Source organism: Dendrobates tinctorius, unplaced genomic scaffold (assembly GCF_039654945.1).
Source record: "Dendrobates tinctorius isolate UK_male_01 unplaced genomic scaffold, ASM3965494v1 ptg000091l, whole genome shotgun sequence".
Classification (NCBI taxonomy): Eukaryota; Metazoa; Chordata; class Amphibia; order Anura; family Dendrobatidae; genus Dendrobates; species Dendrobates tinctorius.
In genome coordinates, this window is record NW_027361759.1 from 3,233,577 (window position 1) to 3,305,665 (window position 72,089).

The window sequence follows — 72,089 nt, forward strand, 5'->3', positions numbered from 1 at the left end:
CTGTCCACAACCGTCCAAAAACCATCTGTTCTTCAACCTGTAAAAGCAGCTACTCGAGCAAAACCCAAGAAGGCTGACAAAAGTGGGCTGGCTGAGCAGCAGCCTGAATCCAGTCATGAGAAGGGATTGCGGTATCGCTGCGGTTGTGTGGCACAACCCTCTGCCCTGAAAAGATTAAACTCCAAAACCTTGGGAAAGTAGGAGAGGCTGCCCTTAGCGAGAGTACTTCATCTCCACTAAGGTCTATGACTGTCTCCATGCCTTGTGGGAGCTTTGGTTCAGCAGATGTATTAAAGCTGCAAGCCATACGGAGTCAGTGAGTGATTCCTGTTCAACAGCTCCAGAATCTGGTGAGGGTGTTGTCTGGTGATGAGCGAGCCCTACTCAAGAACAATCTAGTCTTGCAGGAACAACTACAGCTCCAAGTCGGAGCATTATACATGGAGAAGATCATTTTCCCCATGCTCTCTGATACGCCCATAGGTCATTCAGAGCCAAGAACTCTACTACCTGTTTGGGTCTGGAGACCTAGTGTGGTGCTTCTTTGGGAACAACCAAATCATGAGAGCTGTCTGGTTTCCATACGTTAAGGTCAGTCAGCAGTGTTAATTTCTTCACCTGGTCTACTAGTCATCGAATCATGGTGTGCTGACGTCACCAAAGAAAGGGGAGTGGTGGAGTTTTCTCCACACATCACCAACAATTGTACCAATGATCAGTTCCCAGGAACATCCCTGCCTCTGGAATGTCTTTCTCTGGATAACGGACAGAAGATGAATCCTGTGAGGGCGCCGTCAGTTTCTATATGGCCGGTTAATGAAGATGTCAAAACGGAAGCTTTCACGTATCTGCTTTCCACTAATTAGGAGGAAGAGGTTCAGATTGTTGTATCTTCTGGGATAGGAGCTGACCTCGTCGGGCAGAGAGAGATTTGGCATTACGGGATTCCTGATATCACGCCTGCCTCATTCTACCCTAAGGATGTCTTGATGGACTGGACTGTGCGTGATCCTAAAGAGAGTTGGGCTATACTCTTTCTGCAGACTATCCTGGCAGACTTGAAGAAGAGGGGGTGTAAGGGGGGAGTACTGTAACATCCCTGCCAGCATCAATGCATGGCTTCCCATCTCCCGTCAGGGTGATGCACCGACTTACTCACTACTCCGGGCCATGCAGTGAGTTCTGCCCTTCGCCTGCTCCATACTGTAAACCACATGTCCTCTGCTTGGTGTGTGCATACTTCCTGGCTGTATGCCTAGGGCAGTGGCGCCTGCACTTCTTGAGTCTTAAAGAGACAGTGTGCGCATTCCTAATGTGTCCCCAGCCTATTGCCAAGACATACCGGGTATTTAAGGCATCTCAACGAATTGGAAGATGCCTGAGCAACATACTCTCTAAGTCAGTGCTACTAAGTTGCCAGGTCTTGTCCTGTTTCTGCTTTTGTTTCTGTCACCCTGGGGGCTGTATACCCAGGCCTGTACCTGTATCCTATGTGTCTTGTTTCTGTCTCCCTGGGGGGGTGTTTACCCAGACCTGAATCTGTCATCCTGAACTTTTTCCGGTGTCTGACCTTGTCTAAAGTAAATTAAATTGACAAGGGGAATTGCTGACCAAAAAGGAGGAGCCCACCAGGAAATAAGATCCAATAATATAGTAAAAACCTTGAGGTACATAGTAGATACTGGTGATTCAATTTTTATTGCATAATGGATAATTGTACACGCTAGGCATAAACTGTGTTTGGTATAACAGAAAAACTAACGTTTCGGCCATAAAAGGGCCTTGTTACGGTTATCTAAACAAAATACAAAAGAAATCCATGACCAAATCTACACCAGGCAATTTGGAAAAAATAATAGAAACAAGCATAATCCAATAGTATTCAGCATCATACTAATTAAGGAACATAATATTTCAAAATAAAGTAGTGCTTTAAAGAAAAGCATCCTCGTTCGTGGAAACGCACTGACATGTGCACAGACCCATTCACTTGAATAGACAAATAGCGCTCCGTTCCTCGCGAGTCTCTCCGCAAGGCTGCAAAATAGTATAAACTTCTGTGACACACCCATAGTGTAAATATGATCACTGCACCCGTAGATGTATTAATTGAGAGTTTTAGTTCATAAAGTGGGGTCACTTATGGTTGGGTTCTACTGTTTTGGCACCTCATGGGCTCTCCTAGTGAGTCATTACACCTGCAAACCATAAAAGTAAAATCTGGCGCTCCTTCCCTTCTGAGCGCTACCATGTGCCCAAACAGTGGTTTACCCCCACATATGGGGTATCAGCATACTCATGACAAATTGCACAATAACTCTTGGGGTCCAATTTCTTCTGTTAAGCTTGGGAAAATAAAAAATTGGAGGTGAAAAGATAATTTTTGTGGAAAAATTATGATTTCTTATTTTTACGGCTCTGTTATAATCTTCTGTGAAGCACTTGGGGGTTCAAAGTGCTCATCACACATCTAGATAAGTTCCTTAGGGGGTCAAGTTTCCAAAATGGGGTCACTTGTGGGGGGTTTCCACTGTTTAGGGGCATCAGGGGCTCGCCAAATGCAGCGATCTTAATTCCAGCCAATTTTGCATTGAAAAAGTCAAACGGCGCTCCTTCCCTTCCGAGCTCTGCCGTGCGCCTATACAGTGGTTAACCCCCACATATGGGGTATCAGCGTACTCAGGACAAATTGCAAAACAACTTTTGGGGTCCAATTTCTCCTGTTACCCTTGGTAAGATAAAAAAAATTGGATCTGAAGTAAATGTTTTTTGTGAAGAAAAGTTAAATGTTCATTCAAAAAATTCCTGTGAAGCACTTGAAGGGTTAATAAACTTCTTGATTGTGGTTTTGAGCACCTTGATGGGTGCAGCTTTTAGAATGGTGTCACTTTTGGGTATTTTTTATCATATAGACCCCTCAAAGTGATTTCAAATGTGATGTGGTCCCTAAAAAAATATGGTGTTGTAAAAACGAGAAATCACTGGTCAACTTTTAACCCTTATATCTTCCTACCAAAAAAAATTGTGTTGATGCAAAGTAAATATGTGGGAACTGTCACTTATTAAGTATTTTGTGTGATATATCGCTGTGATTTAAGGGCATGAAAATTCAAAGTTGGAAAATTGCGAAATTTTAGCAAAATTTTCATTTTTTTCACAAATAAACCCAAGTAATAGGAAATAAATTTTACTACTATCATGAAGCACAATATATGTCATGAGAAAACAACGTCAGAATCACCGGGATCCATGGAAGTGTTCCAGAGTTATTACCTCATAAAGGGACAGTGGTCAGAATTGAAAAAATTGGCCCCGTCATTAACATGCAAACCACCCTTGGAGGCAAAGGGGTTAATGGTTGCTAGGGGATCAAATGCTTATATCTCACTGCACAATGCAAATAAATTTCTCTAATTTATACAATGTGATTTTCTGGATTTTATTTTTGATATTCTATCTCTCAATGTTAAAATTAGCCTACTCTAAAATAAAAAAAAAATCACAAAAATGATCTTTTCGCCGCCAATTTTTTATTTTCCCAAGGGTAACGGGAGAAATTGAACCACAAGAGTTGTTGTACAATTTGTCCTGAGTTCACTGATTACCCATATGTGAGGGAAAACCACTGTTTGGGCGCGCAGCAGAGCTCGGAAGGGAAGGAATGCCGTTTGACTTTTCAATGCAAAATTGGCTGGAATTGAGATCTGAATACCATGTCGCATTTGGTGAGCCCCTGATGTGCCTAAACAGTGGAAACCCCCTACAAGTGACCCCATTTTGGAAACTAGACCCTGCAAGGAACTTATGTAGATGTATGGTACGCACCTTGAACCCCCAAGTGCTTCACAGAATTTATAACGTAGAGCCATGAAAATAAAAAATCATTTTTTCTACATAATGATTTTTAGCCAGAGTCTGAAAAATGAAGAAAGGTGGGATCCTCTCCCTCTCTGTCAGTGTCGGAGGCAAGGAAAGTGTATGCCTCGTCCACTGAATAGCATTTTTGGGATGAGAGGGACAACTTTTTTTTTATGCATGTGGTGTTTGTGTCAGTACATTATTCAGTTGTGTGTGTGACAGAGTGCTTGGGGTAAACTTTTTTTTTTTTTAAAGAAAAAGATAAATGAAAAAAAGCAGCAACCGGGGAGAATAAAAAGTCAGTGAAAAAAATAGTGTAATACAACAAGCACGAGCGCTGATCAGTGACTAATCCAACACTTGGCGGCTGCTGGATGTGCGCACGGGGATGGTGCAAAGGGGGGGGAGAAAAAATAAGTGAAAAAACAAGTGTAAAACAGCAAGCTGACATCTTGGCTGATTTCTTTAGACTTTCCCATGATGCTACATAAGAACGGTTTCATACATCCTGATATTTCCGGTACAGGAAAATCTGGTACAGGAGATATAAGTGTCCGTGTGTGTACTACGTGTGGCACACGTGTGGCAATGTGACATCACTGCTACTCACTGAGTCTGCGCGCTGCTTCTTATTCATTCCCCAGTAGTTTACAGCCGGAGCGGTCGCATTAGCACCGCTCTGGCTGTAAACTGTATTTCCCCAGATATGGATTATGGCGTGGGACTGACTGAACGACGGACAGGTATGGGTATATTGTTGGTTTATTATTTTTCTTTTTTTTTTCCAGGAGATCGAGGGCTTTGCTTTGGGTTAGTAGTTTAATAAAGATGGCAAAACTGTGTTGTGCATGATTTCATTTAAAGACTTTATTCTTATTATGTGGTGTTTATTTAACCCTTTACCAACTATAGGATTAGTAATGGATAGGTGTCTTATTGACGCCTCTCCATTACTAAGCCGGGCTTAATGTCACCTTACAATAGAAAGGTGACATAAACCCCTTATTACCCCACTTGTCACCTCTACAGGGCAAGTGGGAATAACCAGGCAACGCTCCAGAATAGGCGCATCTAATAGATGCGCCTTTTCTGGGCAGCTGCGGGCTGCTGCTTTTAGGCTGGGGGGGCCAAGATTAATGGCCCCTTACCAGTCTGAGATTATCAGGCCTCAGCTGTGAGCTTTAGTCAGGTTGATTGTCAAAAAAGAGGGGGACCCCAAGCCTTTTTTTAAAATTATTTATTTAAATAATTAAAAAAAACAGTGTGGGGACCCCTCTATTCTGGATAACCAACCTTTTTCAAGTAAGGCCACAATATGGCCGAAACGTATTTTATACTGGCAGAATAAATCTTTGATACGATTTTTCACCTGGACCGGATGCTGTTCCTTTTCCTAATTTGGACTATTGTTCATTTGGGTCCATGAACCTTTGATCCTGCATCTACTTTTCCGCTGTGCTGTCGGCTGCTCTTTGCTGCATGTTGGTAGGTGCAGTCTTAGGCTATGTGCACATGTTGCAGAACTCATTTTGACACGCATTTTAAATTCAAGCGATTTTCCCGCGGAAAAACTAGTGATTTGCAAGCGTAATTAGCTTGTAGAATGCTAGCGTTTTCCAAGCGATCTGTAGCATCGCTTGGAGAACTGATTGACAGGTTGGTCTCACTCGTCAAACATAGTGTTTGACAAGTGTGAGCAACTTTTTACTATTGAGGCCGCCTATGCGGTATCAGAAGTAAAAAGATCTAATGTTAAAAATAATTTGAAAAAAATTTAAAAAATGGTGTTTTTCTCACCTTCCCGCGCAGCGTTCCCGATCATTGCGATGCTCCCGTTCCCAGTAATGCCTTGCGAGACCTTTGATGACATAGCGGTCTCGCGATACTGTAGCGGTCTCGCGAGACTGCTACGTCATCACAGGTCCTTGCCGCAAGGCATTACTGGGAACGGGAGTTGGCGGGAGCATTGGTAAGGCTGCGTGGGACCTCGGAAGGTGAATATAACCCGATTTTTATTTTAATTCTATTTTTTACAGGGGTATGGTACCCAGAGCCCGGAGGACAGTCTCCTCTCCTCTACACCGTGGGTACCATCCGCTAATGTTCTGCTTACTTTTCACATGGTGAGCACAGCCACATGCGGAAAGTAAGGAGAACAATGCATTAATATGTGGGCGGAATTGCCGCGATTCCGCAAAATTAATGAGCATGCTGCGTATTTTACCGCGATGCGATTCAGCTGCGGGAAAATCTGCAGCATTAGCACAGCATTGCGGAATCCCATAGGATTGCATGGGATGCTGTTTTTTCGCGGCAAAATTGCGCGCTAAAAACCGCCGCAAAAGTGCAAAAAAAACGCAACGTGTGAACGCAGCCTTACACATCGTGGGGCCTTAGGGCTCATACTCACTTGCGAGAGACTCGCACGATTCTCGTGCAAGTCTCTCACATGAAAACCTGACACTGCCGCCGGCACTCAGACCGGAGCATGCGGATACATGTATGTCAATGCAGCTGCATGCTCCGGTCGGAGTGTCGCTTTCATGCGAGAGACTTGCACAAGAATCGTGCGAGTCTCTCGCAAGTGAGTATGAGCCCTCACACTTGTGTCTCTCAGAATAAGGCAACACAGAAACGTAGGGATTTCCTCTTAGATTAGTTTTCCCATATAAAGCATTGTTTGCTAACATTACCTCAGAGGCAGGAAAACATGACAAAAACCGCTGCTCGGTGTCGCCAGAATCATAGTAATCCATTGAATAATGCTAACGGGCCATTCACAGCTTGGAAACTTCATGTAAATTAGCACTCCCCTTCAAAAATATAATATCTTATCTATTTCAAAATACCATGGAAAACACTGAAATAAAGGCAGGGATTGCAGCGTCTCCTCGCAGACTGTGATTGCCTTGTGGACCGTAAGTGACCGTGATGTCTATGGAACATAAAGAGTTAATTCCATTTCCTCTGACCCTCCCCCCTATACAATACCAGCAACATAACCGCGTGATGCCCCTAGTGGCTACTTCTAGTATTACACAGAACGGAAAGAGTTCCTGTAAGCGAGCAGTTCTCCACCTGGTGGTGGCTGCTGATATTACATCGCAGCTTCTCCACTGCCTGACGCTCACTGGCAGTAGGTTGTGCAGGAACTAGAGTAGGGCCCTGAAGATCCAGGCCTGCGGGCCCAGCGTCCTGCTGGTCAGGTGAGGTCAGACGCTGTGCTCGGCTTGTGCCCCTTCAGTGTCGCAGCCATCCTCCGGTCCTGTGCAGGGTGTGCTGTGTAGAGGGAGCACAGTACAGCACAGCGTGCAATGCTGGAGCCCTCGGGCATATATGACGGTGGCTGCGGTATTAGTGGGTGCCCCCGTCCCCCATGTAGTGCGCCCCTGCATTGTGTGCCAGTAGGCAGTGCGGGCAGCTCAAGGTCACTGCCCCGTGCCTGGCAGAGCCGCAGCCAGGCCCCTCTGGCACCCTAGGACACCGATGTTTGGTAACTTTCTCCAGTATTATTACACAGTGACATATGGAGGTGGTCCTTCCCCACATGAGGGGAGACGCTCCTCATCTGAGCATCACACACCAGCCATAGAAGTCCACTGTCCCCCCTGCTGCGGCACCAGCCATAGAAGTCCACGGTCCCCCCTGCTGCGGCACCAGCCATAGAAGTCCACTGTTCCCCCTGCTGCGGCACCAGCCATAGAAGTCCACTGTTCCCCCTGCTGCGGCACCAGCCATAGAAGTCCACTGTCCCCCCTGCTGCGGCACCAGCCATAGAAGTCCACGGTCCCCCCTGCTGCGGCACCAGCCATAGAAGTCCACGGTCCCCCCTGCTGCGGCACCAGACATATCAGTCCACGGTCCCCCCTGCTGCGGCACCAGCCATAGAAGTCCACGGTCCCCCCTGCTGCGGCACCAGCCATAGAAGTCCACGGTCCCCCCTGCTGCGGCACCAGCCATAGAAGTCCACGGTCCCCCCTGCTGCGGCACCAGCCATAGAAGTCCACGGTCCCCCCTGCTGCGGCACCAGCCATAGAAGTCCACGGTCCCCCCTGCTGCGGCACCAGCCATAGAAGTCCACGGTCCCCCCTGCTGCGGCACCAGCCATAGAAGTCCACGGTCCCCCCTGCTGCGGCACCAGCCATAGAAGTCCACCGCCCCCCCTGCTGCGGCACCAGCCATAGAAGTCCACCGCCCCCCGCTGCGGCACCAGCCATAGAAGTCCACGGTCCCCCCTGCTGCGGCACCAGCCATAGAAGTCCACCGTCCTTCTTGCTGCGGCACCAGCCACAGAAGTCCTGCTGCAGCGTGTTATGAATGAGTCACCGGAGGAGGAAAAACAAAAATACAAGCTAAGTCCAGAAAACCGGAGTGGTTGGTAGCTAGCGGATTGCAGACCCCTGATCCTATTCACAACTAACAGTAGCCGTGAGGTGTTCCTACGGTGGTCCTAGACACCTCGTTCACAGCTGGAGAACTAAATAAACCTAAAGAAAGAAAGGGGAAATCTAAACTGCCCCAGAGCAGACCCCAAAGCAATAGACAGCCCCCAACATGTATTGACGGTGAAAACACAAACACAGACAGAAAGACAGGCTGAGCAAACGATGGGGCCCTCACTAACTAGATAGGACAGGAAAGAAAAGCAACTGTCTGCAATCACGCAAAAACCCTGCCAAAAATAATGTCCAACGCGTCTGATAGAAAAGGCCCTGAAGTCACTAGACTTCAAAATCACTATATCAGCACTCAGGTATATTCTGAAAACAGAGCAAAGAGATCAACTGATCAGAGACAAAAAATGGAGTTCAGCCATTCCCAACCAGGGCTGGCTGAACACAAACACTAAGTAAACCAGACAAAATCTCATGGAACAATAGCAGAGCAAAAACTTAGCTTTAGTAGACAGGACTAAATTGGAGCTCAGAGCAGAGAGGATCACCAGCAACCCAGCAGGGCGTCGGCTGCCTTATATCCACTCAGAGATTCCGGATGTCCAATCACACTCCACCTGTTCAGATGACAGGTTTTTCCCATCCAAATCAATTTCACTACCTCCTTTCACCAGCAAAGGGAGTTCATCGGACATCAAAGGTGAAGGAGAAAATGAGCTCATAACAGCGGCACCAGCCATAGAAGTCCACTGTCCCCCCTGCTCCTGCGCCAGCCATAGAAGTCCACTGTCCCCCCTGCTGCGGCGCCAGCCATAGAAGTCCACTGTCCCCCCTGCTGCGTCGCCAGCCATAGAAGTCCACTGTCCCCCCTTCTGCGACACCAGCCATGGAAGTCCACTGTCCCCCCTGCTGCGGCACCAGCCATTGAAGTCCACTGTCCCCCCTGCTGCGGCACCAGCCAAAGAAGTCCACTGTCCCCCCCCTGCTGCGGCACCAGCCATAGAAGTCCACTGTTCCCCCTGCTGCCGCACCGGCCATAGAAGTCCACTGTTCCCCCTGCTGCGGCACCAGCCAAAGAAGTCCACTGTCCCCCCCCTGCTGCGGCACCAGCCATAGAAGTCCACTGTTCCCCCTGCTGCCGCACCGGCCATAGAAGTCCACTGTTCCCCCTGCTGCGGCACCAGCTATAGAAGTCCAATGTACCCCCTGCTGCGGCACCAGCCATAGAAGTCCACTGTTCCCCCTTCTGCGGCACCAGCCAAAGAAGTCCACTGTCCCCCCTGCTGCGGCACCAGCCATAGAAGTCCACTGTCCCCCCTGCTGCCGCACCAACCATAGATGTCCACTGTCCCCCCTGCTGCGGCACCAAACATAGATGTCCACTGTCCTCCCTGCTGCGGCACCAGCCATAGAAGTCCACTGTCCCCCTGCTGCCACACCAGCCATATAAGTCCACTGTCCCCCCTGCTGCGGCATCACCAATAGAAGTCCATGGTTCCCCCTGCTGCGGCACCACCCATAGAAGTCCACGGTCTCCCCTGCTGCGGCACCAGCCATAGAAGTCCATGGTCCCCCCTGCTGCGCCGCCAGCCATAGAAGTCCACTGTTCCCCCTGCTGCAGCATCACCCATAGAAGTCCACGGTCCCCCCTGCTGCGGCACCACCCATAGACGTCCACTGTCCCCCCTGCTGCGGCACCAGCCATAAAAGTCCACGGTCTCCCCTGCTGCGGCGCCAGCCATAGAAGTCCACTGTCCCCCCTGCTGCGGCGCCAGCCATAGAAGTCCACTGTCCCCCCTGCTGCGGCGCCAGCCATAGAAGTCCACTGTCCCCCCTGCTGCGGCGCCAGCCATAGAAGTCCACTGTCCCCCCTTCTGCGACACCAGCCATGGAAGTCTACTGTCCCCCCTGCTGCCGCACCAGCCATAGAAGTCCACTGTACCCCTGCTGCCGCACCAGCCATAGAAGTCCACTGTCCCCCCTGCTGCGGCACCAGCCATAGAAGTCCACTGTCCCCCCTGCTGCGTCGCTACCCATAGAAGTCCACTGTCCCCCTGCTGCGGCACCAGCCATAGAAGTCCAATCTCCCCCCTGCTGCGGAGGCTGCACTGCGACCACTTGTGTAGATGAACAGGCCACACACTGACACTCGTGTGACGCTGGCCATTTGTTAGGGACCGCTGCAGACCACCACATCTTCTCCGGTCCTCGTCACATCTCTATAGCTGCTCGTGTGCAGCGAGACTCCAGCCTACTGTGGAGACATCTTAGGCTCAAAACCAACTTTTCCAGTATTAGCTGCTTCAGGGAACGCTCCTTCCTTGCGGAATTTTTCCTATCCTGAAGCGGGGTTTGCAGCTATTTATTGAACACTTGCCTAGTTTGTAGAGTTTCCCATCAGGAGATGCCTCAAACAAATGAGAAGTGTTTTCTTTTGTTCCTTACCAAGAGTTTTTCAAAATTGAAGTGTAAAAAGAAAAGCCAAGTATCTGGGCCATAAGGCTGTGAGCACACCAGACCTTTGACAGGCAGATGCCTAAACGTGCAAAAGAAGAAACACATTTCTATGTAAAGATGTCATAAACATCATGAAAGCAATCAAAAGGCACAAAAAAATGCTAATGAGGCTTCAGGGGAAAAAAGTCAACTTTTTATGATGTATCTCAGGCATGAAAAATCTGTTAGTGGTTTTACAGTAGAAATACATTGAGTCTTTCAAAGTGCACCTGTCACCTCGTTTTTCAGCTAGGCCCCGCCACACTAAGCGACTTACCAGCGATCCCGACACCGATATCAAGGTGTCAGGATCGCTAGTAAGTCGCTATGTGATCGCTGGTGAGCTGTCACACAGACAGCTTCACCAGCGATCAGCACAGCGATGCCGAGCGCCCGGCATCGCTTGCCATCCCTGTAAAAAATAGAATCAAAATAAAAAATATAGTTATTCTCACCTTCCGATGTCCCGTTCAGCCATCCTGCCTCTCTCCACGCTCCGGTCCCAGTGATCCTTTGCGAGAATGACCGCGAGATGTCACGGTCTCGAGGGATAACAAAGTCTCGCGGTCATTCGTGCAAAGGATCACTGGGACCGGAGCGTGGAGAGAGGCAGGATGGCTGAACGGGACGTCGGAAGGTGAGAATAACTAGATTTTTTAAATTATTTTTTACACCTGATCGCTGGTCTCCCGCCTGTCACACACAGCGATGCGTGCTGGCCAGCGGGAGACCAGCGACCAAAGAAATATCCAGAGGTTTCTTCCAGCGATACCGGCAGGGGGGCCGCTCGCTGATCGCTGTCACACGTAGCGATCTCGCTGGTGAGATCGCTGTTACGTCACAAAAGTTGTGACTCAGCAGTGATCTCGCTACCGAGATCGCTTAGTGTGACGGGGCCTTAAGATGCGGCCACTGCCTTTCGGGGCTTATCTACACCATTCTATAATGCTGTAAGTAAGCTCCTGGTACAACCAGAAAGATAAGAAAAATAAGTTTTATTATACTCACCCAGGGGGCGGTCTGGTCCGATGGGTGTCACAGGTCCAGTCCGGCGCCTCCCATCTTCATGCAATGTTGTCATCCTGCATGCTTCGTGCAGTGCTCCTGCGCAGGCATACTGATCTGCCCTGTTGAGGGCAGAGCAAAGTACTGCAGTGCGCAGGCGCCGGGAAAGGTCAGAGAGGCCCAGCGACTTGCCAAATCAGACAAGGTGATTTTCTGGATTTGTTTTCTCATTTTGACTCTCAATAGTTGTGTTCTGCCTATGATGTCAATTCCAGGCCTCTCTCATCTTTTTAAGTGGGAGAACTTACACAATTGGTGGCTAACTAAATACTTTTTTCCAAACTGCGTGTATTCTAAGGTTGGAGTCACACTAGACATATAAAATATCGGTCCGTTTTTCACGGACGAGAATCACACAAATGTTTCATGAACAGTGATCCAGAGGGCAGATATTAATAGCCAAGAGAGGGACCATTAAAGGGATCTCCTGTACGGAAGTTAGGGCAAATCCCTCAACGCTCTGATTCTGATCCCAGGGTTCTATTAAAGGGATCATTGGTATGCAAGTCAGGGCAAATCCATCCAGCGCTCTGGTTCTGATCCCAGGCTTTCTTAGGCCTACTTCACACGTCAGTATTTTTGATCAGTATTTCATCAGTATTTGTATGCCAAGACCAGGAGTGTCTCCAAAACAGAAAACATGTGTCAATCTTTCAGTTATAGTTTTTTTCTGTAAGTTCCACTCCTGGTTTTGGTATACAAACACTGATGCAAAAATACTGATGTGTGAATGAGGCCTTAAAGGGATCCCCGGTATGGAAGTTAGGGCAAATCTACTCAGCGCTCTGGTTCTGACCCAAGGCCCCTCTTAAAGGGATCCCCGGTATGGAAGTGAGGGCAAATCCAATCTGCCCTTTGGTACTGACCCCAGTCCTCTCTTAAAGGGATCCCCGGTATGGAAGTCAGGGCAATTGCCTTCAAATGCTCTGGTACTGACCCCAGGCTCTCAAAGGGATCTCCTGTACGGAAGTTAGGGCAAATCCCTCAGTGCTTTGATTCTGACCCCAGGGTTCTATTAAAGGGATCATTGGTATGCAATTCAGGGCAAATCCACTCAGTGCTCTGGTTCTGATCCCAGGCTTTCTTAAAGGGATCTCCGGTATGGAAGTTAGGGTAAATCCCTCAGTGCTCTGATTCTCACCCCAGGCTTCTATAAAAGGGATCATTGGTACGGAAGTCAGGGCAAATCCAGTCAGCGCTCTGGTTCTGACGCCATGCCTCTCTTAAAGGGATCCCCGGTATGGAAGTTAGGACCGTTCCACTCAGCGCTCTGGTTCTGACCCCAGGCCAACAGGATGATGTGGGATATTAGGGGTAGTAGTCCGGTGGCTCTGGCTGACGGGATGATGAGGGATATTAGGGGTAGTAGTCCGGTGGCTCTGACGGGATGATGTGGGATATTAGTGGTAGTTGTCCGGTGGCTCTGGCTGACGGGATGATGTGGGGTATTAGGGGTAGTAGTCCGGCGGCTGTGACGGAATAATGTGGGATATTAGTGGTAGTTGTCCGGTGGCTCTGGCTGACGGGATGATGTGGGATATTAGGGGTAGTAGTCCGGTGGCTCTGGCTGACGGGATGATGTGGGATATTAGGGGTAGTAGTCAGGTGGCTTTGACGGGATGATGTTGGATATTATGGGTAGTAGTCCTGTGGCTCTGGGTTACGGGACGATGTGGGATATTAGGGGTAGTAGTTCGGTAGCTCTTGCTGATGGTATGAAGTGGGATATTATAGTGAATGTGGCTATGCGGAGTGGGCGGGGCTCTACACTCAGCTTTATATATAGATATAATCATTATAATTTATTATAACTAACCGTAGTTAGTTACTATGCCCGGGCAGCGCCGGGCTCTTCAGCTAGTATATATATATATTCAGTGATACACACATATATATGTACATGTATTTATATTGTACAGAAATATAGACAGAACAAAAGCCGCTAATTCATTTGTCGGCTTCTGTAAAATCAATACAGGATCCGATAGGATAGGAGACATGGTTTACATACACTAAATAGATGTAGAATAGGTTGATATATATGTAGATGTCAGTGATCAATGCAATTATGTGTGCAAATTAGGGGACCTGTACTTCATTAATAAATGTTTCTTTTTTTGAAAAAAATTGTGTGGGCTCCTGCACAATTTTTCCAACCAGAGAGGGAATGCTGAGGGCCGATGTTTATAGCCTGGGAATGGGTTAATACCCATGGATCATCACAGGCTATGAATATCAGCCTGCAGCTGTATATTTAGCCTTTACTGGCTATTAAAATAGGGGGACCCCAGAAATAAATGACGTGGAGTCCCTCTATAATTTATAGCCAGAAAAGGCTATGCTGAGGGCTGATATTCATAGGCTAGAGAAGGGCCATGGATATTGCCCCCCTGGCTACAATCACCAGCACACAGCCGCCCTAGAAATGGCGCATCACTAAGATGCGCCAAATACAGCACTTAGCCTCTCTCTTCCCACTGCTGTGAAGCCATGGCATATGGCGTAATAAGGGGGTTAATGTCACCTTTGTATTGTAAGGTGACATTAAGCCTGGTTAGTAATGGAGAGTTGTCAATTTATCCATTACTAATCCTATAGTTCTGAAGGGGTTAAAAAAGACACATCCAGAATAATGTCCTTTATTTGAAAGAAATTACACAGACTCCTTTATTGTTCTTAATTAAACCATACTTACAAACACGTCTAATCCAAGCGAAGCCATCAGTTTCCTGTAAAAAAAAAAAAGTCAAAAAAACAAACCAACAATATACCATACCTGTCCGTCGGTTGTGTCCCACGCAATAATCCAATATCTGGGGGATATACAGTTTACAACCGGGAGTGGTGCAAATGTGACCTCCCCGGCTGTAAGCCACTGTGGAATGAATGAGATGCTGCCGGCACACAGTCTCAGTGAGTACCGGTGACGTTCCGGAGTCTGACCTCCCTGCCGGCCTGACCCGCGGTGAACTCTTGAGCGTGGGAAAATGTCAGAACATATTCCCACGCTGCAAAGTTCAGCTCAGGTCAGCCTGTGAGGGTGCGCAGATTCAGTCACGTCACCGGTACTCACTGAGGCTGCACGGCAGCTTCACATTCATTCATATTCATTCATTCCATAGTGGTTTACAGCCGGGGCGGTCACATTAGCACCACTCTCGGTTGTTTTTGCAGAAGCCGACAAATGAATTAGCGGTTTTATTCTATCTTTCTGTGTAATACAAATACATATATACTGACAGCTGAGAGGCATGGGAAGAGGTGTGGGGATTGACGGCATGGGTCAATCTGACTGACCGATCACAACATGACCGCGCAGGAGATGCTGAAATATCAGCAACTCCCGCCCGATCAGTGCAGGAACTCAGCGCTGCCAGTGGCTGAGCTTCTGCACTAACAGCCAGGAGCGGTGTCCGCGCCACCCCTGGCTGTTAACCCCCTGATTGCTGCAATCGAGCGTGATCGCAGCCTTCTGATCGTCGTCCCTGCGACGTCATCGCCGGGCTCGATCTCTGAAATGATGACCTGAAAATGATACCAATAAAAAAGTCAGCTTGTCCTGCAAAAAACAAGCCCTCACAAGACTGTTGGCTGAAATATGGAAATATGGAAAAATTATAGCTCTCAAAATATGGTGACGCAAAAACTTCTTATAAAAAAAAAAGCGTCTTTTAGTGTGTGACAGCAGGCAAACATAAAAAAAGGATATAAATCTGGTATGGCTGTAATCGCGCCGACTCGAAGAATATCCCCTTAAGCCCCGGAGGTATTGTCGTTTTTACGTTTTCCGCTCCCCTTCTTCCCAGAGCCATAACTTTTTTATGTTTCCGTCAATATGGCCATGTGAGGGCTTATTTTTTGCGAGATGAGTTGTACTTTTGAATGACATCATTGATTTTAGCATGTCGTGTACTCAAACGGAGAAAAAAATTCCATGTGCGGTGAAATTGCAAAAAAAGTGCAATCCCACACTTGTTTTTTGTTTGGCTTTTTTGCTAGGTTCACTAAATGCTAAAACTGACCTGCCATTATGATTCTCTAGGTCATTATGAGTTCATAGACACCAAACATGTCAAGGTTCTCTTTTATCTAAGTGGTGAAAAAATATTCCAAAGTTTACAGTGATGTGACGCCTGTGCTGTGTCTCAGGACCTGAGACACGCATCGCGCATGCGCCAGCCGCGCCAATGTGATTGGTCTCTGTAGACCACGTGACCCTGCATTGTCACTATTTTAAGGTCCTCAAAGACACGCCCCATCATCCCCTTGATAAAGCTGTGCCTCGGCCAACGAAATGCGCGTCGGGGTCGCACATCCTGACGGGGGTCACCTGCTCCATTCTTGTAACTTACCTGGTAAGCCTCCCTTGATTAGTGTTACATACTTTTATTAGGAATTTTTGATTTAGAACGTTTGGTGAGGCATCCTAGGGGGGGTTCTTTGTATTATGTCATTGTGTTGACAAATTACTAGTACTCTGATTATGAAGGGGTGCTCCTCACCCATTGTGCTATCATCTTGTTCTCTCTATTATCTTGTTTTGGTACTGTTTTATACATTTTTTACCTCTTTTGATATTTAATAAAATTTAGATATTTTTCATTATTAGCACTCGTTACTTGTTTCTTCTCCAATTAGTGTATGTGTGTTTGTGTGCATGTATGTATGTATGTATATATATATATACAGTATGTATGTATGTGTATACAGTGGGGAAAAAAAGTATTTAGTCAGTCAGCAATAGTGCAAGTTCCACCACTTAAAAAGATGAGAGGCGTCTGTAATTTACATCATAGGTAGACCTCAACTATGGGAGACAAACTGAGAAAAAAAATCCAGAAAATCACATTGTCTGTTTTTTTTTTAATTTTATTTGCATATTATGGTGGAAAATAAGTATTTGGTCAGAAACAAGCAATCAAGATTTCTGGCTCTCACAGACCTGTAACTTCTTCTTTAAGAGTCTCCTCTTTCCTCCACTCATTACCTGTAGTAATGGCACCTGTTTAAACTTGTTATCAGTATAAAAAGACACCTGTGCACACCCTCAAACAGTCTGACTCCAAACTCCACTATGGTGAAGACCAAAGAGCTGTCAAAGGACACCAGAAACAAAATTGTAGCCCTGCACCAGGCTGGGAAGACTGAATCTGCAATAGCCAACCAGCTTGGAGTGAAGAAATCAACTGTGGGAGCAATAATTAGAAAATGGAAGACATACAAGACCACTGATAATCTCCCTCGATCTGGTGCTCCACGCAGAATCCCACCCCGTGGGGTCAGAATGATCACAAGAACGGTGAGCAAAAATCCCAGAACCACGCGGGGGGACCTAGTGAATGAACTGCAGAGAGCTGGGACCAATGTAACAAGGCCTACCATAAGTAACACACTACGCCACCATGGACTCAGATCCTGCAGTGCCAGACGTGTCCCATTGCTTAAGTCTGTACATGTCCAGGCCCGTCTGAAGTTTGCTAGAGAGCATTTGGATGATCCAGAGGAGTTTTGGGAGAATGTCCTATGGTCTGATGAAACCAAACTGGAACTGTTTGGTAGAAACACAACTTGTCGTGTTTGGAGGAAAAAGAATACTGAGTTGCATCCATCAAACACCATACCTACTGTAAAGCATGGTGGTGGAAACATCATGCTTTGGGGCTGTTTCTCTGCAAAGGGGCCAGGACGACTGATCCGGGTACATGAAAGAATGAATGGGGCCATGTATCGTGAGATTTTGAGTGCAAACCTCCTTCCATCAGCAAGGGCATTGAAGATGAAACGTGGCTGGGTCTTTCAACATGACAATGATCCAAAGCACACCGCCAGGGCAACGAAGGAGTGGCTTCGTAAGAAGCATTTCAAGGTCCTGGAGTGGCCTAGCCAGTCTCCAGATCTCAACCCTATAGAAAACCTTTGGAGGGAGTTGAAAGTCCGTGTTGCCAAGCGAAAAGCCAAAAACATCACTGCTCTAGAGGAGATCTGCATGGAGGAATGGGCCAACATACCAACAACAGTGTGTGGCAACCTTGTGAAGACTTACAGAAAACGTTTGACCTCTGTCATTGCCAACAAAGGATATATCACAAAGTATTGAGATGAAATTTTGTTTCTGACCAAATACTTATTTTCCACCATAATATGCAAATAAAATGAAAAAAAAAACAGACAATGTGATTTTCTGGATTTTTTTTTCTCAGTTTGTCTCCAATAGTTGAGGTCTACCTATGATGTAAATTACAGACGCCTCTCATCTTTTTAAGTGGTGGAACTTGCACTATTGCTGACTGACTAAATACTTTTTTTCCCCACTGTATATGTGTGTATTATATATATATATATATATATATATATATAACAAATTTGAAATGCCTGGCTTCCTAAGGTTAGTTTCACATTTGCGCCTTATAGCGCAGCGACGGCCTGCGCATGGTCGCCGCTGAGCCCCGCCCTCTGCCGGCTCCCTGCCCGCCCCATCCGGTCATCGCCGCCTACTAGCGCACATAGGCGCTTGCGATCTGCGCACCCTATCTTTAGCATAGGGTGCGCTGGACGTGCGCTAGCAGGATTTTGCCATGCGCTGTGCACTTTTGAAGGTGCGCCGTGCGCGCCGAAATGCAACATGCTGCGTTCGGCGCACACGGGCGCACCTTCAAAAGTGCGCAGCGCACGGCAAAATCCTGCTAGCGCACGATCTGCGCACCCTATGCTAAAGATAGGGTGCGCAGATCGCAAGCGCCCATGTGCACTAGTAGGCGGCGATGACCGGATGGGGCGGGCAGGGAGCCGGCAGGGGGCGGGGCTTAGCTGCGGCCATGCGCAGGCCGTCGCTGCACTATAAAGCGCAAATGTGAAATTAGCCTTAATTGTATTTTTTTGCAGATGCATATGAATACAATACCTGTATGCAAGTTTCCCCAGATTTGTCAGTTAAAACTATTTCTGTAACATCAGAGCCGCATGATAGCATTAAGGGTACGTGCACACGTTGCAGATTTGCCTGCAGAATTTTCTGCACGGAATCTGCATCTCTTGGCAGAAAACGCAGGTAAAAATCCACGCAGTTTTTTTTGTGGATTTTGTGCGGATTCTTTGCGGATTGGCATGCGTTTTTAGCCCTGTGGATTTCATTAATTCAATGGATGTAAAACGCATGTGGATCCGCAAAAAGAATTGACATGCTGCGGAAAATAAACCGCTACGGATTCTGTGCGGAATTTTCCGCAGCATGTGCACAGCAGTTTTTTTTTCCCCATTGGTTAAAATTGTTTGTTTACACACTTGCGGATCTGCAGCAATTCTACACTTAAAATCTGCTACGGATCCGCAGCAAATCCGCAACGTGTGTACACATCCTAAGGGTATGTGCACACATTGCAGATTTGCCTGCAGAATTTTCTGCACAGAATCTGCATCATTTGGCAGAAAATGGAGGTAAAAATCCAAGTGTTTTTTGTGCGGATTTTCATGCTTTTTTTACTGCGGATTTGTCTGCGTTTTTGTAAGCTAAATATATATTATTTAACAAAAAAAGAACTGTGATGTCTCTTTGTCCAACCTCTTATTTTACATATTCCATTGAAGAATAATGTTTACACACACAGATATATCTATAGCTATATCTATCTATCTAGATACAAAAAAAGTTGAGGCAGCACACCAAATATAAGGTTACAAAGTGCTCTTTAATAGCCCATGTGGCTTCGTTTCGATCCTGGGTGCAGACCTTTCTCAAGCCCACACACTTCCCTCCTCCCGATCTGCAGCGTTTCTCGCATCCACATCCGCAGCAAATCCACAGATCTTTTTTGTATGTGCGGTTTTGCTGCGAATGTGCCTGACTGCATGGAAGTCAATGGGTGCAGAAACACTGCAGATCCGCAAAAAGAATTGACCTGCTGCGGAAAAAAACGCTGTGTTTCTGCTCGGATTTTTTCTCAGCATGTGCTCAACAAATCTCCATGTCCCATAGATTAACAGTGGCTGTGCACTACACTGCGGATTTGAATCGAATCCGTGCAGCCAAAATCGCTGTGGATCCGCATCTAAATCGGCAACGTGTGCACACAGCCTAACAAGTTATGGTAAAAATAGCAGGATTATTGAGACTGTGATGTAATGTCAGTGTTTCCATATGGGAATTAACCCCTTCACATCCTTAGGATTTTTTGTTTTCTGCTCATTTTCTTCCCAGAGCCTTAGGCTGGGTTCACGCGTAGCGGAACTCTTGCGGAAATTAACGCGAGAATTCCAGAATTCCATTCCGCGGGAAAATCGCATTTTAAATTCCCGCGATTTTCCCACGGAAAAACTAGCATTTTGCAAGCGTAATTAGCTTGCAGAATTGCTAGCGTTTTCCAAGCGATCTGTAGCATCGCTTGGAGAACTGATTGACAGGTTGGTCACACTCGTCAAACATAGTGTTTGACGAGTGTGACCAACTTTTTACTATTGAGGCCGCCTATGCGGCATCAATAGTAAGAGATAGAATGTAAATAATAATAATAAAAAAAATATATTGTTATTCTCACGTTCCGACGTCCTGCGCTGCCTTCCCGCCTCTCTCCACGCTCCCGGTCCCAGTAATCCTTTGCGACAATTACCGCGATGACGTCCGTTCTCGCGGGATCGCAACGTCTTGCGGTCATTCGCGATGACCGCGAGAACGGACGTCATCGCTCGCAAAGGCTTACTGGGACCGGGAGCGTGGAGAGAGGCGGGAAGGCTGCGCAGGACGTCGGAAGATGAGAATAACAATATTTTATATTTTAAATTCTGTTTTTTACAGGGATATGGTACCCAGAGCCCGGAGGATAGTCTCCTCTCCTCCGGACCGTGGGTACCATCTGCAAATGTTCTGCTTACTTTTCGCATGGTGTGCACAGCCACATGCGGAAAGTAAGCAGAACAATGCATTCCTATGGGTGCGGGATCGCCGCAATTCCGCGAAATTAATGAGCATGCTGCGTTTTTTACCGCTAAGCAATTCCGCCACGGTAAAAACCGCAGCATTAGCACAGCATTGCGGAATCCCATAGGAATGCATGGGATGCTTATTTTTCACGTTTTTGCGTCAAAATCGCGCGGTTAAAACCGCTGCAGAAACGCGAAAAAAACGCCACGTGTGAACTCAGCCTTAATGTTTTTATATTTTTCCTTCAATGTGTGGGCTTGTTTTTTGCAGGATGAGTTGTACTTTTGAATGACACCATTGGTTTAACCATATATACTTTATTGTACTGGAAAACGGGAAAGAAATTGCAAAAAAAAGTGCAATTCAACAATTTTTTTATTTTTTTTTTACCATGTTCACTAAATGCTAAAACTGACCTGCTATTATGATTCTCCGTGTCATTTTTTTTAAAGTAGTGTAAAAAAAAGCTCCAATTTCTGAGACCTGTTGCGTCTTCATTTTTCCATTCTTCGGAATCTGGGGCTTATTTTTTTGCGCGCCGAGCTGACGTTTTTATTGATATCATTTTTTTTTTTTTTTAGATACGATGTATTGATCACCTGTTAATGCATTTTAGACATTGCCTCAACCAAAAAAAGGTAATTCTGGTGGGGGGTTTTTAAAAAATGTTTTCACTTTTTTTGCACCATTTACATATCAGATTAATTTAGCTTATATTTAGATAAATTGGACATTTCTGAACACATTCCCAAATGTGTATTTTTTTTTGTTTTGTGTTGGGCAAAAGGGGGGCGATTTGAACTTTTATTTTTTTAATTTTTTAAATATTTTTTCAAACATTATTTTTCTATTGTTTAACTTGCGTCGATAGTTTCCTTAGGAGTCTTGAAGCTGCGATCATCTGAACGCTTGTGCTACACATTGTAGGGTATCAGACCATCTATAATATAATGCTAGGAGCGTCACTCTGTCCGAAGCCTTTATAGACTGCACAAGCGCGACATGCCTGCGCAGTCTGGACCCCACAGAGTAAGGCCGGTTTCACATTAGCGCTTTTTAAGCGCACGCACGGCCGGGGGTAGCTCCGCCCCCGAGCCGGCTCTCTGCCCGGCGTGCCCGCCCCTTGCTTATAGCGCCGCCTCCTAGCGGACAGCGGCGCCTGCGATCGGCGCACCCTATCTTTAGCATATCGTGCGCAGGCCGTGCGCTAGTTGCGCTTTGACCTGCGCTGCGCACTTTTGACGGTGCGCCGTGCGCGCCAAAATCGAACTTTCGGATTTTGGCGCGCACGGCGCACCGTCAGAAGTGCGCAGCGCAGGTCAAAGCGCAACTAGCGCACGGCCTGCGCACGATCTGCGCACCCTATGCTAAAGATAGGGTGCGCCGATCGCAGGCGCCGCTGTCCGCTAGGAGGCGGCGCTATAAGCAAGGGGAGGGCACGCCGGGCAGAGAGCCGGCTCGGGGGCGGAGCTACCCCCGCCCGTGCGTGCGCTTAAAAAGCGCTAATGTGAAACCGGCCTAACGCATCCAGGGATGAGAAGTGTGGCCCAGGAGATCGCGGTATGCATAAGCACTGAACGTATCTCCGGCACAACAACTTAGGCTGGTTTCACATTAGCGCATTTTCAGCGCGCGCACGGCCGGGGGTAGCTCCGCCCCCGAGCCGGCTCTCTGCCCGGCGTGCCCGCCCCTTGCTTGTAGCGCCGCCTACTAGCGGACAGCGGCGCCTGCGATCGGCGCACCCTATCTTTAGCATAGGGTGCGCAGATCGTGCGCAGGCCGTGCGCTAGTTGCGCTTTGACCTGTGCTGCGCACTTTTGACGGTGCGCCGTGCGCGCCAAAATCAAACTTTTCGGATTTTGGCGCGCACGGCGCACCGTCAAAAGTGCGCAGCACAGGTCAAAGCGCAACTAGCGCACGGCCTGCGCACGATCTGCGCACCCTATGCTAAAGATAGGGTGCGCCGATCGCAGGCGCCGCTGTCCGCTAGTAGGCGGTGCTACAAGCAAGGGGCGGGCACGCCGGGCAGAGAGCCGGCTCGGGGGCGGAGCTACCCCCGGCCGTGCGCACGCTGAAAATGCGCTAATGTGAAACCAGCCTCAACGATCCGATATTGCGGCTGGGTCTCGCCGTGATGTCAGGAGATGGTGAGTTGTGGCACCGGAATCGGCGCCTGTGCAGTCCGCTGTTTCCGGCCCCATTTTGATGAAGACACACTGCTTTGTGTCTTCAAGAAAATGGTGCCGGAAAGCGCGGACTGCGCAGGCGCCGATTTCAGAGGCACAATCCCGCCCTCTCCTGACATCTCGGCACAACAACTTACCGATCCGGTATTGCCGCGGGATCTCGCCGCCCTCTCCTGACATCATGGCAAGAACCCGGGGCAATATCAGTGTCTTAAAAAAAATGGCGCCGGACAGCGCGGCCTGCACAGGCGCTGATTCCGGTGCCACAGTGTACCCATGCCCCCTCTGCTGACATCAATGATTTATTTGAATATGCAACTGCTGCCCACAATTCACCCCCATTTTAAAAACACAAGATTTTTGCGCCATACAGTGCCTCCGGTGTCTGTCTTAAAAACAAATCTGGTACTATACACTCACTGGCCACTTTATTAGGTACACCATGCTAGTAAGGGGTTGGACCCCCTTTTGCCTTCAGAACTGCCTCAATTCTTCGTGGCAGAGATTCACCAAGGTGCTGAAAGCATTCCTCAGAGATTTTGGACCATATTGACATGATGGCATCACACAGTTGGCGCAGATTTGTCGGCTGCACATCCCTGATGCAAATCTCCCGTTCCACCACATCCCAAAGATGCTCTATTGGATTGAGATCTGGTGACTGAGGAGGCCATTTGAGTACAGTAAACTCATTGTCATGTTCAAGAAACCAATCTGAGATGATTCGAGCTTTATGACATGGCGCATTATCCTGCTGAAAGTAGCCATCAGATGTTGGGTACATTGTGGTCATAAAGGGATGGACATGGTCAGCAACAATACTCAGGTAGGCTGTGGCGTTGCAACGATGCTCAATTGGTACCAAGGGGCCCAAAGAGTGCCCAGAAAAAATTCCCCACACCATGACACCACCACCACCAGCCTGAACCGTTGATACAAGGCAGGATGGATCCATGCTTTCATGTTGTTTACGCCAAATTCTGACCCTACCATCCGAATGTCGCAGCAGAAATCGAGACTCATCAGACCAGGCAACGTTTTTCCAATCTTCTACTGTCCAATTTCGATGAGCTTGTGCAAATTGTAGCCTCAGTTTCCTGTTCTTAGCTGAGAGGAGTGGTACCCAGTGTGGTCTTCTGCTGCTGTAGCCCATCTGCCTCAAAGTTCGACGCACTGTGCATTCAGAGATGCTCTTCTGCCTACCTTGGTTGTAACAGGTGGCAATTTGAGTCACTGTTGCCTTTCTATCAGCTCGAACCAGTCTGCCCATTCTCCTCTGACCTCTGGCATCAACATGGCATTTCCGGCCACAGAACTGCCGCTCACTGTTTTTTTTTTCTTTTTCGGACCATTCTCTGTAAACCCTAGAGATGGTTGTGCGTGAAAATCCCAGTAGATCAGCAGTTTCTGAAATTCTCAGACCAGCCCTTCTGGCACCAACAATCATGCCACGTTCAAAGGCACTCAAATCACCTTTCTTCCCCATACTGATGCTCGGTTTGAACTGCAGGAGATTGTCTTGACCATGTCTACATGCCTAAATGCACTGAGTTGCCGCCATGTGATTGGCTGATTAGAAATTAAGTCTTAACACACAGTTGGACAGGTGTACCTAATAAAGTGGCCAGTGAGTGTATATACACATATATAGTACACACTTCGCCGCCATTTGAAAAACACAAGATTTTTGCACCACACAGTGCCTCCGGTCTCTGTCCTAAAAAGAAAAAAAAAAAAATTGGGACTATATATAGTACACATATATCGATAAGTATTATAGAATAGGGGCGCAGGATGGGAGCAGCACATGACAGAATAGGGGCGCAGGATGGGAGCAGCACATACCAGGATGGAGACCATATACCAATATAAATGCTCGCCACCTGGGCGTAGAACGGGTTCAGTAGCTAGTCTATATATAACATAAATGAACAACTCATATGAAAGCCGGCCAATGGCCAGCATTCATAGGAGATCTTCAGGTACAAGCACAGGGGTCTACTGCACACCCCCAGCCATCATGCCAATCCATCATCGCCCCCCGAGATCATGTGCGAGGGGTGCTAATGGGCGGGGTTTGTGACGCACTTCCGGTAAGCGCGAGTTAAATTACTCTGTCAGAGATTGACAGCGTCATTTAATATGTTAACAGCCGCGGGTAGATCGCGATTCCACGCACAGCTGTTCCTGAAAATACTGGCACACGACCTACGATGTCCCTATACATCACAGGTTGTGAAGGGGCTAAGGTTGGGGTGGGCTGGCATAGAAAAATCAAATTCCTGCTACTTGCACACCTCGAAGTCCTTTATCATGCCTTTATTTCAAAATCCAAGAAGTATCATTTCTCCTTGCGGAGAATGACATGCTAAGCATGTCGAGACGAGGAGACTTAAAGCCGCAATGCTCCTCTGGGAAATATGCTAATTATGCAAATTGTCTCTTCAGAGAGGAAGAGGACTAGAACTCTAGTGCCACCTAGTGAATCTCAATTTGCAGACACTGTATTTCGGGGTATTGCCCCTCGTCAGTGCAAAGTGTGAGATCTGGTTTGGCTGTGAGAGAGGCGTCTGACCGATATCCAAGAAGTATAATTTCTCCTTTGCACTGATGAGGGGCAGTACCCTGAAACACAGTGTCTGCAAATTGAGATTCTGACTTGGCTTTTATCCTAAAGGCCCTTTTACATTTAGCGATGCACCAGCGATCCGACCCGGTCAGGATCGCTGGTGCATCGCTAAATGATCGCTAGTGAGCTGTCACACAGGCAGACCTCACAGCGATGCAGCAGCGACACAGCACACGATACTCACCTTCACACACAGCGATTCTGACGTCCTCCCGCCCGCCTCCACGCGTCGCTCGTCGTCACAGCAGGAAGCTGACGACGAGAAATGGAGCCGGACGTTCTCGCGCGATCAGCGATGGACAGCGGGGGAGCCGGTCGGAGGTAAGTATCACACATGGCGATATTGCTAGCGATATCGCTATATCGTCACAAAATCGGTGACATAGCGATATCGCTATGTGTAAAACCCCTTTAAGTCATGTAACAAGGCTCGTTAAAGGGTCGACATTGACTTTTAGGATGGCTACTTCCAATAGTTGCCATGAGAGTTCTAGTCCTCTTCCTCTCGAAAGAGACTATTTGCATAATTAGCTTATTTCAAAAGAGACAGCAGGGTTTGTAATGATCTGAAGATGTTATCTTTCAACTGGCAAAGCACAGAGTCTATAAAGTGTGCTTGTTTTCTGCACTAGGGAATGTGGACACATTTAAAGGGGGTTATCCAGGACTATTTTTTTTTTTTTTGCTGTAACTGCTGTAGCTGGTGTTGCTCTCCAGTGACATAGAACGGTCACTGACCGTTCCCTCCAGCACTTCAGCGGCTTCTCATCTGCTCTGCTCTGTTGATGAGGTGTCACTGCCTATGTCATGCTGATTGAGAGCCGGTTCTCCGCTGCATAACCGCGAGGAGCCAGATGTCAATCAGCATGATATTAGCAGTCACGCCTCATTGGTACAGCAGCCCCAGAAAAAGAAGAGCTGCTCTATCAACGTACAGCAGCTGAATCACCCACAGGTGCGGTTGGTGACCACTCTGAGCTGGCATTGGGTAAAACAGGCAGGTAGTTGCTTCTGGTTGTCTGCCAGCACAGAATGACTGTTCAAACAAAATACAGGTGTTCGGTGCACCCTTGGCGTGGGCAAACATTTAAGTGCATTTTCCAATCTACAGTACTTGTCTTACCTCTATCCCCACATTTCTCTGGCTCTATAGAGCCAAATCTGCCAACCAAAGAAGAGGAGTTGGAGATAGAGATTAAAAAAAAAGTAGGTGGGAAGGCGCACTTAAATGTTTGGCTACTCCAAGGGTGCACCGAGCGCCATTAATAATTGTCGCATTCTATGCTGACACTGCTTTTAAAGAAATTGGCTACGTTCTAGCCAAATTCCTAAGATGCACTAAACTGTTGTGTCTTATCACAAGGAACCATGAATATTCCCCATCCAGTACATGCACTGATGCAGGAGATTCCGCAGCCTGTTTCTGCACCAGCGCAGAAATGGATCAAGACAGGAAAGCAGTCATGTTGTTATCTATTTTCAGTATTATTGGCAGAGGCATTGTTTCACCGCTGATCCATTGACAGCATTGTCCTTGAAACACAGGGCAGTGGTAAGCAATGGGAGTATGCATGACTGCTTATGTCAGTATGCAAGAGTTTAGCGCATTTTGGACATCTGGCTAGCAAGTGACCTACCCATTTAATTTACAATTATTGGCCAGGATGCCTTCAATATATTTGTAGTGTGCTGCATCACATTCAGATTGCCTGTGCAGTGCACTGAAGAGGGACAATCACCCCGAAACAGACTGTAGATGAGTTTTTCCTTCTCTGGTCGCAAAGCTATTTAAAGGGAATCTGTTTACTAATCTGCAGGTAAATAGCCTTAAAACCCTGTGTAACCGGCTGACTTAGGGTATGTGCACATTGCAGATTCGTATTCGTATGCGGAATTTTCCACGCGGATTCTGCTATTTTTGGCAGAATCCGCAGGTCAAAATCCACGCGTTTTACCTATGGATTTTGTGCAAATTTGGCCTGCGTTTTTACACCTACGGATTCCTATAATGGAATGGGTGTAAAAATCCGCACAAAGTATTGATATGCTGCGGAAAATAAACCGCTGCGTTTCAGCACGGATTTTTGCGCTGCATGTGCACAGCGGGGTTTTTTTTCCATAGATTTACATTGTACTGTAAACCACTAGGAAAACTGCAGCGGATCCTCAGCAGCAAATCTGCAACGTATACACATACCCTTAGTTCGGCTACACAGAGAAAATTACGTTTTGATCACGATGTTATCATTGTGTAGTGGCTCTCTCCTAATTATAGGAGTGCTGCGGGGACTGCTTACATCACAGCTCAGTACAGTGGGAGCGCAGCAGTAACCACTCCCCAGCACTAAGAGTGACAGTTCGCTCTGCCCACACACGTAGAGAGGATGTCATTCACAGTGCTTCTGGGAGAGAGGTTGCACTGTGATTAAAACATCATTTTCTATGTAGCAGCACTTCGTCAGCTGACTACACAGGGTGTTAAAGGCTGTTTATCCATAGATGAACTCTACATCTGCAGGTAAATAGCGTTTTTCTGATGGCAGGATCCCTTAGAGGGACAAACATTGACTTGTGTATTTGTGAGATCAGCTCTTGCAGGACAAAATAAATGAGGTGCATACTTTTCTCCCATTCTCTCTCAGCTGATCTCTTTTAGAAGAACAGTACTTACCTGTTGTGGCCAAGAAATGCACTAGGATGTAGGCTGGATTCAGATGAGCATAGCTCATGTTCCACATGTGGACTGTAATGCTTGGACTGACCACAGGTCTACTGATCCAAACTCAAAGCCGCAAATGTACACGAGGCTGTAAATTCTGGTCGAGACAAGTGGCCAGTTTGGGCATCGCAGTCCATATATAACCCACCCCATTTCAACCCAGAATTGGTCCTTGACTAAAGACAAGTGACTAGTTTGGAGCTGTTCTCTGCATCGCTATAGTTGACAGGTCTCTGGATGTGTGTATACTTCCCAGCATCTGGAACAGCTGGGGACCACACCGGATTAGTCACATCTCTCCCTGGCCGACACTTCAAACTAAGTTTTTGTTTTTTTTCTGAAATACTCTGGCAATTGCACAGCCAGGTTCTGAAATGCCGCCTGTGGTTTGGCCAGCATGAATCAAGTGACAGATTCCTTTTAAGCTGTCATTATATATTGCCTGAAATCTATTTGATTTGTAGTAATATTTGATCTCTTCAAGCTAATTCTGCAATTGTCAAGTGATCACTCTAATCACTCTTTTCTTTGTGTCTATCAAGCATAGGAATGTCAGACTCCGAGGGTATTAAGGAGCTGATCTTCAGAGCTTTACAAGTGGAGAGTCTTTTACACAACAGAATGTATGAAGAAATTGAATCCCATCTCTCTTTCTTTGAAGAAGCAAAGGTCAATTGTGCAAACCTACAGCAGACTGATGTCCTCAGAGTTGTGTACAGAGTACTTAAAAGCTGTCCGCCAGGAGCACTGAAAAAGAAAGCAAAGTGCTTACTCTCCAAGTGGAAACTCTTGTACAAAGACAGCTGTCTTCATACCTACACAGTTCAGGAGAAGTTTATGGGTGAACTAGAGAGGAATGACAATGCAACTGTGACGCAAGCTCAAGACAGCGCACAAAACCTCACAGGTCTCGAGAGTACAAGTGGTCATTCCTCTACTGTGACTGAAGAACAAAATCTGGGGTCAAGCTCACAAGCGGTATGCAGTAAGGAGCACAGGGCAGGTACCCAAGATCAGCAGAAAATGAGTGTTGAGGGCTTGAGAAAGAAGTGCCGAGAACTTTTGTATCAGGCTTTAGCTGATCCTTCACAGTGCCATGAGAAAGCCCAGGAGTATACAAAGGAGCTTGAGGAAAGCATCTACATTCTGTATGCTGGGAATGAAAAGAAATACAGAAGCTGCATTCGTAGTAAAATTGCCAATCTGAAAAATCCTAAAAATATGCACTTGAAAACTCTCATTTATTCTGGAGCTCTGAACCCCAAAACATTTGCTGGAATGACTGCTCTGGAGATGGCAAGTGAGGATCTCCGAGGCCTCCGAGCTAGCTATACTCAGGCTGGTGTCCAGGAGCATCAGCTTCCCCAGCGCAATGATGGAGTCCAGACTAGGAAAATTAAATGTAGAAAATGTGAAAGGTTTAATTGCACAGTAACCATGATTTCCCGAGGGACACTCTTTCTGCCAGGCTGGGTACGTTCCGGGAACCCAGACGAAGAGATGATGACATTTGCCATTTGTAATGAATGCGGAGAACAGTGGTATCATAGCGGATGGATATGTCTGTGAAGTGATTAGGAGAATGTGAGATTTTATATTCTTCAAATTCACCTATAAGTATGGATTAAGTCACTGTGATAATTAAATGGTTAATTTTTTAATCTGTAGTTTCTGTTTTTTTCCTAATCTCATAGTTGCCATTTAGGAATAATGGTCTGTTATCTGTTTTCTGTATAGACAATATAGTTTACTGTTACATGTAAGCAGCCATTTAAAGGGAGTGTAGCACCAGAAAATTACCTGTTGTTTAATCCCTTATAGATGATCGCTGTACATGTACAGCTTAAGTGTGTTATCATTGTTTGGATCAAGTTCTGTACCTGGGCCTGCTTCTCTGCAGTGTGAGTGACGGGTGTCTTATGTAGCTGGCATCATGTCAGTCTAACCATTTAAATGCTGTCAAGGCCTTTATAACTCTTCAAGATGATGGTTATCACTTCTGATGACCACTGGCACTACATGGAAGGTGACTATTAGTGGCCATAGCAGCCAGTGGCCAACATGTCTGTCATCTGAGATTTCTTATGAAGGAGCAGCCTGTCACATTACACAGTAATATTGATGTAATGAAGTGTATTGCATATGCCATCAATAAATTGCAATTTAAGTCCCCTAAGAGGACTAATTCAAAATGAGGAAAGAAAAATCAAAGTATTTTTAAAAAATATAAAAAAAATGTAAAAGTTGAAATCACTCACCTATATGTTAAAATAAATGGTATAATTCAAAACCTCAACTTGTCCGACAAAAACAAGCCCTCATTGTCATGATACCAGTGCTGGGTGACCGGCACTTCTGGGGTTAATGTTCTGATCTCAGTGCAGACTCTCACCTGCACACCTGGGACCTATTATGGTGACCTCTCATTGGTTCTGGGGAGGCTTCTTATAGCCTCAGGAAGCTTCCATCCCCCGTCAGTTATACTTTCGCCCTATTGTGTGGTGACCCCTGAGTGTGTTAGTGCTGTGTTCTGGTTGCATGATTCTCTGTGTATGACTCGGTCTGGTCTCTGGATATTGCTTTGGATTCTGCTTGGTACCTTCTACGTCTGCTTGGCCCTGACTATCCGTTCTGTCTCATCCCTGGTACTTTACTGATATCTTGTGTATGACCTTTGGTGTTGTCTGACCTCCCGTCTGTTTATCCCTCCTGTACCTCGCTTGCCTGTACTGTGCATGACGTCTTCTTTGCCCGACTCTGAGTTTTCTACTTTCTCTGAAAGCAGGATGCTAAGCCCGCCCCCTTGCAGTCTCATGACCGTAGGTCCTGTGCCAGCTTGCTAAACTTCTACTTTCAGGTCCTGTGCATCTTTATTTTCCGGCTGTTCTTGTCCCCAGGGGTCCCTACGGTGCGGGTGAGTCCCTGCTTAGCGGAGGCTGTACGCCGGCGCTGTCAGGACCCTGACATTATAACTGACCATTAAGTTTTTTTGGGGTTTTTTATGCAGAGAGTTATGGATCCCATACAGTCTCTGGCTGACCAGATGAAAAGTCTGAGTCAGATGTTTCAGGGTTTATCTCTGGAGCAGCAAGCTCTGGCTCGTTCTCAGCAGCAGGTTTCTGAGACAGTGCGGGGGACTTTAGCTGCTGGGTCTCTGGGGGCTGGGGCGAGTGATGTTGTTTTGGTGTCCCCAGAACCACCTGTTAAACTGCCTGACTTTTTTTCTGGAAACAAAAAGGAGTTCAGGGTCTTCATGGAGGGGTGCAAACTTTTTTTTAGTTTGAGATGACGTTCCTCTGGGGACGAAAGTCAGAAGGTTGGGGTCATTATGTTTCTGTTAAGAGGGTCCCCACAAGCTTGGGCTTTCTCCCTTTCTCCCACTGCCCCTGAGAGAGTGTCTGTGAATGCATTCTTTGAGGCCCTCGGGCACATTTATAATGAGCCTGACCGAGTGCGATTGGCAGAGGACATGGTGATGAGCGTCTGTCAGGGGAAACACTCAGCTGAGTGGTTTTGTACTGAATTCCGCCGCTGGGCCGCAGAGGTCTCTTGGAACGACGCCGCACTCCGAGGACTCTTTCGCAGAGGCTTGTCCGAGCGGCTGCAGGATGCCTTGGCGTTACATCCCCCACCTAACTCTCTCGAGGACGCCATGACCCAGGCCGTCTGGATGGACCGCAGGCTGTGGGCCAGAGGGGTGATGCAGGTGGAGACTCCATTGTTCCCCAGTGGAAAAGAGACTGCCCCTGAGCTCATGGATGTAGGCTCCCTCTCCCTGAAGGATACGGAGGAAACGCTGGAAGGACAAGCAGTTATGCTTTTACTGCGGTAAAACGGGACATTGGAAAAGGGAGTGTCCTGATTGCCCGTCTTCAACCCGGTCGGCGGGAAACGACTAGGTCTGGGTAGCCAACGGGGAGACTACTCAGACACTCAGGTACCCTTTTCCTCATTTTCTAAAGTGTTACTGCCTGTGCAACTGTTTGTGGACGGTAGTTCTTTTTCCTCTACAGCCTTCATGGACTGTAGGTCATCGATTAATCTCATTGACTCCCAATTGGTCACACACTGCAAGATAGGGACAATTAGGCTCAAGGTTCTGATCAAGGTGATGGCCATTGACTCCTTTCCCCTCACTAAGGAGGGAATTCTCTTTTATGTCTGACTTGTTTCCGCTCAGATTGGGCGCTACTCATGTGGAAAAGCTAAGTTGTTTTGTTCTGGACAATCTACCTGCAGTGTTGGTGTTGGGCATGCCCTGGTTACAGCGCCATAACCCAGTTATTAACTGGAAAACGGGGGAGATTGTGCAATGGGGGTTTAATGATTTTAAGTTATGTGATAAATCCGCACTGCTGGTTGAACCTGTTAAATCTGTGTCTGTATCATCTGTCGAGCTGGAAGGTATTCCGGAATACCTGAAGGACTTCGAAGATGTATTCTCCGAAAGCGAGGCCGAGACGTTACCACCACATAGACCCTTTGACTGCGCTATTGAGCTGGTCCCGGGGGCTAAATTACCTAAAGCCCGTCTGTTTAATTTGTCCGGTCCTGAGCGCTTGGCTATGAAGGAGTACATTGCTGAAAGTCTGCGCAAAGGACACATACGTCCTTCAGTCTCACCTGTGGCGGCAGGTTTCTTTTTTGTAAAGAAAATAGATGGCGGGTTACTCCCTGTCTCGATTTTCGGGAGCTTAATCAGATTACTGTACGGAATACATACCACCTTCTGTTGATTCTCGATTTATGTAACCAACTATCAGGGGCAAAGTGGTTTTCTAAACTGGATCTTCGGGGGGGCATATAATTTGATAAGGGTCCGAGAGGGGGATGAATGGAAAACGGCGTTCCTTACGACCGAGGGACTGTTTGAAAATTTAGTCATGCCGGGGGGCGTGGCCTAGCAGAGCATGGTGCTGGTCACATAATCCAGGACCTCTGACGACTTCAGGCAGAGAAGCGGCTCACACATCTTACCGGCAGTTCTTTCAGCGGTGAATCTTTCTCCAGGCACTTAGTATCACCCTGGGATCAGATGAGGCGGTCCAAAACTGGGCTCCGGAGCTCCCCCAGAAAGGTATCTGACTTCTTTGCCAGAGGCACCAGGCTGGAGAGGAGTTCTAAGATGGCTGCTGCCTCCCCTCATGCTGCAAAGTCTGCAGGATCAGTACGTTCTGCTACTTCCTCTGCCTCAAGCAGAGAAGGCTCCATGGAGACTGCGGGTACTGTGGAAATGGCAAGCCCTGACAACCAGCCTGTCACAAAGGAGCAGATGAAATCCCTCTTTGCAGCTTTCAGGAAATCTATGAAAAATGATATAATGAGCATGTTGGCAGAGCTGAAGGGGGAAGTAGGAGCTATAGGGAACCGCACAGATCATTTAGAGAACAAAATGGAGGAGTTAACAGGGTCCCACAATGCACTGATAGATGAGCATGAGGAGCTTAAAGCTGAAGTCCGCAAGTTAACATCTAAAATGCTGGACAGATCCAGGAGAAGCAATGTTAGAATAAGAGGAATACCAGAAGAAGTACATGATAAAGATTTGCTCCCCCTGTTACAGGACTTTATTCAGGCTGTTGTGCCTGAAGCTGAAGGGAGAGATATCTTAGTGGACCGGATTCACAGAATCCCTAAGCCTCGAGAACTTAACCCTTCGATTCCCAGAGATACTATTGCCCGCATTCACTTCTATAAAACAAAGGAGGCCTTCCCGCTTTGTTTAAAGAAGAAACCTTCCCTGCCAGACAGATTTGCTCGCCTTTCGGTATTCCCAGACCTCTCAGCTGGCACGCTTGCGAGGAGGAGAGAATTCACCCCTTTTACAAAGATTCTACGGGATAAAGGCATTATATATCGTTGGGGTTTCCCTATCAAGCTCATTGTCAGTAAAAATGGTAACACTCTGGTTTGCTTCTCTACTGCGCAACTTGGGAAAGTGTTTGAGGACTGGGATATTCCACCCCCTCCGCCATCTTCCTTGGATAAAGGTTCACCCCAAAACAGGAGAATTAACCCTGAATGGTTTAAAGCTTGAAGTTCCCATAACTTTCGCCTTTTGAGGTTGTGGTCTCCATTTTTCTGGATTTTTTTGCTTTTGTTTCTGTAGAGGGCGCTGGCTACTAAATTTTGTGGCCGCATCCAGCCCACCTGCAGTTCCTGCCCCACGAGCGTCTTTTTTTCGCTCTTACTGCTTTGACTGCTTGTCAGTCCTTGTGTAGCTCCGTCATGTTATGTGAGGAGTAACTTGTTTCTCAGTTTTTCTTTAATTGTTATGTCATGTTATTTGTTGTTAGGTCTTGCCTGTTTGTACCGTTTCTTTCTGCAGGGTTAATACTCCAAAGGAAGCAGATTCTCGGCTATCACAGCCACTTCTGGCCTTACATACCATGGGTTTAAAGGTATTGTCTCTAAATGTAAAGGGATTAAATTCTCTGCATAAAAGGTCATGGGTCTGGAAGGAGGCAGGGAAGGCGAGTAGTGATGTTTTGTGCATTCAAGAATCACATTTATTAGCCCAGGATAATGGTAGAATGAAAAATGTTAATTATCCTCATCAGTTTTTTGACAATAATGTCCACAAAAGGGCGGGTGTGGGAATCCTCATTAAAAGCTCTGTAGCCTTCCAGCTTGAAAGGGTGGTAGGGGACATTGAGGGGAGATATGTCATTTTAATTGGTCTACTAAACAATGTGCAATTTACTATTGCTTCAGTGTATGCTCCCAATGTGGGCCAGTTGAGATTCATACGCAAATTTTTGGAGACTTTTAGGGGAATAGCAAAGGGTTCCTCGGTGATATGCGGAGACTTTAATGTCCCTATGTGTAAATTCCTAGATTGTTCTCACCAAGCCCCGGTCAGAAAAGAGATGAGCCACCTGATCCGTGAGTTTCGTTTTCATGATATATGGCGATATGCTCATGCAGGAGAGAGAGACTACTCTTTTCACTCCCTAAGGTTTAATACCTACTCTAGAATAGATTATATCTTAGTAGATGATTCGTTACTGTTGGGTTGTGACCAGATTAACATTGGCCCCATTACGTGGTCGGACCACGCGCCCGTTATGTTAACAATTTCAGACGGGGGTCCTACCCGGTCTCCTTCCAAATGGAAACTGAATGATTATATCCTCACTAACCAAGATACCAGCGATGAAATCGCTCGGCAATTAAAAGAATTTTTTGCCATTAATGATAATCAAATGGTCTCGGATGAAATTCTTTGGGCGGCCCATAAGGCCTTTGCTAGAGGTGTCCTCATCAAAATTGCAGCAATGGAGAAAAGGGAAAGGTTAAAAACATTTAATGATATTTTGTCTAAACTCCAGCTCCTGGAAAGGGCAAACAAGGCCCACCCCTCTGACATTTTCCTTGACTCTATTAGAGGTCTGAGAGATCAGATGAGATCAATTATGCTGTATTCCTATGAAAAAAATCTAAAAAAGCTTAAATCCAAATTCTATAGCTTGGGTGATAGAGCCGGTAGGGTCCTAGCAAGTCGAGTGAAGAAAAGGGAGGCTCGGATGGCCATTCCCTTTTTAATTAAGCACGACGGGTCCAAAGTTTTAAACCCTACTCATATAGCTAGTGAGTTTAAAGAATACTATTCCCAACTATATAATCTCAAGTCAGATCCTAAAACACACCAGCCCACGAAGGGTGAAATCTCTTCTTTCCTTGCTAAACTAAATTTGCCCAAACTTTCCCCCACGGCTCTGGCTGCTCTTAATGCCCCCCTTACTGAGGAGGAAGTAGTTCGGGTTATTAAATCTTCTAAGAGACTTTCTGCCCCTGGGCCAGATGGTTTTTCTAATTCTTACTACCGCCAGTTTGCGCACATCTTGGCTCCATTTTTGGTTAGAACGTTCTCACTATGGAGGGACTCATCTGATATCCAATCTGAAAGCTACAATCACTACTATTCCTAAACCGGGGAAGCCTCCAACCTCTCCTGGTAACTTCAGACCTATCTCTCTTTTGAATTGTGATGTGAAGTTACATGCAAAAGTCTGGGCTAATAGACTCCTCTCAGTTTTGCTGGCTCTGGTCTCCCCTGACCAAGTGGGATTTGTCCCAGGGAGGCAGGCTAGAGATGGCACTAGAAGAGTGATTGATTTGATGGATTTTCTTGAGTCCAGTGGTACCCCCGGTGTATTCCTGTCTCTAGATGCGGAAAAAGCGTTTGACAGGGTACATTGGGGCTATGTGGACGCTGTTTTGGACACATTTGGTTTCTATGGTAATATAAAGGGTGCTATTATGGCCTTATACAAAAAAAAAAATGCTTTGGTCTGTGCAGCTGGCTTCTATTCTGATAGATTTGACCTGACTAATGGGACCCGCCAAGGTTGCCCCCTTTCCCCTATAATTTTTGCTTTAGTCATGGAGCCCCTGGCGGAGTCCATTAGGCTCAACCCGGAAATCTCTGGAGTTAAAATAGGCCCTGTAGAGCATAAGATCGGTCTATATGCAGACGATGTAATTCTCTCTTGCACTGATAGTGAAAGATCATTGATAGGGATCAAAAATGCTCTCCTTGAATTTTCTAAGATTTCATATTACAAGCTAAACGAAGGAAAATCGGTTCTCTTCTCGGTTAATGTTCCACCATCTGTTAGAAATAGAATCTCCTCACTTGTCCTATATACTTGGGCCCTGGACAGCTTCTCGTACCTAGGACTAAGGATTTGTAAACTTTCCAATATTGTCAAACAGAATTTTAATACTCTGCTTGATTCCATTCGAAAGGACATAGACAATCAAATACATTTACCACTTTCCTGAATGGCGCGCATTCAGATAGTTAAGATGATGTTCTTACCAAAAATTATTTATTCCGTTGTCTTCCCTTGAGGTTCCCCAAGAGGTTTCTCTCTCTTCTGCAGGCAGTTGTGAGCAGATTTATTTGGGCAGGAAAGAAACCTAGGCTTAGTATGTCTACCTTATTTTATAGTTATTCACATGGTGGTCTGGGGGTCCCGAATTTTTATTTGTACCATAAAGCAGCAGTTCTAGAGGCGTTAAGGGAGTGGTATGATGATTCTAGTACTCACAAATGGGTGCTTGTGGAGAAATGCTTGGCCCCGCGTGGGACTTTGAGATTTCTGCTGGAGGCCCGAGTGCTTGGTTCCTTTGCCCCCTCTCTTCCCTTGCAGACAATGAAAGTGGCATTTTCTTACTGGTCTGATCTGGTCTCTTCTCGTCAGGTGATTAAATTTGAGTCTATCTCTATTAGAGCCCCGGAGCTTCATGTGGATGGCCTCACGTTAGGCAATTGGGTGAGGAATGGTATTGTCGTCATGAAAGATATCCTCTTAATTCAGGAGTTGAAATCTTTCTCTGTCCTAATGGATGAATTTGGCCTTCACAGAAATAACTTCTACCAGTACCTGCAAATTCGGCATTTTTTAAATTCATGTGTATTTCCCTTATCCTGCCATAATGCTGTTTGCTCGCCAATACAGCGGTTTTTTAGTTCTTCCTCCTCTCAAAAACACATCCTCTCGGTAGTATATAAAGTGTTTAATTCCCCCGGTAATGGTCCTAAACAAGCGTATATGAGGCGCTGGGAAGGGGCTCTTGCTTTCTCCTCAACCCCGGACCAATGGTGGTCCGCTTCTGGCGACTTGCACAAATATTCCTCCTGTATCAATCATCTTGAGCAGCTTAAGAAAGTTCACTTTGACTGGTATTACACCCCGCTGAAGATTTCCAAATTCCGTGGTTCCTATCCCCGATCCTGCTGGAAGGGCTGCTCGGGTGTTGGTTCCCTAGGGCACGTGTGGTGGGATTGCCCGCTCATCCGGCCTTTTTGGGAAGAAGTGTCTAACATTATTACCTCAGTTACAGGCCTGGCTGGAAGTTTGAGCGGTCCGCTAGTGGTTTTGGGGATCGGTTTACATATATTCCCTGGCGATTTGAGACCAATTGTATCACACATTCTAATAGCAGCACGTATGTGTCTGGCAGATCACTGGAGAGAAATAACTATCCCCTCTAAATTGGAAATTATCCAAAAAATCAATAAACATTACCAATACGAGCGCCTTCTGACCTCAGATATGTTTACCAAAAATAAAATAAGGAATCGCTGGTTCCCCTGGGTGGTGTCCAAATTCTCGTCCTTCCAGTCCTGATTGGTGGACCTGTGATCTTATTACCTATCATCCCTACCCTTGCTACCTATGTTGCACATTGTATCCCCTAACCCTGCTATGCAGAATTTTCAGCTGTTATCTGTTTTTTCTTTGAATTTTATTGTCCTGCTGTTATAGGACAAATTTTTCAACTGTACGCATGTTTGTTGCCGTGTATAATCTGTTTTATATAAAATCTTATAAAAAATTATTGATATAATAAAATTTAGTCATGCCGTTTGGTCTTACCAACGCCCCCGCCATATTTCAGAATGTCATCAACTTGGTATTCTCGGATCTCATTGGTCGTTTTGTCGTTATCTACTTAGATGATATTTTGATATACTCCGAAAAGCATTCTCATTTGGAACATGTATGAACTGTTCTCCAAAGACTGAGAGAAAATCATCTGTATGCCAAATTGGAGAAATGTGTATTCTGTGTGCAAGAATTGTCTTTTTTGGGATTAATTGTATCCGGTGAGGGTTTTCGCATGGACCCCAAGAAGGTGCAGGCCATTGCGGATTGGGTGCAACCCCGAGATCTTAAGGGTCTTCAGCGCTTCTTGGGGTTCGCCAATTATTACCGCAAATTTATCCGGGGGTTTTCGCAAATGGTCAAACCTCTCACGGATCTAACATGCAAAGGTGCGGATGTGAGAAATTGGTCCTCACTCGCAAAAGAGGCCTTTGCGACGCTGAAAAAATGTTTTATGTCTGCTCCTGTGTTGGTACAGCCAGATCCGTCCAAACCATTTGTAGTGGAGGTGGATGCCTCCGAGGTGGGGGTGGGGGCAGTGTTGTCCCAAGGGCCTGCCACTCTAACCAAACTCAGGCCATGTGCCTTCTTTTCTTGTGGTCAAGTTGACGTTTGAGGAATGGAGGCACTTTTTGGAGGGGGCCAGTCACCCGGTTACTGTGATCACTGATCACAAAAATTTGTCTTACATTGGGTCTGCTAAAAGATTAACGCCCAGACAGGCCCGTTGGTCACTTTTTTTTTCTCGTTTTCAGTTTACTATTACATTCTGTCCAGGGTCAAAGAATGTCAAGGCTGACGCCTTATCTCATAGTTTTCACCCTGTATCTGTCCCTGAACCACCATCCTCCATTCTGCATCCTGGGGTGGTGTTAGCAGGGATCTCGTCTGAATTGGAACGGGAAATTGAGGGGGCCCAGTCGCTGGCTCCTGCGGCCAAGCCAGGGGGCAAGTTGTTTGTCCCAGAGCAACTTCGCCTTAAACTCTTGCAAGAGTTCCACGAATCCAAGTTGTGTGCTCACCCTGGTATATCAGCCACGCGACTGGCGGTGGGTAGGATCTTCTGGTGGCCTACTCTGGGTTCTGATATAAAGAAATTCATTTCTGGTTGTGGGGTCTGCACTCGTTCTAAAAGCTCCCATAGCCTGCCGGCGGGGGAGCTGATGCCCTTGGAAGTTCCCGAAAGACCGTGGACCCATCTGCCCATGGATTTTATTACCAATCTTCCCTTTTCCAGGGGTAATACGATGGTATGGGTAGTGGTGGACAGATTTTCAAAGCAGGCTCATTTTGTACCCCTGTCCGCATTACCTTCAGCTGAGACCTTATCCAGATTGTGCAGCATGTGGTCCGCTTGCATGGGGTACCCCTGAATGTGGTGTCTGATTGTGGTGTGCAGTTTGTGGCTAAGTTTTGGCGTGCTTTCTGCAAAAAAATAGGGATATCTCTGTCCTTTTCGTCTGCATACCATCCTGAGAGTAATGGTCAGACGGAACGCACTAATCAGTCTCTGGAACAGATCCTCAGATGTCTGACTTCTGCTAGACAGAATGATTGGTGTGATATACTGCCGTTGTCTGAATTTGCCTTCAATAGTCGGGTGAGTCAATCCACTGGTATGTCCCCTTTCTTGATCAACTATGGGTTCAGTCCTCATTTTGGTGAGTTTTCTCGTCTGGATTCGGGGTGTCCTGGGGCTGAGGACTCTGTTCAGTGGTTAAAAGATACATGGTCAGAAGTCCAGCGGCGTATATCTAGGTCTCAAGGCAGGTATAAGTTTTTCACGGACTGGAAACGAACACCTGGTCCCATGTTTCAGGTTGGAGAGAAAGTTTGGCTCTCCACGCGAACATTAAGTTAAAGATTCCGTCAGCCAAGTTGGGCCCCAAATTCATTGGCCCGTACAAGATTGTAGAAAAAATCAACCCAGTAGCATACAGGCTGTGCCTTCCACCCTCTTTCAAGATCCCTAACATCTTCCATAGATCTCTACTGAAGCCGTTTGAAGCAGTCCGGGGAGAATCAGAGTCCGCTGCTCCTCCGGTTTCGGTTGAGGGACATGTGGAATATGAGATTGGTCACATCATAGATTCTAGGTTGGTACGGCGGTCAGTACAGTACCTAGTTCATTGGAAGGGGTATGGGCCGGAGGACAGGTCCTGGGTGCCAGCCCGGTTGCTGCATGCGGATCGTCTGGTTCGGGCTTTCCATGCTAGATACCCGGGCAAGCCTGGGGGTCCAGAGGCCCCCCGTTGAGAGGGGGGTACTGTCATGATACCAGTGCTGGGTGACCGGTACTTCTGGGGTTAATGTTCTGATCTCAGTGCAGACTCTCACCTGCACACGTGGGACCTATTATGGTGGCCTCTCATTGGTTCTGGGGAGGCTTCTTATAGCCGCAGGAAGCTTCCATCCCCGTCTTTTATACTTTCGCCCTTGGCATTGTGTGGTGACCCCTGAGTGTGTTAGTGCTGTGTTCTGGTTGCATGATTCTCTGTGTATGACTTGGTCTGTTCTCTGGATATTGCTTTGGATTCTGCTTTGTACCTTCTACGTCTGTTTGGTTTTGATCTCTGCTTGGCCCTGACTATCCGTTCTGTCTCATCCCTGGTACTTTACTGATATCTTGTGCATGACCTTTGGCTTTGTCTGACCTCCCGTCTGTTTATCCCTCCTGTACCTCGCTTGCCTGTATTGTGCATGACATCCGCTTTGCCCGACTGAGTTTTCTACCTTCTCTGAAAGCAGGACGCTAAGCCCCGCCCCCTTGCAGTCACATGACCGTAGGTCCTGTGTCAGCTTGCTAAACTTCTACTTTCAGGTCCTGTGCATCTTTATTTTCCAGCTGTTCTTGTCCCCAGGGGTCCCTACGGTGTGGGTGAGTCCCTGCTTAGTGGAGGCTGTACGCCGGCGCTGTGAGGACCATGACAATCATATAAAAAAAATGTACAAGTTGAAATCACTCACCAATATGTTAAAATAAATAGTATAATTCAAAACCTCAACTTGTTCGACAAAAACAAGCCCTCAGGCTATTTTGATGACGGAATAAAAAAAGGTTAAGGCTGTTGGAAGAAAGGGAAAGCACAAAAACGAAAAACTGACTGGTTCTTAAGAGGTAAAATAAAGTTATTGTGTTAAATGTATTTTTATTTTTTATAAATACTGACAATTTTTGTTCCATTATACCAAGATCTGTATTTAAAAAGATGGCAATTTTGACATTGGTCATTGAGGCTACAGTGGGGAAAAAAAGTATTTAGTCAGTCAGCAATAGTGCAAGTTCCACCACTTAAAAAGATGAGAGGCGTCTGTAATTTACATCATAGGTAGACCTCAACTATGGGAGACAAACTGAGAAAAAAAAATCCAGAAAATCACATTGTCTGTTTTTTTTTTATTTTATTTGCATATTATGGTGGAAAATAAGTATTTGGTCAGAAACAAGCAATCAAGATTTCTGGCTCTCACAGACCTGTAACTTCTTCTTTAAGAGTCTCCTCTTTCCTCCACTCATTACCTGTAGTAATGGCACCTGTTTAAACTTGTTATCAGTATATAAAGACACCTGTGCACACCCTCAAACAGTCTGACTCCAAACTCCACTATGGTGAAGACCAAAGAGCTGTCAAAGGACACCAGAAACAAAATTGTAGCCCTGCACCAGGCTAGGAAGACTGAATCTGCAATAGCCAACCAGCTTGGAGTGAAGAAATCAACTGTGGGAGCAATAATTAGAAAATGGAAGACATACAAGACCACTGATAATCTCCCTCGATCTGGTGCTCCACGCAAAATCCCACCCCGTGGGGTCAGAATGATCACAAGAACGGTGAGCAAAAATCCGAGAACCACGCGGGGGGACCTAGTGAATGAACTGCAGAGAGCTGGGACCAATGTAACAAGGCCTACCATAAGTAACACACTACGCCACCATGGACTCAGATCCTGCAGTGCCAGACGTGTCCCACTGCTTAAGCCTGTACATGTCCGGGCCCGTCTGAAGTTTGCTAGAGAGCATTTGGATGATCCAGAGGAGTTTTGGGAGAATGTCCTATGGTCTGATGAAACCAAACTGGAACTGTTTGGTAGAAACACAACTTGTCGTGTTTGGAGGAAAAAGAATACTGAGTTGCATCCATCAAACACCATACCTACTGTAAAGCATGGTGGTGGAAACATCATGCTTTGGGGCTGTTTCTCTGCAAAGGGGCCAAGACGACTGATCCGGGTACATGAAAGAATGAATGGGGCCATGTATCGTGAGATTTTGAGTGCAAACCTCCTTCCATCAGCAAGGGCATTGAAGATGAAACGTGGCTGGGTCTTTCAACATGACAATGATCCAAAGCACACCGCCAGGGCAACGAAGGAGTGGCTTCGTAAGAAGCATTTCAAGGTCCTGGAGTGGCCTAGCCAGTCTCCAGATCTCAACCCTATAGAAAACCTTTGGAGGGAGTTGAAAGTCCGTGTTGCCAAGCGAAAAGCCAAAAACATCACTGCTCTAGAGGAGATCTGCATGGAGGAATGGGCCAACATACCAACAACAGTGTGTGGCAACCTTGTGAAGACTTACAGAAAACGTTTGACCTCTGTCATTGCCAACAAAGGATATATCACAAAGTATTGAGATGAAATTTTGTTTCTGACCAAATACTTATTTTCCACCATAATATGCAAATAAAATGAAAAAAAAACAGACAATGTGATTTTCTGGATTTTTTTTTTCTCAGTTTGTCTCCCATAGTTGAGGTCTACCTATGATGTAAATTACAGACGCCTCTCATCTTTTTAAGTGGTGGAACTTGCACTATTGCTGACTGACTAAATACTTTTTTCCCCACTGTATTTTAGACTTGTATCTCCTGATATTCACATATGAACTTTCAGATATCTCACTATCATCACCGGTAGGATTACATGACTGGTAATGCCTCTATACACTGCTGATAACACCGGATCCACCATTGATAATAGGTGATGTCACAGTTGTCGCTGATCCTCCTGCCTTCAAAATGGCATTTCAACATTCTGAATAAATGCTTCAATACTAAAGATAGGGTCTGAGTCAGCCTATTGTAGCCAATGTATATAAAGATTTCCTGAAAGAATAAAACGTATGTCTCTAAAATAGCCCCAGGAAAAAAAAAAAATACATTTAACACGAAAACCTGATTTAAACAAATGGTCTGTTTCTGATGACACCTTCCCTTTAAGGCAGGAAAGACTCTGACACTAGTGCTACTCAATGGGAACCTTATTATCTTTTCCTTAGTAGGGGAGCAAGAGTCGAAGACTCCAGCTCCCATCCATCTTGCAATACCATCAGGGACGCTTCAGATTAGCTCCAAATTTAATCTGCAACAGGACAACATCCCCAAGCATACAGACAACGTCATTATTTATCAGTAGGATCAACCGTCTTAAGCTATTTAAATAGGCATGTAGATCATAGGAAGCTGAATAAAATGATATCTGTGATGCAATGTCTTATTCCAGAGAGATCCACCTTTTTCTTAGGCTAGTTTCACACTAGCGTTACCGGGCGCAGTGCACGGCCGCCACTAAGCTCCGCCCCGGGCCACGCCCCCTCCGGTCAGCTCCTCCTCTGATCGCATGACGTTGCATGCGATCAGCGTACCCTATATTTAGTGTTGGGTACGCTGGTCGTGAGCTGGTACACTTGCCGGAGCTTGCGCCCTTTTGGCGCTGCGCCGAGCGCACAAAAACGCACTGTGTTGCATTTGTGTGCGCTCAGCGCATCGCCAAAAGGGCGGATGCGCCAGCAAAACTGCTAGCGCACGACCAGCGTACCCAACGCTAAATATAGGGTACGCTGATCGCATGCAGCGTCATGCGATCAGAGGAGGAGCTGACCGGAGGGGGCGCGGCCGGGGGCGTAGCTTAGCAGCTGCCGTGCGCTGCGCCCAATAACGCTAGTGTGAAACTAGCCTTATATATAAATTAGCTTTCCAGACTGTGAGGCGGATACTGATCTGCATGAGAATCTGCATCCAGAGCTTATATTAAATGACGGGAGGCGTTGCCAGTGTGAGTCATGTAACTAACACAGATCAGTAGGATTGAACTTTGTTTCATTACAAACATGTTAACAGCTGCATCTCAGATAGCTCAACACTACTGCAACCCTGTCTGCCTGTGAAATGGAAACTGAGCGGAACCTGCAGATGTGTCAAGTATAATTACGCACAGCTCTGCAGTGAGATCAGGAGAGCAGACAACGGCCATTATACATCTCACCGGTAACTTCCCCTTCATTTAAAATAAGCTCTAGAGGCAGATTCTCACCCAGATCAATCTCCGGGCCATAACCCTAAACAACCCTGTATAATAAAAATGTGGATCTCTCTATAATAAGACATTGGATCGCATATATAAGAGTAACATTTTATTCAGGGTGCTATGACATAAATGACAGATTCCCTTTAAAGCAAACTGTCATCAGGTTTGGCCGATACGAGTTACGTCCACGTCTAATGCTGTAGATAAGCCCCCAATCCGACCTGAAAGAGAAAAAAAAAAGTTTTATTATACTCACCCGGGTGGGGTGGGGCGGTCCTGTCCGATGGTTGTTGCAGGTCCTGGTCCGGCGCCTCCCATCTTTTTGCGATGCCGCCCTCCTGTTTGCTTCATGGCTCCCCGGCATCGCACTCCTGCACAAGCGTACTTATCTGCCCTGTTAAGAGCAGAGGAAAGTACTGTAGTATCCTGGCGCTGGGAAAGTTCAGAGAGGCCCAGCGCCTGCGCACTGCAGTACTTTGCTGTGCCCTCAACAGGGCAGATAAGTACTGTACGCCTGCGCAGGTTCCCTTTAAGCATAAAGTGAGTTCCGGAAGTGATAACATGTTCCCTGCAGAGCCCTGATGTCAATAAATCTGAGAAAAAGGAAACTTGGCACTCAGGAAATTGATGAGATGAAGATATTTTTAATAAGGAATCCCAAAAAGAAAAATGTAAAAATGTTTTGGCCTGTGTTAGACCTTCATCAATGTACTACATGGAAACAGATTTTTTTTTTTTTTTACAATATAGCAAACATCAGCATAAATATATAATGTCACCTGATAAATCTTTTGTAAGGTGCCCAGGACTGTGCTGTAGTCATTGTTGAGGGGCTGCATTTCCACGCTCTGGCACCCCACAAATCAACGGTGTCCCAGTCCCTTAGTGTCACACTGTGTACAGTGCAATTTACTCACCTTCAGTCCAGAGGCCTCCGCTGCATCCACGTCCTTTGGCCCAGCAACAGCCGCACAAAAATCACGGGACACTCACTTCTTATCAAACATTCCAACTTTACTTAACAGTCAGGCTGCGTTCACACATTCAGGTTTTTTAGCGTTTTCGCAGCGGTTTTTACGGCAAAAAAAGCATCCCATGCATTCCTATGGGATTACGCAATGCTGTGTTAATGCTGCGGATTTTCCCGCAGCGGAATCGTATCGCGGAAAAATCAGCAGCATGCTCATTAATTTGCGGAATCGCGGCGATTCCGCCCACACAGGAATGGATTGTTCTGCTTACTTTCCGCATGTGGCTGTGCCCACCATGCGAAAAGTAAGCAGAACATTTGCGGATGGTACCCACGGTCCGGAGGAGAGGAGACTGTCCTTCAGGCTCTGGGTACCATATCCCTGTAAAAAATAGAAATAAAATCGGGTTATATTCACCTTCCGACGTCCCGCGCAGCGTCCCCAGTCTTCAGCGATACACGCCGTAGCTCCCGTTCCCAGTAATGCATTGCGATGACCTTTGCTGACATCTCGTCTCGCGATGCTATAGCGGTCTCGCGACGTCATCAAAGGTCATTGCCGCAATGCATCACTGGGAACGGGATCGGCCGTACCATCGCGGAGGCCTGGGGACGCTGCGCGGTACGTCGGATGGTGAATATAACCCTTTTTTTTTTTTTTTTTTAATTTATTTATTATTTTTAACATTAGATCTTTTTACTACCGATGCTGCATAGGCAGCCTCAATAGTAAAAAGTTGGTCACACTCGTCAAACACTATGTTTGACGAGTGTGACCAACCTGTCAATCAGTTCTCCAAGCGATGATACAGATCGCTCGGAAAACGCTAGTATTCTGCAAGATAAAAACGCTTGCAAAACGCTAGTTTTTCAGCGAGAAAATCGCGGGTATTTAAAATGCGATTTTCTCGCGGAATGGAATTCCGGAATTCTCGCGGTAACTTCCGCGGGAGTTCCGCAACGTGTGAACTTAGCCTCAGAGTTCAACCGTTAAAGTGTCGACATTGACTTTTAGGATTGCTGCTTCCTATAGGTGTAACTAGGGTTCTAGCCCTCTTCCTCTCTGAAGAGACAATTTGCATATTTCCCAGAGGAGCATTGTGGCTTTAAGTCTTCTCATCTCGGCATGCTTATCATGTCATTCTCCGCAAGGAGAAATGATACTTCTTGGATATCGGTCAGACGCCTCTCACACAGCCAAACCAGATCTCACACTTTGCACTGACGAGGGGCAGTACCCCGAAACACAGTGTCTGCAAATTGAGATTCTGGTTTGGCTTTTATCTTAAGTCATGTAACCAGGCTTGTTAAAGTGTCAACATTGACTTTTAGGATTGCTACTTCCAATAGGTGGCACTAGAGTTCTAGTCCTCTTCCTCTCTGAAGAGACAATTTGCATAGTTCATCTGATGTTACAGAACAGTACGATTCCGTGCTCTCCGTTAATTTTTAAGCCTGAGCTATCCCTTCGCTTACTGGTTCCTTCAGCCCTCAGGCTACTCCGTTTGGCTCCACAGTACTCACAAGACCCGACCCATCTCCCTAACATGTTTTCCCGTCCGTCTTCCACTTGTTGGCAGAGAACAAGACACGCTTCACAGTGCCTAGTTTGGACCGTAGGCTGCGAACATGACAGGAATGTCTGCTGAAGACAGTCACCGACAATCTCATGCTGCCAAAGCAATTCTCACTTCTCGTGCCCGCCAGCCCTCTGGCTTTAAACTCTTTCCCACATGCTTTATGCTTCTATCAGCCCTCTACATCTGTACTGTTGCACACTTAACATTATGGCTGGTCCATACAATCAGGGCAATTGTTACCACCCACCTTTCGTGTCTACCTCTTTCCTCATAGACTGTAAGCTTGCGAGCAGGGCCCTCATTCCTCTTGGCATCTGTTATGATCTATGTGATTATTGTTATGCTGTAATGTCTATCATCTGTACAAGTCCCCTCTGAAATGTAAAGTGCTGTGGAGTATGTCGGCGCTATAGAAATAAAATTTATTATTATTATAGTTAATATAAGTATCACTCATATGGAAAGAGGAAAGGAGATGCTCAACCATTAAAGGTCACACAATAAAGGACGGGCAGATAACATGAGGCATGCGGGGAGAATAAACGGACGACAGCCGTTTCGCGTACACAGACACTTCAACAGGTCCGGGTGTGTAATTACATGATGTCATTTCCTTAAATAGGTCTATGACTAACAACAAGTGAACATTTAAAATCATGAAAAAACATTTTCAATTAAAAACAAGTAGCATAATTACATCTTCAAGCTGACTGAGAAACAGATCACAACGAGTTATTTTCTTTTTATCTTTTCAAAAAATCTTTTTACAATAAAGTAAAAATATAAGAAATTCCTTACAAAAAGATAGACAAATCCAACCTATCATTCAGTCCTATTGGACCCTGCGCGTTTGATTTAATTATCCATCTGGCTTCGTGTCTCATCAAGAGTTTATTATGATTACCACCTTGTGGTGGAAATTTTACAATTTCTAAACCAGCAAAGCGTAATAATTCAGGGTTGGAATTGTGTTTTTCTGGCATATGTTTTATCAAGCGCAAAGACCCTTTTCCTGTGCTAATGGAATGATAATGTTCGTGAAATCGTGTTGCAAGTGGTCTAATAGTTTTTCCTATGTAAAAAAATAAACAAGGACAAAACAAAATATATACCACAAATTTACTTTTACAAGAAATAAAATCTTTTACCCAATGCTGAACGGGTCCGATTTTTAGAGGATTGGAAGTCATATGTAAATGACAGTAATTACAATTACCGCATTTAAAATTCCCCTTTGGTGAATTTTTTTGTAACCAGTTTTTGTCAAGAGGGAGCAAACGATTGTGTACTAAAAGATCAGCTATGTTATGAGTGCGTTTATATGCAAATTGCGGAGCCATAGCACTAATTTCCTGCAAATCTTTATCGGAGCGCAAAACATGCCAATTTTTTCTGATGGCTGTGTGTTTAATCCTATCGGTGGAACTATGTTTGAAGCTAAAGAAAAATCTCTTGTGAATTTATTTCATAATTCATTTGTTTTTTTATGGCGTTTGGTGACGCTTTTTAATAAATCACTTTGTGAAATGGTTTTGACTCGTTCGTTAGCTTCATTTAAAACACCAATAGGATAACCTCTCCTCAACAAACGTATTTTTAATTCCTCAATTTGTTTATTACATATGTCATCGTTATTGTTCAGTTTCCTTAATCTAACCATCTGGCTAAAGGGAAGCCCTTTTTTAGTTGTGCATGGGGTGTGCACTGTTGAAATGTAGGAGTGAATTAGTCGCGGTTGGTTTTCTATGTACCCTGATGATCATATTACCATCTACAATATCGATTTTTATATCCAAAAATTCTGTTTTTCTGCCCGAAGCAAGAAGTAAATCGCATATTTTCCACATTCATTTCGTTTAGATATTGAACAAAGTTGTTACAATCATTCTGAGAACCGTCCCATATGATGAAAATATCATCCACGAATCTCAGAAAGATGCGGATGTGCTTTAAGAAGGGATTGGATATATTTGTAATATATTTTTATTCAAACGTTGCTAGAAACAAATTAGCAAAAACACATGCTACGGGCGTTCCCATAGCAGTACCAATTTTCTGAAGATACCATTGGTTCAAAAATTTAAACATGAGATAGTACAAAATCCAATCCGTCCAAATTGAAAGCAATCCAATCAAGACTCTTATCAGAATTCATCAAAATTTTATGGATTGCCTCAATAGCATTTTTTTGAGGAATCCGTGTATAAAGATTCACTACATCGATTGTGGTTAAAGAAAAACTTGACTGCCAATCGAAGTTTTTTAAAATAGAGATAAAATCACCTGAATCTTTTACATAAGAAGGAATCTGGGAAAGTAATGGTTTGAGAAGCCAGTCTAAATATTGTGATAACGGTTCTGTCAATGAATTAATGTAGTGAATCTTTATACACGTATTCCTCAAAAAAATGCTATTGAGGCAATCCATAAAATTTTGATGAATTCTGATAAGAGTCTTGATTGGATTGCTTTCATTTTGGACGGATTGGATTTTGTACTATCTCACAACGCGTTTAAATTTTTGAACCAATGGTATCTTCAGAAAATTGGTACTGCTATGGGGACGCCCGTAGCATGTGTTTTTGCTAATTTGTTTCTAGCAGCGTTTGAAGAAAAATATATTACAAATATATCCAATCCCTTCTTAAAGCACATCCGCATCTTTCTGAGATTCGTGGATGATATTTTCATCATATGGGACGGTTCTCAGAATGATTGTAACAACTTTGTTCAATATCTAAACGAAATGAATGTGGAAAATATGTGATTTACTTCTTGCTTTGGGCAGAAAAACATAGAATTTTTGGATGTAAAAATCGATATTGTAGATGGTAATATGATCATCAGGGTACATAGAAAACCAACCGCGACTAATTCACTCCTACATTTTTACAGTGCACACCCCATGCACAACTAAAAAAGGGCTTCCCTTTAGCCAGATGGTTAGATTAAGGAAACTGAACAATAACGATGACATATGTAATAAACAAATTGAGGAATTAAAAATACGTTTGTTGAGGAGAGGTTATCCTATTGGTGTTTTAAATGAAGCTCACGAACGGGTCAAAACCATTTCACAAAGTGATTTATTAAAAAGGGTCACCAAACGCCATAAAAAACAAATGAATAATTAAATAAATTCACAAGAGATTTTTCTTTAGCTTCAAACATAGTTCCATCGGTAGGATTAAACACACAGCCATCAGAAAAAATTGGCATGTTTTGCGCTCCGATAAAGATTTGCAGGAAATTAGTGCTATGGCTCCGCAATTTGCATATAAATGCACTCATAACATAGCTGAGCTTTTAGTACACAGTCGTTTGCTCCCTCTTGACAAAAATTGGTTACGAAAAAATTCACCAAAAGGGAATTTTAAATGCGGTAATTGTAATTACTGTCATTTACATATGACTTCCAATCCTCTAAAAATCGGACCCGTTCAGCATTGGGTAAAAGATTTTATTTCTTGTAAAAGTAAATTTGTGGTATATATTTTGTTTTGTCCTTGTTTATTTTTTACATAGGAAAAACTATTAGACCACTTGCAACACGATTTCGCGAACACTATCATTCCATTAGCACAGGAAAAGGGTCTTTGCGCTTGATAAAACATATGCCAGAAAAACACAACTCCAACCCTGAATTATTACGCTTTGCTGGTTTAGAAATTGTAAAATTTCCACCACAAGGTGGTAATCATCATAAACTCTTGATGAGACACGAAGCCAGATGGATAATTAACTCAAAAGCGCAGGGTCCAATAGGACTGAATGATAGGTTGGATTTGTCTATCTTTTTGTAAGGAATTTCTTATATTTTTACTTTATTGTAAAAAGATTTTTTTGAAAAGATAAAAAGAAAATAACTCGTTGTGATCTGTTTCTCAGTCAGCTTGAAGATGTAATTATGTTACTTGTTTTTAATTCAAAATGTTTTTTCATGATTTTAAATGTTCACTTGTTGTTAGTCATAGACCTATTTAAGGAAATGACATCATGTAATTACACACCCGGACCTGTTGAAGCGTCTGTGTACGCAAAACGGCTGTCGTCCGTTTATTCTCCCCGCATGCCTCATGTTATCTGCTCGTCCTTTATTGTGTGACCTTTAATGGTTGAATAAAGAAAGACTGCACTGCAAATTGGGTGAGTGCCGCATCTCCTTTCCTCTGTCCATATATCTTACATGTTTTTTCTGATGCAGAGCGCCGTTATCCCTAGCAGCGTGCTGCATACTGTGTGCCCTTGATTGATCCTGGACTAGTTGCTGGTGGATTGATGCCTTGGTGCCGTTCACCTGTGTTTTTTCTGAATTGAATAAGTATCACTCAATCTAATCTCCAACTGATGTAACCAGGAAGTGCTCCCCTTTTTATATTCTCCTTCCCCCTCTCATGCTGGGCTGATCCCAAACATATTAACTGTATCTCTTCCTGCAGTCTGTTGCTGGGACAATCTAACCTTTCACCTACATTCCGGCACCCAGCTTGCATTACTTTTCTACATTAACACTATACTAACAATACTTATACCATACCTATCACTTATACACCAATAGGCGCCCAATGCCTATCTGCCTTAATGTTCCAACTCCTGAGCTGAGTGTACCAGGTTCCCTTAATCATTACCAATACAGTACCACATAGCAGCATCAGTACTTAAAACACTCTCTACTTTTTTCATTATACCATCAAAGCACAATACAATCGCATGTTAATATTCACACTACAATTGTTGTCTAAAGGGGACGGTTTATGACTGTCCCTGTTACACCCTTACTTTTATCATACTCAAAAGATGCAAAAAATAACATACTGGCATCATATAATCCTAACATATTATATGAAGGGGATTTAACACAAGATCCAAATGTATGTCAGATAGTCTGTAATAAGGAAAACGAGCACCTTAGAATAATACTGAATAAGACTGAGAGTGTGGTTGTTGAGAATGACAGAGTGGCAGAAAAAAACCTAAGAGGCTGCACAAAAGAGACATACCAGATTGCAAGTTTCTTTAAGAGACAGAAATTTGCAGTGAGAAAGCGCTGAACATGACTTCCATTGCTTGTTCCAGGCAAGAGCAGAGACGGGTAGGGTAGCATGGTGACTAAGTGGTTAGTCCTGGGTTCAAATCCCACCAAGAACAAGTTTGTATGTTCTCCCCGTATTTGTGTAGGTTTCACCAAGGTACTTCGGTGTCCTCCCACATTCCAAAGACATACTGATAGGGAATTTAGATTGTGAACCCCCTCATGGACAGTGCCGACAATGTACAGACAAAGCGCTGTGGAATTAATGGCGCTATATAAATGAGTAAAATAAATAAAGTGAAGAGGTGGGGACAAAAGCGCCACTCCCAACAATCAAATTGCAAGCTGTGGTTGTGTGTCCTATGATAGACAGAAAGGGACCAGTAAGCCCACACACTATACTCCTCTTCTGCTAAAGCTAGCGATTTGATTGTTGGGGGTGACGCTTTTGACCCCACCTCTTCCCTTTATCGCCCGTCTCTCTGCGCTTTCCTGTAACAAGTGGTGGACGTTCAGCATTTTCTCACTGCAAATCGCCTGTCTCTTAAAGGAATCTATCACCTATTTTTTTGCATATAAGCTGCGGCCACCGTCATCAGGGGCTTATCTACAGCATTCTGTAATGCTGTAGATAAGCCCCCGATGTAACCTGAAAGATAAGAAAAACAAGTTATATTATACTCACCCAGGGGCGGTTCAGGTCCAAGGACAACCAAGGACAACATCTGCAAGCAGTCTGTATAGGTTCTCATGTTTGCATGGGTTTCATCTCTGTACTTCAATTTCTTCCTACACTCCAAAAACTTACTGATAGGGAATGTAGATTGTGAGCCCCAATGGGGACAGTGATGATAATGTCTGTAAAATGCTGTGCAATTAATGGTGCTAAATAAGTGAGGAAAATAAATAAAGATGCATATTCATTTTCCATATCTAATGCAATTCTGTGGGGAAAATCTGCAAATAAAACTCAGCTTAACCACAAGCGAAACTGACACGCCAGTAGCGTAGCTACCGGGGGGTGGGGCAGAGGAGGCAGTGGGCCCGGGCCCCGCGCTCTGAGGGGGCCCACCCGGAGCTACGCTACTGTAACTATCGGCGTGCGCAGTGCGCCGATACAGTTACATTATGCGACAGAGCAGGGAGAATCAATCTCCCTGCTCTGCCGCCCGGCCGCTATGGACCCCTGAGCAGGCGGTGGGGGGCCCTGTGCCAGCAGTGGGCCCCCCTCCCGTCATTGCAGGGTCAGCTGTATCGGCATCTAGCCAATACAGCTGACTGCAACGATGAGAGGAGTGAGAGTTCCTCCCATCATCCCCCTCTCAGCATCTGACGGGGGCACGCTGACGTCACTGCCCGGCGCCCGCTGTCAGGAGATGAGCGGGAGCAGTGAGCAGCGCAGGAGCCGGGAGGAAGAGAGGTGAGTACTGGATTTATTATTTTTGTAATGGGGGTGCATTATAATACAAAGGTTGACTATGGGGGGTGCATTATAATATAGAGACTGCCTATGGGGGTGCATTATAATATAAAAGCTGCCTATGGGAGTGCATTATAATACAGAGGCTGCCTATGGGGGGTGCATTATAATATAGAGGCTGCTTATGGGGGATACATTATAATATAGAGGCTGCCTATGGGGGTGCATTATAACACAGAGGCTGCCTATGGGGGGTGCATTATAATATAGAGGCTGCCTATGGGGGTGCATTATAATACCGAGGCTGCCTATGGGGGTGCATTATAATACAGAGGCTGCCTATGAAGGTGCAGTATAATATAGAGGCTGCTTATGGGGGATGCATTATAATATAGAGGCTGCCTATGGGGGTGCATTATAATACAGAGGCTGCCTATGGGGGTGCATTATAATATAGAGGCTGCCTATGGGGGTGCATTATAATACCGAGGCTGCCTATGGGGGTGCATTATAATATAGAGGCTGCCTATGGGGGTGCAGTATAATACAGAGGCTGCCTATGAGGAGTGCATTATACTATAGACTCTGCCTATGTGAAGTGCATTATACTATATTGAGGACTATCTGGTGTATTATGCTATATCAGGGGTCCCCAACCTGTAGCTCGGGAACCACATTGTGGGGGTGCATTATAATACAAAGGTTGACTATGGGGGTGCATTATAATATAGAGACTGCCTATGGGGCTGCATTATAATATAGAAGTTGCCTATGGGGGTGCATTATAATATAGAGGCTGTCTATGGGGCTGCATTATAACATAGAGGTTGCCTATGGGGCTGCATTATTAATTTATTAATGGTGCATACTCAGATTGGGCCAGGGTTACTAGTGGGGTACCACAGGGTTCTGTATTGGGCCCCCTACTATTTAATATATTTATTAATGATCTAGTGGATGGCTTACACAGTAAAATATCAGTATTTGCAGATGATACAAAACTATGTAAGGTATTTACCACAATGGAGGACAGTTTTCAACTACAGACAGATTTGAGTAAATTGGAGAATTGGGCTGAAAAATGGCAAATGAGGTTTAACACAGATAAGTGTAAGGTTATGCACATGGGAAGGAGAAACATGCTACAATTACTTACTAAATGGGAAACTGCTGGGGAAATCAGACATGGAAAAAGACTTAGGCATCTTAGTCAATAAGACGCTAAATTGGAGTGCCCAGTGTCAGGCAGCTGCCACCAAAGCAAATAGGGTCATGGGATGCATTAGAAGAGGTCTGGGGACACGAGATGAAAACATAATTCTCCCTCTGTACAAATCACTCGTCAGACCACACTTGGAGTATTGTGTGCAATTTTGGACGCCGGTGCTCAAAGGCGGGCTACTAAAATGATAAATGGAGTTGGTTCACTACAATACCCAGAAAGGTTATCAAAATTAGGTCTATTTACTCTAGAAAAGAGAAGACTTAGGGGAGACCTAATATATTTGTACAAGTATATCAGAGGGCAATACAGAGATCTCTCCAATGAACTGTTTGTACCAAGGACTGTGACAAGAACAAGGGGGCATTCTCTTTGTTTGGAGGAAAGACAATTTCTGCACCAGCATAGAAGAGGGTTCTTCACAGTAAGAGCAGTGAGGCTCTGGAATTCTTTTCCTGAGGAAGTGGTGATGGCCAACTCACTGAATGAATTTAAGAAAGGAATGGATGCTTTTCTTGTGAGTAACAGTATAGAAGGTTACGAATAACAGAATATTATAGGTAGATGGTTGACCCAGCTTAGGGGAAGGAATTTTTTTCCCTATGGAGAAAATTGGCTTCTACTCTGTGGGTTTTTTGCCTTCCCCAGGATCAACAATGCAGAACAGCTGCACTAAAAATAGGCTGAACTAGATGGACATAAGGTCTTCCTTCAGCCTTCAAAACTATGTTACTATGTATTATAATATAGAGGCTGATTATGAGGGTGCATTATAATACAGAGGCTGACTATGAGGGTGCATTATAATATAGAGGCTGCCTATGGGGCTGCGTTATAATACAGAGGCTGCCTATGGGGGTGCATTATAATACAGAGGCTGCCTATGGGGGGTGCATTATAATACAGAGGCTGACTATGAGGGTGCATTATAATATAGAGGCTGCCTATGGGGGTGCATTAGAATATAGAGGCTGCCTATGGGGGTGCATTAGAATATAAAGGCTGCCTATGGGGCTGCATTAGAATATAGAGGCTGCCTATGGGGGGTGCATTATAATACAGAGGCTGCCTATGAGGGGTGCATTATAATACAGAGGCTGCCTATGGGGGTGCATTATAATACAGAGGCTGCCTATGGGGGTGCATTAGAATATAGAGGCTGCCTATGGGGGTGCATTATAATACAGAGGCTGCCTATGGGGGTGCATTATAATATAGAGGCTGCCTATGAAGGTGCAGTATAATATAGAGGGTGCCTATGGGGGTGCATTATAATACAGAGGCTGCCTATGGGGGTGCATTATAATACAGAGGCTGCCTATGGGGGTGCATTATAATATAGAGGCTGCCTATGAAGGTGCAGTATAATATAGAGGGTGCCTATGGGGGTGCATTATAATACAGAGGCTGCCTTTGAGGGTGCAGTATAATATAGAGGCTGCCTATGGGGGTGCATTAGAATATAGAGGCTGCCTATGGGGGTGCATTAGAATACAGAGACTGCCTATGGGGGTGCATTATAATACAGAGGCTGCCTATGGGGGTGCATTATAATACCGAGGCTGCCTATGGGGGTGCATTATAATATAGAGGCTGCCTACGGGGGTGCATTATAATACAGAGGCTGCCTATGAGGGGTGCATTATAATACAGAGGCTGCCTATGGGGGTGCATTATAATATAGAGGCTGCCTATGGGGGTGCATTATAATATAGAGGCTGCCTATGGGGGTGCATTATAATATAGAGGCTGCCTATGAAGGTGCAGTATAATATAGAGGGTGCCTATGGGGGTGCATTATAATACAGAGGCTGCCTATGAGGGTGCAGTATAATATAGAGGCTGCCTATGGGGGTGCATTAGAATATAGAGGCTGCCTATGGGGGTGCATTAGAATATAGAGGCTGCCTATGGGGGTGCATTAGAATATAGAGGCTGCCTATGAAGGTGCAGTATAATATAGAGGGTGCCTATGGGGGTGCATTATAATACAGAGGCTGCCTATGGGGGTGCATTATAATACAGAGGCTGCCTATGGGGGTGCATTATAATATAGAGGCTGCCTATGAAGGTGCAGTATAATATAGAGGGTGCCTATGGGGGTGCATTATAATACAGAGGCTGCCTATGGGGGTGCATTATAATACAGAGGCTGCCTATGGGGGTGCATTATAATATAGAGGCTGCCTATGAAGGTGCAGTATAATATAGAGGGTGCCTATGGGGGTGCATTATAATACAGAGGCTGCCTTTGAGGGTGCAGTATAATATAGAGGCTGCCTATGGGGGTGCATTAGAATATAGAGGCTGCCTATGGGGGTGCATTAGAATACAGAGACTGCCTATGGGGGTGCATTATAATACAGAGGCTGCCTATGGGGGTGCATTATAATACCGAGGCTGCCTATGGGGGTGCATTATAATATAGAGGCTGCCTACGGGGGTGCATTATAATACAGAGGCTGCCTATGAGGGGTGCATTATAATACAGAGGCTGCCTATGGGGGTGCATTATAATACAGAGGCTGCCTATGGGGGTGCATTTTAATATAGAGGCTGCCTATGAAGGTGCAGTATAATATAGAGGGTGCCTATGGGGGTGCATTATAATACAGAGGCTGCCTATGAGGGTGCAGTATAATATAGAGGCTGCCTATGGGGGTGCATTAGAATATAGAGGCTGCCTATGGGGGTGCATTATAATATAGAGGCTGCCTATGAAGGTGCAGTATAATACAGAGGCTGCCTATGAGGGTGCAGTATAATACAGAGGCTGCCTATGGGGGTGCATTATAATACAGAGGCTGCCTATGGGGGTGCATTATAATATAGAGGCTGCCTATGAAGGTGCAGTATAATATAGAGGCTGCCTATGGGGGTGCATTATAATACAGAGGCTGCCTATGGGGGTGCATTATAATACAGAGGCTGCCTATGGGGGTGCATTATAATATAGAGGCTGCCTATGAAGGTGCAGTATAATATAGAGGGTGCCTATGGGGGTGCATTATAATACAGAGGCTGCCTATGGGGGTGCATTATAATACAGAGGCTGCCTATGGGGGTGCATTATAATATAGAGGCTGCCTATGAAGGTGCAGTATAATATAGAGGGTGCCTATGGGGGTGCATTATAATACAGAGGCTGCCTATGAGGGTGCAGTATAATATAGAGGCTGCCTATGGGGGTGCATTAGAATATAGAGGCTGCCTATGGGGGTGCATTAGAATACAGAGACTGCCTATGGGGGTGCATTATAATACAGAGGCTGCCTATGGGGGTGCATTATAATACCGAGGCTGCCTATGGGGGTGCATTATAATATAGAGGCTGCCTACGGGGGTGCATTATAATACAGAGGCTGCCTATGAGGAGTGCATTATACTATATTGAGGACTATCTGGTGTATTATGCTATATCAGGGGTCCCCAACCTGTAGCTCGGGAGCCACATTGTGGCTCGCGACTGTCTGCCAGTTTGGTGCATTAGCTCCAGATCTAGCAAACAGGTATGAAGCGTGCATCTCAAAATGGTGAATTGTGTGAGTAGACTGGTCTTGGGGTTTAGAGATGATTTAGGTATGGTACGCTGGAGGATGGTACTTGATGAAGCTTGATGTGACAGTGTGTTGGGAGTCCTTGATGGGAGAATACTGAATGGGTGTATTGTGGGAACCCTTGGATCTCGGTGTATTGCTTTCTGTGGAAAAGCTTTGGTTATCATTATACCTGAATGAGGGCTTTGGTTGACACTACTTTGAAGGAGATGAGAGCTGGATGTGGCTCGTGCCCCTCTCTCAGTGCTGAATGTGGCTCGCAACCCTCTGCCTAAGCTGAATGTGGCTCTCAAGGTCAGAAAGGTTGGAAACCAGTGTGCTATATGGAGGCTATCTAGGGGGCCATCATACAGTATGGGGATTATAGTGACGGGGCCATCATACAGTGTTGGAGCCATTAAATAGTTTGGAGTATTAAGGGGTCAGTATATATACAGTGAGGTGGCATTATACTGTGTATAGAGGAGCTGTACAGGGGGTAGACTTGGGACATTATTAAATGTAAAGTGGGCACTTATTGTTATAGGGGAACTCTGGTTACTGTGACTGTCAAAGGGGCACACAGAGGGCAATACTACATTCTAGGGGACAAAATGTGCGCACTGTTTTCTTGGGCACTTGCATCAGGCATTACTATATACTGGAGGGTTGCTTTAGAATTTAGAGGTCATACAGAACCACACAATAGGTGCAGAAATAGGGACACATACGGCAGCAGCGGCTCAGCTTTGGGGTATCAGCAGGATGAGGGGTTTGTGCAGGTTGGGGATAGATGGTGATGGGGCTGGAATATGAGAAGTGAAAAGTGTCGTTGTTGTATTCTCTGCAGACAAGTCCTGGATGGAGGAGTTGTCATGTCGGTCTGGGCCAGATGAAAAAGACGTGAAAAGTGAACGATTCCATCAGAAAGAACGTCAGCGGTAAGTCACTATCTGTATCTCTGCTGTAATCTATTATATGTTCTGTAGGACTGGTATTATTTACCACTGACCATATGGCGGTAATATCAATATTGGTCTTTTTATATATACCGTAGATTATTTTTTGCAACAGTGCGTTCATCTGCTGAGGCTCTCTTAAGTTTGGCCCCCCCCTGAACCAGAGCTCTAGCTACGCCTCTGTGGATGGATTTCAAACACACACCGCAGGTCAGCTTACACTGAGTGAAAAATGCACAGTGGGCATGAGATTTCTATAAATCCCATCCACTTTGCTGGAACTGTAAGATGCTGCGTTTTTAGGTATTAGGGTATGTTTCCACGTAGCGGAAACATTCAGTATTTTCTGCGGATTGAACGTTACGTACAGTCGCAGCGTTTAATCCGCAGCGGCCAGATGTTACAGCATAGTGGAGGGGATTTTATGAAATCCCGTCTCCACTATGCGTTCGATTACGCGCAGTGGTGTAGCGTGGGGGGGGGGGTCTGCCCCAGGCGGCACGTGTGTGGGGGCGGCGCGGCAGCAGCAGCAATTCCTCTCTGTGGGAGAAGCGCGGAGGCACAGTGCAGTGCAGCGGCGGACAGGGAGCGATCACAGCAGCTCCGCTGCCTGCAAGAGGGAAAAGCAGGAGCGGAGCTGCAAGGGTCCGTCCTGCTTCCTGCCCAGAGGCCGCGCTTCCTGTTTGACACGAAGAAGCGCCGCTGAATGACGTCATCATTCAGCGGCCGCTGCTGTGTGAGCGAGGAAGCGCGGGCGATGCTGCGGACAGGTGAGAGGAGAGAGGGTGGTGTCTGTGTGTATGTATGTCTGTGTGTGTATGTATATGTATGTGTGTATATCTGTCTGTGTGTATGTCTGTGTGTGTGTGTATGTCTGTCTGTGTGTGTATGTCTGTCTGTGTGTATGTCTGTGTGTGTGTATGTATGTCAGTGTATGCATGTATGTCTGTGTGTGTGTGTGTGTATGTATGTCTGTGTATGTATGTATGTGTGTGTGTATGTCTGTGTGTGTGTCTGTAGGTTAGCCTGGCCCTGGAGGAGATGGGGACATGAGAATACCGTGATGGGGAGAGAAGGCCATGATGCCTGGGGTGACAGGAGAAGGCAATGATGGGGGTAATGGGAGAAGGCCTTGAGGGGGTAATGGGAGAAGGCCTTGAGGGAGTAATGGGAGAAGGCCTTGAGGGGGTAATGGGAGAAGGCCATGTGGGAGTAATGGGAGAAGGCCATGTGGGGGTAATGGGAGAAGGCCATGTGGGGGTAATGGGAGAAGGCCATGTGGGAGTAATGGGAGAAGGCCATGTGGGTAAAGAGATAAGGCCATGAGGGGGTAATGGGAGAAGGCCATGATGGAGGTAATGAGAGAAGGCCATGATGGGGGTAATGGGAGAAGGCCATGAGGGGGTAATGGGAGAAGGCCATGATGGGGGTGATGCAGAGAAGGCAATGATGGGGTGATGGAGCAGGCAATGATGGGGGTGATGGAGCAGACAATGATGGGAGTGATGGGGTGATGGAGCAGGCAATAATGGGAGTGATGGGGAGAAGGCAGTGATGGGGTGATGGAGAAGGCAATGATGGGAGTGATGGGGAGAAGACAACGATGGGGTGATGGAGCAGGCAATGATGGGAGTGATGGGGAGAAGGCAGTGATGGGGGAAGGAGAAGGCAATGATGGGAGTGATGGGGAGAAGGCAATGATGGGGGTGATGGAAAGAGCAATAAATGGGGGTGGTGGAGGAGGAGGAAATGATAGAGGTGGTGGACTGGGCAATGATGGGATTGGTGGGGGAGAAAGCAAAGATAGTGGTGGAGGAGTAGAAAATGATGGAGGTGGTGAAGAGGGCAATGATGGGGTGGGGGAGAGGACAATAATGGGATGCGAGGGGAGGAGGACATTGAGGGGTGTGGGAGATTGGGATGGGAGGAAGGGGGACTTATAATGGCCTTAGGAACAGGGGGAGGTGGAGGAAGACATTTTCGCTTATTATGTCTAACACAGTCCCTTAGTATATAGTGTACTCACTATGTCTAACACAGTCCCTTAGTATATAGTGTACTCACTAATTCTGTATAACACCATCATTAGTTACATAGTTTCCTCTTTTATTATGTATAACACCATCCCTTATTACATATCATCCTCTCTAGTTATATATGATGCCGTCCCTTATTATATAGCTTCCTCTGCTGTTATGTATAGTGCTGTCTCTTACATAGTGTATTCTTGTTAATTTTGTTATTTACAGTGCCCTCTTTTATTACCTAGTCCCCTCTCTTTTTTTAGATATAAAATGACTGCTGATCGAGGAGCCGGTGACCAAACTACCAGTCCATCAGCTCCTCCATTAGAAAGGAAGCTTTCCCATGCTCTATCAGCCATCATTGCATTATACAGCCAACAAGACAGGACGGTACAGTCATATGTAAAAGTTTGGGCACCCCTATTAATGTTAACCTTTTTTCTTAATAGCAATTTTGTTTTTTGCAACAGGTATTTCAGTTTCATATATCTAATAACTGATGGACTCAGTTATATTTCTGGATTCAAATGAGGTTTATTGTACTAACAGAAAATGTGCAATCTGCATTTAAACAAAATTTGACCGGTGCAAAAGTATGGGCACCCTTATCATTTTCTTGATTTGAACACTCCTAACTACTTTTTACTGACTTCCTGAAGCACTAAATTGGTTTTGTAACCTCATTGAGCTTTGAACTTCATAGCCAGGTGTATCAAATCATGAGAAAAGGTATTTAAAGTGGCCACTTGCAAGTAGTTCTCCTATTTGATTCTCCTATGAAGAGTGGCATCATGGGCTCCTCAAAACAACTCTCAAATGATCTGAAAACAAAGATTATTCAACATAGCTTTTCAGGGGAAGGATACAAAAAGTTGTCTCAGAGATTTAACCAGTCAGTTTCCACTGTGAGGAACATAGTAAGGAAATGGAAGAACACAGGAACAGTTCTTGTTAAGCCCAGAAGTGGCAGTCCAAGAAAAATATCAGAAAGGCAGAGAAGAAGAATGGTGAGAACAGTCAAGGACAATCCACAGACCACCTCCAAAGACCTGCAGCATCATCTTGCTGCAGATGGTGTCACTGTGCATCGGTCAACAATACAGCACACTTTGCACAAGGAGAAGCTGTATGGGAGAGTGATGCGAAAGAAGCCGTTTCTGCAAGCACGCCACAAACAGAGTCACCTGAGGTATGCAAAAGCACATTGGGACAAGCCAGTTACATTTTGGAAGAAGGTCCTGTGGACTGATGAAACAAAGATTGAGTTGTTTGGTCATACAAAAAGGCGTTATGCATGCGCTGTATTGTTGACCGATACACAGTGACACCATCTGCAGCAAGATGATGCTGCAGGTCTTTGGAGGTGGTCTGTGGATTGTCCTTGACCGTTCTCACCATTCTTCTTCTCTGCCTTTCTGATAGTTTTCTTGGCCTGCCACTTCTGGGCTTAACAAGAACTGTACCTGTGTTCTTCCATTTCCTTACTATGTTCCTCACAGTGGAAACTGGCAGGTTAAATCTCTGAGACAACTTTTTGTATCCTTCCGCTGAAAAGTAATGTTGAATAATCTTTGTTTTCAGATCATTTGAGAGTTGTTTTGAGGAGCCCATGATGCCACTCTTCATAGGAGAATCAAATAGGAGAACTACTTGCAAGTGGCCACTTTAAATACCTTTTCTCATGATTTGATACACCAGGCTATGAAGTTCAAAGCTCAATGAGGTTACAAAACCAATTTAGTGCTTCAGGAAGTCAGTAAAAAGTAGTTAGGAGTGTTAAAATCAAGAAAATGATAAGGGTGCCCATACTTTTGCACCGGTCAAATTTTGTTTAAATGCAGATTGCACATTTTCTGTTAGTACAATAAACCTCATTTGAATCCAGAAATATAACTGAGTCCATCAGTTATTAGATATATGAAACTGAAATAGCTGTTGCAAAAACCAAAATTGTTATAAAGAAAAATGGTTAACATTAACAGGGGGGCCCAAACTTTTACATATGACTGTATGTAATAAAAAACAGGGCTCTATATAATCCAATATGTAAGTGACGGTACTGTACATAAGAAGAGAGGGCACTGTGTAAGGGACAGCAATAAACATAATAAAGGAGACTATGTAATATATATACCTGTATGTGTGTGGCTATATAATATCAATATCTATCTATATATATATATACATACACACACACACGTAGCTTTGATGCCATAAAAGGAGGGGGGCCCGGACACATTTCTTGCACAGGGGCCCCAAGCTGTCATTGTCCGCCCCCTGTCCGCCAAAATAATTTGTACTTTCTGTTTTTTTTCTGTCACATTATTAAAAATTATTGTTAAAAAAGCCATTAGGTCTTCATCCAGCATCATCAAGCTAATACATATATATAGAGAACTGCAAGAAGATGAAAGTCTAGAAATTTAGAAATAATAACAGCAGAGTTAGTAGCAGATTAAAAATTAGATCTTTGAGTGTAGTGTGGGCTCTTCAGATGCTTCCGAATTATCAACGACCAAAGGGGCGGCAAATTTTTCGACCGCCCCGGGCGCCACAAACAGTGGCTACGCCACTGATTACGCGGGTGACACACCCGTGAACCCGTACATGCGGCATGTCTTTTTAGACTGAGCGTCTCCACAAGGTAAACAGCCTACTCTATGGATACGCTGCGGCGATTCCGGATGTGTTCAATGAGCACATCCGGAATCAACGCGCTTACAGAAGGGGCTTGGCTTTGGGCGAAACGGGGTTTCCGCTCCGTGCAAAGCGCAGACAAGCGTGGAAATGTACCCTAAGAAATAGACAGCGTCAAAATCATTGTGGCAAGTTAACCTTTAAGTATAGGATGCTGTCTAGCCAAGGAAACTTAGCATCTCAGATATCTTATATGAGCAATTTAAATAAATCATTAGCAGAGTCCAGACTCCGTACATAGAAGATTAATAATTAGTGAACCTGGAAAAGGAACACAAAAATTTCTTGTAAGGCGAGGCTAAGGTGTTTTCCAAGATTATAACAACCAGCTCCAGGTAGCTATAACCAAGGCATTTACCATAATAAGATGCATTGACAAGGGCTTAGCTGCACGTGACGATTGCATAGTTCCACCTTCTACCACAGTACTGGTTCCATGTGCAAGGCAGGCAACCAAAGTATCAAATTGAATCTATTACCCCTCTAGAAGTCACAGCTCAGAGGCATGATGAATTTTTTTTTTAATTTCTCAGAGGAGATCTCATTTACATATGTGTGGTCAGTACATTGGACTGGCACATGACTTATTCCTTCCAAGGACCACACTTAGGACAAGGGGGCACTCATTTCGGGTGGAAGAAAGGCGATTCTGGCAGCTAAATGGGAAAGGGTTCTTTATAGTTAGAGCAGTCAGGACTGTGGAATGACTTGCCACAAGAGAGAGTTTCTGCCGGAACTATGACAGCTTTTAAAGGACTGGATGCTTTTCTCTCAACAAATAGCATTGTGGGTTATAAATAATCTAGCGATAATGTATAACTGGTGGAGAAAGGTCAAACTTGATGGACCTACGCAGAGGTGTAGCTAGGGTTTTGTTTCAGGGGGGGCGAAACTTCTGAGTGGGCCCCTAACCAGAGAACCTCAGGAGATGAACGCGCTGTTGCCAAAAAAAAAAAAAATATATATATTCCATTATTGCGGCGTCAGTGCGGGCCGCAATAATGGAAGAGAGAGCATCACATGACGCTCCCTCTCCCATCATTACCCTCTTCCTCTGACACACAGCGGGTGCGCGATGACGTCACTTCATCGCGCCCCTTCTGTGTGCCGGTCTGAGTGAAGCGCAGCTCCTGACATCAGAGCAGAGCTGCCGCCAAAATCAGCGTGGGAGCGAGGAGGAGAGGTGAGTATAGTTTTTTTTATTTATATAGTGAGTCCTGGTTGCATGATTATGACACCCGGTATGGGTGGGGCAGCATAATACCAGTATGAGCGGGCAGCATGATATACCCCGTATGATGGGGGCAGCATGATACCCCATATGAGTGGGGTAGTATGATACCCCGTATGATGGGGGCAGCATGATACCCCATATGAGTGGGGTAGTATGATACCCCGTATGAGGAGGGGGCAGCATGATATCCCTTATGGTGGGGGGGCAGTATGATACCCGTATGAGGGGGGCAGCAGGATACCCCGTATAAGGGGGGCAGCATGATACCCCATATAAGGGGGGCAGCATGATACCCCATATAAGGGAGGGCAGCATGATACTCTATGAGGGAGGCTGCATTATATTCTGTAGGAGCTACATTATATTTTTGGGGGGCGTTGTATTATACCATATGAAGGGGGCTACATTATAGAGAAAGAACAGAGAGAGAGAAAGAAAGATTAGAGAGAGAAAGAAAGATTAGAAGGAGAAAGAAAGAACGATTAGAGAGAAAGAAAGAGGGGAAAGAAAGAACAGAAAGAAAGAACAGAGAGAAAGAGGGAAAGAAAGAACAGAGAGAAAGAAAGAACAGAGAGAGAAAGAAAGATTAGAGTGAAAGAAAGAAGGGAAAGAAAGAACAGAGCGAAAGAAAGAACAGAGAGAGAGAAAGGAAGAGGGGAAAGAAAGAACAGAGAGAGAAAGAAACAGAGAGAAAGAAAGAAAGATTCTATAAAGATACTATAGCAGCCCGGCTCCCATTGTAGTGCCCACCTGAGCCTCCCAGTGCAGGACATATCATGATCCGCTCACATGGCCGACATTAAATGCACACTATACATGTGAACAAGCTGCAGCGCAGGCGCCGGTAGGTTATTTTTTTCAATATATATAATATTCATTATGTAAATTAGGAGACCAGTCACTGAGGGATCAGTGACCTGTCATAAGTCATACTGATGAATACCTAATCAGAGCACCACAAGAAGCCCCCCCCACAGGGAGATTTCTATAAATGCTATCCAATTTGCTGGAACTGTAGACGCTACATTTTTGAGCACCAAAAATTCATTGTGGGAACTTAGCTTTAGGGCAGTTTCACACGTCCAGATGTTTCTAGTACCGTAAAAACCGGTACCGGAGATATTCGTGTCTGTGTGTCCATGAGGCATCAGTACCACACGGACGGCCGCAGGGGAAGTAGCTCTACTGTAAGCGCTATTCCCCTGCATGTGGTGCTGAACGCGGATGTCTTTCTCCCCTGCCCTGCCAGCAACCGCGCAAGCAGGGAAGAATGAATGAAAAAAATCTACGTGGGGTCCCCCTTATTTTTTGAACCAACCCAGGAAAACTATACAAGTGCGGGCTGCTATTCTCAGGCTGGCAAGGAGCCATGAACATGGCCCCCCCCAGCCTAAAAACAGCAGCCTGCAGCTGCCCAGAAAAGGCGCATCTATTAGATGCGCCTATTCTTGAGCTTTGATGAGTTCTTCCCACTTGCTCTGTAGCCGTGGCAAGTGGGATATTAAGGGGTTAATGTCACCTTTCTATTGGTACTAATGCGACCGCTTGGGCTGTAAACTACTGGGGATTGAATGGGAAGCTGCGCACACAGGCTCAGTGATGAGCGGTGACATCACTGAGTCTGTGTTCGGCTCCGTCATGAACTCCTGTGACCTTAGCACCGTGGGAAAATGACGGTGCTGAGGTCACAGGAGTTCATGCCAGCAGCGAACACAGACTCAGTGACGTCATCGCTAGTCAAGAGCATGTGCGCGCAGCTTCCCATTCATTCCCCAGTAGTTTACAGCCCGAGCGGTCGCATTAGCACCTCTCCGGTTGTAAACTGATTATCCCTAGATATGGATTGCGCCATGGGAATGACTGTACGCCGGACAGGCATGGTATAGTGTTTGTTTTTTTATTTTATTTTTTACAGCAGATCGAGGGATTCGAGATGGGATTAGCAGGGTAATAAAAACACGCTGACATGTGCATAGACCAATTCATTTGAATGGGTCTACGTGTGTCAGTGTCTCTGGTACGTGAGAAAACCGTCACTATAGGTACTGGAGTCACTGACGTATGAAACCGACCTTAAGGCTATGTGCCCACGTTGCGTGTTAAAACGCACAGTGAAAACCGGACTCCTTCCCAGAAATCGCGCGTTTTTTTTCCGTGCGATTTCACAGCAATTTTACCGCGATTCTGTTCGCGATTTTGCCGCGATTTTCTCAAGCACTTTCCAAGCGATTTGAAGCATCGCTTGGAAAGTGATTGACAGGTTGGTCACACTCGTCAGGCATTGTGTTTGACAAGTGTGACCAGCTTTTTACTATTGAGGCCGCCTATGCGGTCTTCCCCATGATTGTGGAGCCTACTGAAACAGACTAAGGGATATTTTAAATTCTTAGGAAGCCTTTGCAGGTGTTTTTTGTTTATTCTAATTTACTGAGATAATGACTTTTGTGTTTTCATTGGCTGTAAGTCATAATCATCAACATTAACAGAAATAAACACTTGAAATAGATTGCTCTGTTTGTGATGACTCTATATAATATGAGTTTCACTTTTTGTATTGAAGAACTGAAATAAATTAACTATTTGATATGCTCATTTTGTGAGAAGCACTTGTATATACTACCAACACAAGAACTAAGGTGGTGCATACTGTTATGGTAAAAGGAAGAAGCTTCTAGTAGGTGAGATTCCAGTAACAGAACTTAAAGTTTAGCCTGCGATGCCCATCCGAGGACTAGGACAGGTGTGAGAGCACTTCTAGGATTTTTGATGATAAATATTTTCAGGAAATAGCCATGGATATTTGGACAATATTGAGTTGTGGTTTACAGATTCTGCGCAGACTTGTGAATGACTTTACCCATTTGATTATACTTTTGAGTCTGATATGCCGAATGAATGATGTCGGTTTTCCAAACAACCAAACTTGGTGTGCCAAACCCCAGATGCAAGGACTTTTTACTTAGTTACGTTGTCTTGGGAGACCCACTGACATCGTACCCTGCATACTGCCAGTGCCTAATGATTTATATCTAGAATGTGGTCACCAGGCCTATGAATGGCTTCTCCCAGGTGTAGAAGGAACCTGCACCTTAGCACGCCTTACGCCTGCTACCTTCATACTTCCACATGGTGATCTTAGATATAAATGCTGTCCCCAAACATTCCCTATATAATCGAGCTGCAGACAACCGCCCCAGACCGAATGGTAGACCTCAAATAGTGGAAATGGGGATAGGGAGTACAAATATATTCATTTACCCTTTCATTACATAAATGTTGGTACTGTTAGTTTATGTAACTGCTAGAACTGGTATATTAGTTATGACGACACTATGGAAAGAGAAGCAAGATCAGACATCATAGATCGTCAGTTATCACATCTGAAAAATTTCACAATGCCTCTCCAGTACACGTATATGACAATATTTACAGACAAGATGTCCGTCGGTGAACATGATTTGTCCACTCCAGACTCTCATAGCATGGGGAATTAGCTGATGGATAAGTTGTAAATAATAAAAAAGGAGGAATTATTATGTTAAATGTTTATACTTTGCTTTGATTATCATTTAGACAATTTATATATCTTTGATAATAAAACTAATATTAACCCCTTACCTACAATTGACGTAATATTCCGTCCATGTGACCATGGACCTAATTACCATGGACGGAATATTACGTCATCGCGATCAGCGGCGCCCACGTGGTGAGTGCCGCTGATCGCGGCCGAGTGTCAGCTAATTATCATAGCTGACACCCGGCACAATGTGTCAGGGGCGGTCACGGACCGCCCCCGACACGTTAACCCCTTGCACACCGCGATCAAACGCGATCGCGGTGTACTGGGGGTTAAAGGGAAGCATCGGCAGGGAGGGGGCTCCCTCCGTGCTTCCCTGAGCCCCCCACGGCAGCGCAATGTGCAGCGCTGCTGCGGGGGACTCCTTTCCTCCAGGCCCCCGAATCCAAGATGGTGACGGGGGCCTGAGGAAGCTGGCTTCCTCAGTGCCTGCAAAGCGCAGGCATGAGGAAGTCTGCAGCAGTGCCTGTGACAGATCGCTGATCTGTCACAGTGATCTGTGATGTGACAGATCAGCGATCTGTCACAGGACAGTGATGTCCCACCTGAGACAAGGTAATAAAGTAAAAAAAAAAAAAAAAAAAGTGTTAAAAATAATGTAAAAAAAATCGCTAAATAAATTAGTAAAAAAAAAAAAAATATTCCCCAATAAATCCATTTTTTCAAAATAAAAAAAAACAAAAAACAATAAAAGTACACATATTTGGTATCACCACGTCCGTAATGACCTGCCCTATAAAACTGTCCCATTAGTTAACCCCTTTAGCAAACCCCTTAAAAAATAAAAATAAAAAACAAAGCAAAAAATAATGATTTATTATCATACCACCGAACAAAAAGTGCAATAACGCGCGATCAAAAAGACGCATATAAATATCCATGGTACCGCTGAAAACGTCATCTTGTCCCGCAAAAAACGAGCCACCATACAGCATCATCCGCAAAAAAATAAAAAAGTTATAGCTCGCAGAATAAAGCGAAGCAAAAATAATTATTTTTTATATAAAATTGTTTTCATTGCAAAAAACCGAGAAAACATAAAAAAACGACCTAAATGAGGTATCGCTGTAACCGTACTGACCCGAAGAATAAAACCGCTTTATCAATTTTACCGCACGCGGAACTGTGTAAACGCACCCCCCCAAAAGAAATTCATGAAACGCTGGTTTTTGTTCATTCTGCGTCCCAAAAATCAAAATAAAAAGCGATCAAAAAATGTCACGTGCCCGAAAATGGTACCAATAAAAACGTCAACTCGTCCCGCAAAAAATAAGACCTCACATGACTCGGTGGGTCAAAATACGGAAAAATTATAGCTCTCAATATGTGGTGATGCAAAAACTATTTTTACAATAAAAAGCGTCTTTTAGGGTGCGACAGCTGCCAAACATAAAAACCGCCATAAATCGTAAATCAAACCCCCCGTTATCACCCCCTTAGTTAGGGAAAAATAATAAAACTAAAAGAAAATGTATTTATTTCCATTTTCCCGCTAGGGTTAGGGTTAGGGTAGGGTTAGGGTTAGGGCTAGGGTTAGGGCTAGGGTTAGGACTAGGGTTAGGGCTAGGGCTAGGGCTAGGGCTCAGATTAGGGTTAGGGGTGTGTTGAGGTTAGGGTTGGAGTTATAATTGGGGGGTTTCCACTGTTTGGGCACATCAGGTGCTCTCCAAAGGCAACATGGCGTCTGATCTCAATTCCAGCCAATTCTGCGTTGAAAAAGTCAAATGGTGCTCCTTCCCTTCCAAGCTCTGCCATGCGCCCAAACAGTGTTTTACCCCCACATGTAGGGTATCAGCCTACTCAGGACAAATTACAAAACAACTTTTGGGGTCCAATTTCTCCTGTTACCCTTAGGAAAATAAAAAATTGGGGGCAAAAATATAATTTTGCGGAAAAAAATGTTTTTTTTATTTTCACGCCCAGGTGTTATAAACTTCTGTGAAGCACTTGGGGGTTCAAAGTGCTCTCCACACATCTAGATAAGCTCCGTGGGGGGTCTAGTTTCCAAAATGGGGTCACTTGTGGGGAGTTTCAATAGTTTAGGTACATCAGGGGCTCTCCAAACGCACATGACACCCGCAGACCAATCCATCAAAGTCTGCATTCCAAAACGTCACTACTTCCCTTCCGAGCCCCGACGTGTGCCCATACAGTAGTTTTCTCCCACATATGAGGTATCAGCGTACTCAGGACAAATTGGACAACAACTTTTGGGTCCAATTTCTCCTGTTACCCTTGGGAAAATAAAAAAATTGGGGACTAATTGATCATGTTTGTGGAAAAAACACGATTTTTTTATTTTCATTCCTGGGCATTATATACTTCTGTGAAGCCCTTGGGGGTTCAAAGTGCTCACCACACATCTAGATAAGTTCCTCAGGGGGTCTAGTTTCCAAAATGGGATCATTTGTGGGGGGTTTCCACTGTTTAGGTACATTAGGGGCTCTCCAAAGGCAACATGACACCCGCAGACCATTCCATCAAAGTCTGCATTCCAAAACGTCACTACTTCCCTTCCGAGCCCCGACGTGTCCTCATACAGTAGTTTTCTCCCACATATGGGGTGTCAGCGTACTCAGGACAAATTGGACAACAACTTTTGGGGTCCAATTTCTCCTGTTACCCTTGGGAAAATAAAAAAATGGGGACTAAAAGATGATGTTTGTGGAAAAAATACGATTTTTTTATTTTCACGCCCGGACGTTATAAACTTCAGTGAAGCACTGGGGGGTTCAAAGTGCTCACCACACATCTAGATAAGTTCCTTGGGGGGTCTAGTTTCCAAAATGGTGTCATTTGTGGGGGGTTTCTACTGTGTTGGTACATCAGGGGCTTTCCTAACGCGACATGGTGTCCGATCTCAATTCCAGCCAA

General features: G+C 45.4%; 1 protein-coding gene across 4 annotated transcripts; it reads left to right on the plus strand.

The window, feature by feature from the left end:
• Positions 1-6,911: 6,911 nt before the first annotated feature.
• On the plus strand, positions 6,912-29,922 carry TCEANC (transcription elongation factor A N-terminal and central domain containing). Of its 4 annotated transcripts, none has more exons than XM_073586166.1 (3): positions 6,914-7,064; positions 21,309-21,365; positions 28,804-29,922. In XM_073586166.1, exon 3 carries the CDS (start codon positions 28,811-28,813, stop codon positions 29,828-29,830), a length of 1,020 nt encoding a protein of 339 aa, XP_073442267.1. In that variant the 5' UTR covers positions 6,914-7,064; positions 21,309-21,365; positions 28,804-28,810; the 3' UTR covers positions 29,831-29,922. The 4 variants fall into 4 exon arrangements, with proteins under 4 accessions (XP_073442265.1, XP_073442268.1, XP_073442267.1 ...); XM_073586168.1 differs by having other exon boundaries at positions 28,809-29,922; XM_073586164.1 differs by lacking the exon at positions 21,309-21,365 and having other exon boundaries at positions 6,912-7,064.
• The last annotated feature ends 42,167 nt before the right edge of the window (positions 29,923-72,089 follow it).

What these genes read in the sequence shown, in the direction of transcription:
- TCEANC (XM_073586164.1), top strand. Translation starts at nt 28,811, where the DNA reads ATGTCAGACTCCGAGGGTATTAAGGAGCTGATCTTCAGAGCTTTACAA.